Source organism: Hemicordylus capensis, chromosome 3 (genome assembly GCF_027244095.1).
Source record: "Hemicordylus capensis ecotype Gifberg chromosome 3, rHemCap1.1.pri, whole genome shotgun sequence".
NCBI classification, from domain to species: Eukaryota; Metazoa; Chordata; class Lepidosauria; order Squamata; family Cordylidae; genus Hemicordylus; species Hemicordylus capensis.
Window position 1 is genome coordinate 354,722,034 of NC_069659.1, and position 71,447 is coordinate 354,793,480.

General features: G+C 46.7%; 1 protein-coding gene and 1 long non-coding RNA gene across 4 annotated transcripts; one reads left to right on the forward strand and one right to left on the reverse strand.

Moving 5' to 3' along the window:
* Window positions 1–5,867: 5,867 nt before the first annotated feature.
* TFRC (transferrin receptor) lies at window positions 5,868–41,824 on the reverse strand. 3 transcript variants are annotated; one of them, XM_053309733.1, is made up of 19 exons: window positions 41,292–41,824; window positions 29,602–29,671; window positions 23,425–23,638; window positions 22,168–22,348; window positions 21,918–22,058; window positions 21,354–21,450; window positions 20,387–20,509; window positions 19,334–19,432; window positions 18,973–19,112; window positions 17,979–18,151; window positions 17,029–17,148; window positions 16,852–16,937; window positions 16,701–16,764; window positions 13,447–13,514; window positions 12,790–12,833; window positions 11,925–12,006; window positions 11,206–11,439; window positions 10,021–10,161; window positions 5,868–8,651 (listed from the first exon to the last, which is right to left on the reverse strand). In XM_053309733.1, the coding sequence occupies exons 2-19, from the start codon at window positions 29,644–29,646 to the stop codon at window positions 8,409–8,411; spliced, it is 2,295 nt and encodes a 764-aa protein (XP_053165708.1). In that variant the 5' UTR covers window positions 29,647–29,671; window positions 41,292–41,824; the 3' UTR covers window positions 5,868–8,408. The 3 variants fall into 3 exon arrangements, with proteins under 3 accessions (XP_053165708.1, XP_053165707.1, XP_053165706.1); XM_053309732.1 differs by lacking the exon at window positions 41,292–41,824 and adding an exon at window positions 41,148–41,269; XM_053309731.1 differs by lacking the exon at window positions 41,292–41,824 and adding an exon at window positions 40,976–41,052.
* Window positions 41,825–49,533: 7,709 nt separating this feature from the next.
* On the forward strand, window positions 49,534–52,599 carry LOC128349140 (uncharacterized). Its single transcript, XR_008318578.1, has 2 exons — window positions 49,534–50,884; window positions 52,426–52,599. It is a non-coding gene; the product is annotated as an uncharacterized LOC128349140 (long non-coding RNA).
* Window positions 52,600–71,447: the final 18,848 nt, after the last annotated feature.

Sequence of the window (71,447 nt, forward strand, 5' to 3'; positions counted from 1 at the left end):
GCCAAGCCTTGAGGTTCAGCCAGCCCGGGTATGGATGGAAAATTGGACCCTGACTGAGAAGATCTGGACCGTCCCAACAGAAGAGGTTCCGCTACAGACATCTGAATAAGATCCAAGTACCAAGGCCTGCAGGGCAACCAGTGCCACTTCCATTCCAGATGCTCTGACCCTCTGAATTACTTTGTGCAGGATCGCCTGGGGCGGGAAAGTGTGAAGACGACTGCCTGGCCACTCGTGTTAGGGCATCCGTGCTGGCCGCCCGATGACAAAGAAACCTCAAGAGAAACTATGGGAGTTTGTGGTTGCATGGTGAGGCAAACAGGTCTATTTCCATGGTCCCGAACCTCCGGCAAATCCTTCTGAATGCTTCATCGTTTATGGGCCAGTCCCCCGATCCACACTCTTGTCAACTGAGCCAGTCTGCCTGGATGTTTTCTACCCTGCGCACATGTTCCGGTGACATCGACAAGAGGTGATCCTCTGCCCAATCAAATAGAAGGGTAGCTTCTGACATAAGAGACTTGGATCGAGTGCCCCCTTGCCTGTTGATGTGCGCTTTCGCGGTCGCATTTTCCATCCGGACAAGCAAGTGAGTCTGGAGCAGAGATCACTGGTAGGGATGTGCAAATTGATTCAGGTACAAATCGATCTGTACCCAAATCTAGCTGATTTGGAGACAAAACAAATCACCCCTGTGGTCCATTGGCTAGATTCGGGTACAAATCAAATCATGCCTGATTCAATTTGAATTGATTCGAGATTTGGATCCCTCCTATTAATTTCCCCAGATTCCCAGCTTTCATTTTTTTTAAAAAAGCTAAGCTCTAGCCCTTGTAGAAGTGGAGTTATGGAGCAAAATGTGTGGTCATTATTTTTCAAGTGTTTGGATTCTTTGGTGTATAACAACTTTCCCTCAATGAATCCATATGAGGATTCATTACACACCTTCATTTCTTCTATTCATTTTGATTGTCTTTTTGACAGTGCCAACTACACCTCACTCCCATCCGCAAGGCAGTTGGGTACTACTCAGTTTATGTTCTAGGATTTTTTCAAAAATGTTTAGGCTCTTTGGTGTCTAATAACCTTTCTTCATAAATCCCTATGAGGATTAATTACACACCGAAGAGTCTAAATACCTCAAAAATTCTTAAAATATAAACTGAGTACCCAGTGGCTTGTAGGGTAGTTGGAACATGGGATGCCACTAATTCCCCACTCCCACTTGCAAAGCAGCGGGGTCAAAATGAACAGAAGAAATTTAGGTGTGTAATGAAGGCACCAAAGAATCTAAACACTTCAAAAATACTTTTTAAAAGGGGGGGGGAGTTGACACATGGCAGTTGACACTGTTCAATGACAGTCAAAATGAACAGAAGAAACGAAGGAGTATAATGAATCATAGGGATCTGTTATGAGGAAAAGTTATTATACAGCAAAGAATCCAAACACTTGAAAAATAATGACCACACATTTTGCTCCATAACTCCACTTCTATAAGGGCTAGACCTTAGCTTTTTAAAAGAGTGAAAGTTGGGGATCAGTTTTAGGGTTAGGATATGGCAACTTAGAATCCCCATTGTTTCCTATGGCGGAAATGTTCAAAATCAGTAAAAACTAAAAAGAAAAAAAAATCAACCAAGGGTCCCACTGCCTTGAAATTTGGGTGGTAGGTGGCACCCATAGGGACCCACCCACCATCCAAATTTGGTGCCCCTAGGACCTTGTTAAGTGGTCTGAATCGGTCCAAATCCATATCAAATCAAAGCAAATACAAATCGAATCTGGGGTGATTTGGATGAGGGAGATTTGGATACAAAACAAATCAGGGGTGATTTGTTTTGGACACAGATTGGATTAAAAAATTGATTTGTGCACATCCCTAATTACTGGAAGGCTAAGGGGGGCAGGTGGATTGCCTGTAGCTCCAGACAGTTGATACTGTGGAGCTTTTCCTCCTGAGACCACTGGCCCTGAGCTACATGAGAACGGCAGTGACCAACCCCACCCAACCAGGCTGCCGTCTGTTGTCACTTGCACTCTTTCTATCGGAAGAAAGCAATTTCTGAGACTCGGGGAGGAAGAATTCCACCAAGCTAGGGAAATTTGACCAATGAAAATAGAAGTATCGTGCCCCACATTTTGGCCAATATCCTGCCTTGGAAAGGCAGCATGGCCCATTGCAGGGGACGTGAATGGAAGCGTGCCCAGGGAACCAGGTCATAACAGGCCACCATGCTTCCAAAAATATGGGTCAGGGCCGTTAAATCCAGTTTAGACCTCCTTCCTGCATTCAGCCACATCTGTGATATGGAAGCCGTCTGAGGAAAGGAGGGAAACCACTCCCCTCTCTGTATCTATGCAAGCCCCCAGGTGAGTGATACGACATGACGAATCGGGAGTGCTTTTTTCAAAATTCACTACAAACCCATGTTCTTGAAGCAAGTGGGTGGTAGTTCCGGTGTCCATGTCCTTGCCTGATTGATGACAACCTGATTAAAAGATCATCCAAATAGAGATAAACATGAATGCCCCTGGTCCTCAAGTGTGCCACCATAATCTTGGTAAACACCTGTGGTGCAGATGAGACACCGAAGGGCAGAGCCTTGTACTGGAAGTGTCGACTGCCATACACAAGCCTCAGATACCTCCTGAAGATGGATAAGGACATGAAGGTAAGCCTCAATAGGCTCCCACTAGTCGCTGGCACCTTCCATTCCTTCAAGACAGCTTTTTTGAAAAATTGTGGACATGGAATACGTTTGTCTGAGTCCCCTGTGTGTGTGGAAAAACTGTAGCCTCACCCTCTAAATGTACCTCCTCCGAGGAGGATCCTAAGAGCACCCAATTTGAGAACTCTACGTGCCTTTCGAAGGAGTACTGTAAAATCCTCCTGTTTGAAGAGTCGGGTGGGGTGGGGTGGGGTTAAGGCCATCTGGTTCCTCGTCAGACAAATCATCCCAATCTTCATCAGACTCAGACCCCCTGGAACCAGGAGGGTCCGACTCCCCCTCCCTATCAAAGTCAAGAGGGTGGGGGAGACAGATGGGCAGACTCATCTCTATGTGGGGAAGTGGGTATAACAACCACCCGAGTCAAGTCTGACACCCCTGCCAGCTCTAATCTACTCCCTAGGGGCTGGGGACCCCCTGTTCTGAGCCCTCAGAGGAATGTGAACTCAGCAGTCTGACTGCAACGGAGGGGGCCTGAATGGGTTTCTTCCCTTTCCCACCAGAATTCCTGGTCTCACTGTGCCCCTAACCTACTGTGGTTCGTCTGGTGGGGACCAGAAAGGGCCTTCTGTACCTCAGCCAGGACCATGTCTCTTAGCAGCCACCGCCGCACCTTGTCGGGAAGGGGCCTGTCCCCAATCTACGGCTCCAGAGCCTCTCCCTCTTCTCCCTCCAATCCATCGTCTGCAGACAGCAAATCTCCTACCTCGCTGGCGTTCCCCCACGCCGCACCGGCAATCAGCAACGAGGCAGAGCCCGCCACACACAGGCCCGTCTCATGGCGCCTGCGAGCACGTGAACTTGCAGCAGCCGAGGAAGAGGTGCGGGGCATGCCTGAACCTTCCGACGCCCACTTTTTCTTTTTCAGGGGTTCGGCCCTGGAGCCCACTGACTGAGGTTATCATGGGGGCAGGGGCAACATGGCGCCCATTTGCAAACTGTCTGCATCAGGGGCAAGCTCCCTGGAAAACATGCTCCAACCAGTTTGTCAGTCTCGTTTGTGGGGAGGTCTTGGTCGCTGCTGCGAGGAAGAAAACCACCATGGTCCCTCCCCTGCAGAAAATTTCATATAATACAAGAAGAGCAGAGCACAGTGACTACCCTGCCTTTTAGGAGCCAGACAGGGGAGAACTGGATCCTCAGGGGAAGCTCCTCCCACTCACAGGAGGGGGGCCCTCTGGAGAGTGTTGAAATCTGATTGGTCCTGTCTAGGAGTGAATGGGAGAGAGCAACCTACTGTCGGATGCACTCCTCTTCCCTGCTGGAGAAATAGTTGTCGTATTTTTGTTCTTCGGAATAAAGATACCCAATTGGTTTATTAATATGCTTATATCAAACTTTTGTTTATCAAATTCTTAGCTTAAGATGTTATACCTAAAGAATCCATCAGTTAAAGAAAAAGGTGAAGGAATTAAAGCTCCCGGTTTTGAGCTTAACTAATAGGCAAATGCTTGATGAAGAAATATAGGGAAAAGATATTGGGTGCTATTAAAAAGGCAAAAGATGTCAAACCCCTGGAATAGATGGATTATCTGTATTATACTGAGTTTTAGTAGTGTTATGGCTAAGCAGTTAGTATGCATTATAAATGAAGTGCTATAAACTGGGATTTTGCTCAGATCATGGCAAAATGTTAGGACATGAAATTTTAAAACCCAGACCCAGCCTGAGTTTCATCTTACAGACCTATTTCCTTGTTACACAATCATAAACTATTTGTATCAGTCTCGGCATCAAAGTTAAATAAGATCCTTTCAAAATATATATGTTAAAGCAAGGCTGGTGCTGCATTTGTGTTTAATATGAGGAAAGCTTTTGATAAAGTTGAATGGGAGTTTCTTTTGAGTACTGGAGGCATATCAGTTTGGTGGGAAGTTCATAACTTAAATAAAAGCTATTTATAATTATGCTGAAGCAAGAGTATTTGTAAATAAACTGCCAGATGAAAAAGTCAGACCACAGGGTTGTCAACATTTAGCATTATATGTCATGTGTCTTGAACTCATAGCAATAGGGAACAAAAATTACAATGTATAAGGGTCAATATAGGCCAGAATAAACTATGCCGACATGGTACTGACCTTAAGCAATCCAGGTAGATCAAGTTGCACAAGTGGAAGTACGGAAATGTGGCAGGATTGAAAATAAAGAGAAAACTGGTTTGTATAAATAGCAATTAAGGTTTTTAAGGTGCTTAATAAGCTCAACATAAATTAATATTCAGATCTTTGCAGGTTTATGTGATCCAATGTAATTCACTGGTATGTGTCAATTGCATTGAATGCCAGTTTACAACTTTTAAAGTAAAATTCATGCCTAGTCTAAGCTTTATTTCTGGACAAGCAGAATTTGAGGAATTCCCACTAATAATGTCCATCCTTGGATATGTGGAGAAATTCTAGTGTCCCTTTCTGGACATGGGGGAGGAGATCAAGCACAGAACTAGCTCTTGCTCAATTCAACAGGGCACTCTTCTCTCAAGAGTGCGGGTGCCACTCAAGACATTTTGCTACCACTTCTGGCTGCTATGCCAGAGGTTTCCAATCTTGTCCCATAGTATGTTTTACAGTTACTGAGACAAAGAACAAGGGAAGGGAAGGCAGGCAGATCATGACTGGAATGATTGTCCAATCACTTAGAGCCTGATGTGAGCCCACTGCTTTGGGGAGAGGCAAAGGCAGGAGTCAGAGCACAAACAGCTGTCATCAGCCCAGCTGGAAGGGGTGAGGGGGAAGTTCAGTGAGGCGGCGGCGGCAGCAGCATGTGGGGCTGAGGCACGAAGGAAGAAGCAGCTCTGTGAAGCTAGAATCCCTTGTAAAAACATGCTTCCCTTTCCCCCTAAAAGTGTATATCTCCATGTATTAAATGCATCACGGACCAAGATTGTTACAAGGAAAAAGATAATACACCTTTCTGAAACTCAGCACCGACTTCTTATTATCTAGGGATGTACTGTATGCCTGACCCTTTAAGCTGCCTGCTCACTTCCAGGATTGTGAATGGGCACAGCTCAATCCTTTGTGAACAGGCAAAGGGTAAAATCTTTGCCTCAAGCTTTGCACTACCTGTTCAAATAAATTGATGGGAAACAGGAAAAGCTGTTAGGAATCATTTCAGCCAAAACTGACTCATGAGTCAAAGAGAAGCAGTCAACTTTTTTATTATTATTAATTTCTTCAATCAGCAGTTACAGCAAAATTGTAGTCCCCACTTCCAGATCAAATCAGCACAAAAGCACGAACAGCTTTACAGACTCTTATGGCTTGTGCAAGACAGATTCAGACCATACAATCCAGCAACTATTTCTATGTTTTTATTTCCCATTCAAGACACATGCACTACTACTGGAACACCACTCATTAATTTCACCACCACTGGAAAGCTGTGGCATTTATTTGCCTCACAAAATACAAGGAAAATCACGCACAGGAAGACTACTACAGCTACATCTTTTCACTCACACAACTTTGAAATGCAAAGGAGATTTACTTAAGTTTCTAATGTGGAGGGAAGCTTGGAAGCATTATGGACATGGAGCTGTGATCATTTCTATCCACTTCTCCAGACGGTCAAGATTTCTCTAGTACAAACATTATGACACATCCAAGCTTGGAACCTCATTATGCCATTTCAGAAAACTGTCTTACTTCTGACCAGTGGCTTCATGTCTATATGCAACACAGAATGCACCTCTATGAGTGTTAAAGAGGCTACAGAATGAATCTTAGAGCTACACTATGTAGATTTCTCATCCAAAGGAAGTCTTTTAAAGGACCTATTCCCAAAGCTCTAAGCAAGGTTTTTCCTAGAAGACAGATCAGCAGTTACACTACAGCAGTTTGTTTGTTTGTTTAAATAAGGGCAACCGATTTAGACTGCCCATGCAAGCTGGGGTGGGGTTCCCCGCCGAAAAGCAAGAGTGTAGCTTGGAAGTCTCCAACGTGGTCTCTGCACATGCAAAGCCCAGAGTGTAAGAGCCCGAGACCACGTTGAAGAAGCCAATTGAGTAGCAAAGAGAAGAGGGACAGGTTTTGCAAGAGCCAGCAGACACCCACTGCTCTTTGGAGTTTTCTGCCAGGTCTCAGCAACCACTGCAATTCACCTTTGCCTCAGTCTTACTGCAATATGAGCCACTCAAGTTATTCCAGCCAGCATGAAGTGAGGCCAGTCAAGAGAATTGCAGAAGTTTAAATATACAGGTTAGATACTAACGACCGTGCTCTGCAGATGTTATTGCATGGTGAGCATTTAAGAACAATTATGGGAAACACTGTCCCCGATAATTAACACACCCTTAGTGCAACATATGGAGGTCACTGCCTCCGATACAACACCGTGGTAGGCAAAAACTACCTTGTTCTTTTAGCATTATGGAAGACACTGCTCCCGATAATGCAACTTAAGTTCTCATGATACATCATGGTATTGGAAGTCTTGCAAAGAAGCTGCCATCTGGAGTCACGTCCAGGTTAGCATGCCCACAACTGTTTCCATCAGCATACAGCTAACTGGAAGGCAGGATTGAAGGGAAGCCCATGAGATGAGGTTGACCAACATGCAGGGTCTGCAAGTGGCTGCAAGTCGTCAAGTGAAGCACGGCATCTTCCATCCTTTGTTGGACTATGGCCACACCGGCTAACGCTTGCTTGGACGACATGCTCCAGTGTATTGGCGTAAGAGAAGAGCCTCCCACCCAAAGCCAGCTTCTCAACTGCTGCTGCTTCTGGCCATTGTAGGCCCAGTTGCAAGAGTTCCAGTATCACGGTTGGATTGTACTAGCAGATGCTGCTTTATCAAAAACGACAGTATAACCTGTCATAATTATGGAAGTCACTGCTTCCGATAATTATATTCAGTAGAAAACAAATACCATTTATAGTGAACACTGTCACTGATAAATAAATAACTTAAATAACTCAATCCCAAGCCCAAACCGAGTCTCAGAAAGCATTTGTCAAGCTAGCAAGCAACGTTTCCTGAAAGGCCTCAGAGCAAGGGGTCAAGTCTCCCCAAATGAAGAAGGAGCATTACTTTAGCTTTCAACTAGTACCGCAGGACCACACAAGGTACTGCTGGTGTCACATCTTTGGTTTGGACTCCGAGTAGCCAAAGAAGAGCTCCGCCAGGACTCCTTGCTCTTGAGAAGACAGAAGGTTTTGTTCTTGCTAACTGCTTGTCTGAGCCCATGCCAAGGTATATTGGTTGTACCCCATGGGTCAGTGGGGGTAAGGAAGAATGGTGGCACCCAGATTTTCTCCTAGCAAGGTAGCATAAGATGATTTGGGCTCACCTTCTGCCTTCACAAGTAACATTGCAATTCTAATATATTTTGCCTCTACAAGTAGCAGAGCCTGAGGTCAATTTTAGACACTTCTGTTTGGCTTGTTAAGTGAGATTTCCTCCAATTTGAAGGCAGCAGCAATTTAACTCAATCTAAACAGCAGTGTCATGGTTGGGAGGGTAGCACATTTAAGAGGGAAATCTACTTGCCTCTAAGTTGGTGTCGGGGCATTATAACTGCCTCTGAATTGCTCTTAGTCTGGGTTTCAGAGGAGTCCTCGGAAGGGCTAACTGGGGCTTGTTCTGTGCTCTTGGTTGGGGGAAGGATGGAGGTTCCTTGTGGCCGTACCGCTTAATCGTTGCCGTACCTCTCAATTAAAAGGCTGCTCTACCTCTTCAAAACTCATTGTGTATGTCCCAGACATCACCAGACAGGACATTTGCAGCCCCCTGAATAGTCCAAGTTGCTAGGGCAAGCTGATTCTTGAAGCCTTCTTCATCAAAGCTGCTCTTATTGGTCCTCCGGAGACTCAGGTGACCCAGCAATGCTTGGAGAGTGTGGGGACCAGAGCCAAAGACGATATGCCGGAGAGGAGTGTCCTTCGGAGAGACGTATGGGGAGAGGAAGCTGTACTCCACCTTAAGAGCAGAGGGAGAAAGTTTATAAGATCACTTAGTCTAGGCAATATGGACAGGGAAACGGATATTGGAAATGGGGCAAGAGCAGTTGGACAGGAACACAGGTAAAGCTGAAAAGACCTATGGATTTCAGAGAAGGTCAAGCGAGGATGAAAGACCTTTCCAGCCACAAGCTGGATTCCTGGGGGGTTGTAGCTTCTGGTTTCATATTCTTCATTCAAAAGGTTGTGGAATATCTGACGCCCAAAACAAAAGCGCTCTTAACATTTCATTATAAGGAAACAAAACTTTGTTAACACAGGATCATAGGAAGCTGCCATATACCAAGTCAGACCATTGGTTCATCTAGCTCAGTATTGTCTACATAGACTGGCAGCAGCTTCTCCAAGGCTGCAGACAAGAGTCTCTCAGCCCTATCTGGAGATGCCAGGAAGGAATTTGGAGCCTTCTGCAGGCAAGCATGCAGATGCTCTTCCTAGAGCGGCTCCATCCCCTAAGGGGAATATCTTACAGTGCTCACACATGTAGTCTCCCATTCAAATGCAATCCAGGGTGGACCCTGCTTAGCAAAAGGGACAATTGCTGCCACATGACCAGCTCTCCTCCCATGACGAAACCCCTTTATCCTCCTCCTCCTCAACTGTAGCCAAGCTTCAAGTTACATGCAACTGAATTTGTTCAAATCTGTCCATCCCTATCCTTGCTGTCCACTGTTTGTCTTCCCCGCCTTCTAGTTTTTACTTTGTAACTTGCTTGGGGCAGGGACCTCTCTAATTATTATTACTGTACGGTTTTGCTTCTGAAATGCTGAAAGGGGTCAAGGACACAGAAGGTGTATCAAATATATATACAAGCTTTCAGGGGAAAAAATTTGAGTGGTGGCAGAGCCAGAGGCTCCCTCGCTGGGAAGCAACAGACCTATCAGCACCAATCCCCGAGCTTTCACTACAGGAACGAACGCTTAAGAGTGTGCATGGCCAACCAGATGCTTATAACCCAGAACCCTACTAGCACCAAAGGACTAGCACCATCCCCATGCCAGCTAGCAAGCTGGTAGCCTTTAGGCGGCATCTACTCCAGTAAAGGCTACCCAAGGTTTAATATAGCAGTGATAATCAAGTTGCTGCCCAGGTTTCACTCAAAGTTTCATACTTCTGACATGTGGGGATTGTACATTATTTTTCCTGACTATCCTTGAGCACATATGGTCAATTAGAGTGGAACCCCAACGGATCTTAGCCTTGATGCAAACTCTGCTTGGGGCTGATCAGGTGCTTCAGTTAAAAGATCTTCATTATTTACATGAGCTCAGGAAAGACTTGTTCGGTTGTGTGTGCGCATGTTGGGGACACAGAAGACAAACACTCACTTTCATGATCCGGTCATTCAAAGCACGGCAGGCATCTTTGTTGGTGAGGTCCGTGTGTCTGAAATCTTTAGACAGAGTGTCTGTTGCTCGACTGAAGTCACCACGAGCCGTGAAGAGCCACTGCAGGCCCAAGCCCATTTCCTGCAGAAAGAAGACCATCTCTAAGCATTAACAGCAGGGAGGATGGATTGGGGTTGGGGCAGGAACCTTGTCAGCTGAGAAGCTTCACAGAACTAGCGATCAGCAACTGACCACCACACTCCATGGACCTGGCAACATTTGCCTCTTCAGATGTTTAGCCATGCATCCTTTACATGAAGCTCTGCATAGAGCAATGCATCTCATGTGGCTGGGCTTGGCTACCCAAGGTAATCCATAAACTGCCATGTGCCTTTGTGTACGTTTTGCAAACCACAGCAGAGGCAACATATGTCAGCTGGCAGCTGTATTAACAATGCCGAAATGCATGATCAGAACATGGAAGTATTTGAGAAGGCCTTGGAAAGTGCAGGACTCAGGGCTTTGTAAACACTTCAAGCAGGCTAGATCAGCAAGATCTATCATGTCCCCCAGAGTATGACCCCTTAGTTCGAGTACCTCAGTCTTGTTTGAATTCAGTTTTCATTTTTATCCCTCATCCAGTACATTACTGCCTGTAGGCAGGCATTTAGGGGGGTTATTACCATTACCCTATGATGTCATGGAGAAATAGAATTGGGTGTCATCAGCATATTGATAACACCCTACTCCAAATCTCCTGATGATCTCACCCAGCGGTTTCATGTAGATGTTAAAAAGCATTGGAGATAGGATGAGTGATACATACAATACCTCTCATTTCAAAGAGCAACTATCTCCTAGCGACACCATCTGGAATCTGAGAGATGGGAATGGAACCACTGCAATTCAGTACCACCTATTCCCAAATCCCTCAAGCGATCCAGAAGGATACTATTGTTGATAGTATGTGTGCAATGAGGTTAGAGAACTACTCTTCATATGCTGTAAGTGGAAATTTGCAGGGAGCTCCTCCTACTACGATAGGGGAAGAACTACTCCCATGGTGTTCACACTGCCTGTAGGAGCTTGGCCACAAAGGTTAGTCGTGACAGGGCAAGGTCCAATGCAGAGCTGACTCTAGAGCAGTCTTCTCCCTTAGCATATTCAACTAGTCTTGATCATTACCTTCAAGTCTCTGACGTATTGAATTAAGTTCTGTAAGGAGGCACGCAGTATGTCATTATAGCTGCTGAAGTCCAGGTACAGTTCATGGTCGTGTGTCATCCTCAGAGCCATCTGGCCAGCTATTTCAGCAGCTAGACGGATCCTGTTGTTCAACTGGACAGCTGGGCTGAACAATCTGAGCAGGTTTTCCAGAGTGTCTTCCTTTGTGCCAAGGTAGGGATATTCTTTGCTATCCTATGACAGGGAAGCCAGCCAGTTATACCACACAGCAAGAGCTTTTATTTTATCTCAACAAGCTCATCACCCTCATGAGTAGAACACTACATGATTTATAGAAGCAAATTCTTGCGGCATTTTGAGACCCAGGTTTATGGGGCCATGTGTTTTTGTGCACAATAGATCCTACTACAGGCAAGTGTTACACACAAGATCAGCACAGTGATTATGAGTATTTAAACTTTACATAATATACTTCCTGCATTCCATGGCTGTTTGGAAGTGCTCTGTACCCTGTATGCATATGTGCAACTCCACCCCCTGCAGATTAAGAACACTTCCGAAGTTGGACTGTGATCCATGAAAATGGATACCACGAGTCTTCAAGGTGCCATAAGACACTTGGCTCATTTTGATGCAACAAATGAACCCTCTGGAAGATGCACATGGTTAAGCGTGTTGGCCCTGAATGTACTAGGTAACAAGCATAGTGAAGTGCTTACATCTCTGAAACTGAATGAAACCGACGGTATTCCCGAATATGCTAGGAAAGGAAAGCCTGCGTTGTCCAGCTGAAAAGGGGTCCTGCAAAAAGAAGATTCAACTCAAATGCAGAAAAGAGCATGGTTCTAGCTCAAACAGATGCAACCTATGCTTGAACACATGCAGGCTTCTGTCAGGACAATCAGAATTGCACAGGGGTGGAGCCACCATTGGGCAAACAGTTTCAAAGAACCCAGGCTGCTGCGCTCAAGGACTGTGGCTCACGCCCCAGCCATGCCCCCTACATCTGACATCAGATGCAGGAGGTGTGGCTGGGGGGGCACCACCGGCAAGCTAAGCTGGGTCCGCTGGCAGTTTCCCTATGCTCTCGATTGCTGAATAGTATTGCTGGCAGACAGAACATGGGACCTACTCTTGGCATTAACACTGCATAGTGCTGCTCCCCATGCAAGTTTATATAGATTGCAAAATCCATATTGCCTCTGGGTAGAGGGAGGGGCTGCGCCTTGGAGATCACCAAGCACACACAAAATGTTCATGCAGAAGGTCCCAGAATCTCAGGCCATTGAGCTGGAAAGTTCGTCTTAGCCATGGAGGGCCACTGTCAGACAGTCCTTGTCTAAATGGACCTATGACCTGACTTGCTGTAAGGCAGGGTCTCAATGAGTGCCTTGCACACCCTGGCTAGGCTGAAAGTATGCTTCTCCCCTGCTGATAAAGGGCAGCTTCTGTTCCTGCATGATGCATCTAAACTGGCCTTTGAGAGGCAGGCAAGTATTCATTCACAGCCATAGCCACTTTCAGGGCAGGAAGCAGAATTTCTCACTCAGGCTGCCGTCCTGTCACTGAAGCCATGATACTTACTGTTTGCTGGCCAAGCTGCCACCCACACGGAAGGGCATTTGCACCTACAAGATAAAGTTTGCATTCAGACAGCCTAATTAAGACAGCCTTCTGGACCTTTCTAGAGGGCTCACAGGTTATTCCCAATTCTGAAGTGCACTCCCCTGCAGAGAAGCCTCCCCAGAAGCCTGTCTGCAAGCATGAAGCTCCGATACCTCCTTAAACTTTTATCAGTGGGTGTTTAATGTTACCTTAGTCTGAGAGTCTGACTGAGCAGCTCTCTTCTCCTCTGCAACAGCAGTGTTTAAGTATCTGCATACTGCAGGAGATCCAAGCAGAACTAGGGGCTCCTAAGCATTCCAGGAGGTCCCCACTCCATCCTAGCAGACCAAACAAATGCAGAGGACAAAGCCCAAGTACCACTTGGCTCTAAGCCTTAAAGCAGAACTCCACAAATGTCAACAGTGAACGCTTAAAGTTTTGCATGCAGGCCAGTTGTTGGCCTCAGAAACAGCACCGTCAAGGCCCTGAGAACATTATGCAAAGCCTGGCACAGTTGAACAGTGCACTGAGCGAGTGCAAGGGACAAGTGCTGTGCTGATGGCCTTCAGGATTCAGGTCTCACAGATCACACCCCCTCTCCCCCTGCAGTGTCAAGCCTGTTGAGACCTTACTTACTCCAGAGACCACATCCTCCAGCAGTTTTTTCAACATGGGGCTGGCAGAGAACCTGAAGTCATTTAGACCTGTGGGTTGCAATTTAGAGAGTTAGTTCAAGAGGCTTTGAGGTGAGTAGCTCACCGTATGGCCAGAACACGTTAGCCTGAAAAAAAAAAAAAACCCTGCCACAACCTCTAGACTAGGGGTGCACAACTCAAATGCTCCAGTGGGCGGAAACCAATCACGACTGGGCGTGCAGGGGCCAAGGTCAATTTTTAAATTAAAAAACCTTAATTTTACCTTTTAATTTAGATTTTTAATAGCTAGGGGAGGGTGGGCCTGTGTTTGCCCCCCCCCCTTATCACTGCCACCCCTCAGGCCACCGAGCGAGGCTTGCCACCTCCCCCTGAAATAGCCGCTGCTGCCCATGTGGCCCAAAAGCCACTTGGCTATGGAGCAGCAGGGCAGCTCCTGGGTGATGGAAGGGAGGGAAGGCTGGGCGGCCGCTTCCTTCTTCCACCTGGCTTCCAGTGAAGGCCATGCATGCACATCCCTCCTTTGCAGCCAGTTCAGGCTGGGTGGAAGGAGGGAGCTGCTGCTGGGCCTTTCCTCCCTTCCACTGCCTGGGAACCGCCATGCTGCTCCATATCCAAGGGGCTCTTGGGAGGCCACAGGAGCAGCAGTGGCTTTTTCAGAAGGCAGCAGCAAGCCTCACTCACCACCTGCTCCCGGGCTGAGGCGCTTGGAGAGCAAGCTTCTGCCAGGTGGAAAGGGATGGGGATCACCTGCTCGGGGAAAGAGGGGGCGGTGGCAAGGAAGAGCCCTGTGGGCCCACCAGAACATGCCCACAGGCTGTAGGCTGGGCAGTCCTGCTCTACGCCGACGGCAGTCTAAATTCCAGTCTGGCACACCTTACAGGGGGCAACGATTGTACACTCCTAGGCATGTGCCAATATTTTCCAGTGCAAATTGTATGTATTATGTTTTTGCAGATTGTACAATTGACATTTTGTGTAACTTGGATGATGAATAGACTGCATTTATGATCCTTATGGACCCATAACCAGAGCATCTGCGGGTAAGAAGAAAGTAGACAGACTCTGGGTAACCTGAAGATACGCTGGTTTCATAAAAACCTGAAGGGGAAAAACTTAGGGGGCATCTCCTGCCACCACTGCCCCAAAGTAACTCAAATGGAGCAGAAAGTTTGCAGACTCCTAGGGCACTGGTGGAGCAGAACTAATGGGGCCCCGTGGCAAGGAGGGGCAGGTTTCAACCAAGAGCAGGAAACGCGCTTGAAGAGAGGCTTTCTCAAGAATGAACCTGTGTGCCTCCCTCCGCACCTCGGCCTCCACCTCTCCCTCAGGATTGTCACAACCCCTTGTGATTCTGAGGGGGAAGGTGCCTAAGACTTTCACTATGCTCAGACTGAACATGTACATTGCAGCATTTTGTTGCTGATCCACACTTTATTTTTATCTGAGGAATTCCATGCAAGCGACACTAGTCTGGGGGAGACAGTGTTCAACACCAAGCCTTGTTGGAGTTGAACAGCCTTGTATTCTTCTCCCTGCTTCAAGTGGGAAGGCTTCCCAGTCAAGATACGCCTAGACACATGTGCAGTGGCTTCAGCTCATGGTTTAGGACAGGGACTCTTAACTTTCTTGCCGCTCCTCAACAAGATCCTTAAGTATTAACCATGACAGAAACATAGGAAGCTGCTGCCATATACTGAGTCCGACCATTGGTCTATCTACCTCAGTATTGTCTTCACAGACTGGCAGCAGCTTCTCTAAGGTAGCAGGTATGGATGTGCACGGACTATGGAGGTGCGGTCTGGCACTGGGGATGTGTGTCGCTTTAAGGGTGGGGGTTGTACTTACCCCTCCCACTGCTTTCCCCCACCAGCGCTCCATTTTTAAGTAAGATCTTCGGAACGGCAGCGGTCCTCCCTGCCGCCCCTGCCCCCTTGTTGCCTGCCAAACATGGGAGTAGCGTGCGCGCATATGTCGCTGACATAACACATGCTGCACGCCGCACGCATGTGTGGACGTTACTTCCACACTTGGCAGGCAACAAGGGGGCAGGGGCAGCAGGGAGGATTGCTGCCGCCCCAAAGATTTTACTTTAAAATGGAACATTGGAGCAGGAAAAGCGGTGGGAGGGATAAGCACAACCCCCCCACCACCCTTAAAGCAACCCCCTCCCCCGGCATTGGACCACCAGACTGGGCAATATGCGAACCGGTTTGCAGGCCTCCAACATGGCCTGTGGACTGGTTCATGCACATCCCTAGTTGCAGGCAGGAATCTCAGCCCTCTCTTGGAGATGCCGCCAGGGAGGGAATTTGGAACCTAGATGCTCTTCCCAGAGCAGCTCCATCCCCTAAGGGGAATATCTTACAGTGCTGACACTTCTAGTCTCCCTTTCGTATGCAACCAGGGCGGACCCTGTTTAGCTAAGGGGACAAGTCGTGCTTGCTATCACAAGACCAGCTCTCTTCTCCTGATTCCCCAACCCATTTATACAATATATTTTCATAAGGCTCCAGTAAAAAAAGTTAGAGGAAAATGCTCATGGTAGTTATTTTCAAGAACTTTATTCTGGCTCACCAGAAACTTAAATTAAGGGCAGCAAAGATCTTCTTTGGACTACCTGGACCTATGCCCATGGACTATGTTAAGGCAGTCCAGGTCTCAACTATTAAGCTCAAAATCCACATTTCTGGGGATGTCTAGCCATGCCAATCTGCTTGCAGCAGTGAAGCATTTTGCCTTCAAGCCATTTTCCTAGTCTATTCCCTCTAGAAGAAAGAGACATGCAGAATTTATGCCAGAAAGCAGCGGTGTGTGTGTGTGTGTGTGTGTGTGTGTGTGTGTGTGTGAAGATCCACTCCTCCAGTGCCCATTACAAGCAAACTGGTAGTTCCCCATAGCTGCGATTTAGTAGCTGGGCCAAGTAGCCACACCACAGATCCGATTGTGTGGCTCCAGAGGAAACTCTGACACATTGCTCAAGAGAGGCAATTCTGTTGCTTTCTGTCCACTGGTCAGTGCTTTTGTCAGAACCGAGATCTTAGTAAGAGGCATTGGATCATTTTATTTTAAGAGGGCCTGCTGCATAAAACTGAACATGTTTTAAGATTACATCAGATAAGTCCCTTGTAAGTACTGTGATTAATCTTATGTTCCAAGAATAGAGTTATGGGTTGCTAAGTTAACTCTGCAGTATTTGTTTTATACAAGAGTCTTCTCAACGTCCTCCATGATTACCTGAAACTGCTGAGTCCAAGTTGATATAAGCAAAAGCCTTCAAGTGCAGTGAGGAAGCATAGCCCTGAATAAGGAGAGAACACAGGCAAGTTAGCCACCTGCATGGCTTCGCTACTCTGAGCTGGTCCCAGCCTCGGAGCCACAAGCCTACCTCCAGCCACTCTGTGGCCCCCACAGCTCCAAAGTCTCCAGCACTCCAGCTGGCAAATACAATGCTTCTTCGGGGTTTATAGCCATCTGCAAAGATTAAAGAGAATGGATCTGATATCCTGTTCTGCAAGGAAGCATAAAGAAAATGCTTTGCGGTCGTTCGGGGCAAGAGGCTTACCAGATTTCACCATATCAGTAAGTGTCTGGGCAAGCTCCAGTAATAGGGCTGTTCCTACACCAGACTTCACTACTCCAAGTCCCCAGGAATCACGCTGGGCTCCAATCACAACATACCTATCTGCAATAGAAAGGCCAACCGTCCATCAGTCCCTAGGAATGAGTTCTAAGATAGCCAGGGCTTTAAAAGCCAGTTATTTAAGCTGCATACTGAACTCCAACCTTCATCAGTAAGATCAGCTGAAGACTTATGGTATAACTGATGCCATCTCTCTGGTAGATTGCAGCTTAAGTTCAAATTCCTTCAGCTTAAATACTCTTAGGCTATGCCTAATAATCTTAGGCTATGCCAGGATCAATTTCATTGCTCACCATTCTACCTATAAACAAAGTCAGCGTCACTTCATTTTCTAGCCAGCTTCAATTCCATCTGATCTGCAGACTTCTAGTCTCTTGCATGCTTCAGTTTGTGGACATGGAAGTGCTTAATTATTTCCTGTTGGACTGCAGTTGGGCTCCAAACTGTCTTGATATGTCCCTCAGTCAACTGGAGAGTCCATGAACTTGGCAATACTCAACCTGTGCTGTATTTTTTTGATTTAGTATTTATGGATTGTATCTCAATTGTTTCTGTCAATTGCTTTGGGCTAGTGTCATGGAAGATTGTAGAGAAAGCTATAAAGCCTTTATCATGCTACAGCTGCAGAGTGGAAAGGAAGAAGTAATATGGTTTTGCTAACTATTCCCTATGAAGAGGCCTTCAACACTGTCCCCTTGTGCTGCAGTCTCAGGGACCATCCGAGATATGTAGCAAAAGCCAGCCTTAAGCAGGACAGTGTATCAACCCACAAGGATCACAAGTCTAACTCAAGACAAAATGAACAGGGAGGCTTTCCATTGGTCCCTAACATCTGCACAGACCCAAGCCCCTTTCCAGCTTCATGCCCTTACCTGGCTCATCCAAGCCTTTGATCACACCAAAGATGTTAAGAATTTTCTTCTCCACAAGTGTGTTGCTGACCTGGAGCTTCACCTTTATACTGCTGGGTCCCACAGTTGTCAACTTGTATGCAACACGCAAGTTTCCTTTCCATTTTGCGGGAGAGTCTTCCCCATTCATTTGGCTGAAAACAGGGTCCGATATAGTTACTGCCTGCTACACAAACCCTCCTGCCGAGGTCTTGCTCAACTGCAAGCCATTGCCAAATTTCTGACTCTCGCTGCTTCCAGGGCCAAGTGAGTTTAGCATGCACTCAGGAATGGAGAACAGGTTAGTTCCATTAAAAGGTAGTATGCCAATACTTGAAAAAAGGGAACTTGCTTGAGTCTTACCGGCCTAGTGAGCTAACTTGGTAAAGAGGCCCCTTTACCAAGTTATAAGTGGTAGAGAGGCACCCCTGCTACCTGGGCCAAGAGGCACCTTTCTAAAGTGGTGATTCTCTTTATTGAGCAGCGGGAGAGTAACTGGCCCTCTCCACCCCCAGCACAGCATCCCTCCAGTGACAGTTGCTGGTGTCTATCTTATGTTTCTTTTTAGATTGTGAGCCCTTCGGAGACAGGGTTCCATCTTATTTGTTATTTCTCTGTGTAAACCACCCTGAGCCATTTTTTGGAAGGGCGCTATAGAAATCGAGTGAATGAATGAATGCGCTCAAGACCCAGCCACCACTCAGATTATTGCCCCGTCTAATCAGCATAGAAAGTCTTAATGTTGGCCACTTGTTAACCAACCCCACTCGCCCCCACACGACAAATAGGTTAAAAAATAATAATACAGCCACAGCAGAAAGCTCAAGTAATAGAGAAAGTAAGTTAACCAGCATTGTTGATTTGCAGGAGCTGCTTCAGAACTAAAACCCTCAGATTATCTAAGGAAAGGCTGCTTTGTGGCAACAAAATTTGCCTAGCAGAAACTCCAGTTGGAAAGACAATGGAAAATGATTACCTCAATATCCTCCTTGCAGCTGAGCTAGAGATGGTTTGGACAGGAATGCGTGGGAGCCCTGAAGATTCAACTGGGGGGAATTGAGTATGGTTGAAAGAAGGAAATCCAGGAGTGAAAGGGTCGCCAGTTCCAAGGTGAGCCTGAGTATACAAAGATATATAGAGTGAATATACAAAATCAAGATCACAGGCAGAGTTTGAGTAGCATGTGGAAATGCTGGAGTCCATTTAGCAGCATTCACAAGGTGCATACAAGCCCCAAGTTCAGCCTTGGGTCATTCTAATTTGACACTGTAGGGCTGCTCAAGCATCTGCCTCAGAAAGGACACGTTTTCATCCATGGAGATTTACCAAATACTCACATGTCCAAATAGCGCCACATTCTCTGGAAGACCCATGTAGTCAGTAGGATCAGGGAATATCAAGACTGCTGCAGCACCCCACTTCTTGGCATTTGCCACCTAGAAAAACACATCTAGACCTTTAACTGGGAAGGGGCAGAGTTCATGACAAAGCAAGCTCAATTTGTAGCAAAGTGTCAAAGTATCTATGAACTGGCAGAGAGTGACATGTATCCACTGCTCACCCCCTTGAGTTCTGCCATCTCTACAGAATGAGGAACACTTCCTGAGCGGCCTGCCTGCCACACATGCATTCTTTTCTTGCCACCCTTGCCCTGTAGTGGCACACAGGCTGCTAATGGCTTGACAGATGCAGGCAAGCCAGAACAAGAGGGGCCCAAGCAGCACCATGTATTGAGCCACAATAAATGGTTCAGCGTAGTGGACATCAGCTACCAAAGTCTTATTCCAGAACTGTATTTCTATCCGACTCCACAGCAAGATCTGAGAAGTTCATAATATACTGGAGAGGTTCGCCTGTGGCTGCTGCCAACTCGTCTGGCGGCTACTCGGGAACGGGCCTCCTCCGTTGCAGCCCCTGGACTTTGGAAGGTGCTCCCTGTTGAAATCAGAGCCTCCCCATCTCTGGCAACTTTTAAAAAGGCACTGAAGACACATTGATTCACCCAGGCTTTTAATTAGATTTATAGTTTCAAATAATTTTAATACTGGGTTTTTAGTGTTTTTAATCTTTTAAATGATTTTAATTGTTAATTGATTTAATGTTTGAAATTATTTTAACTGTAAACTGCCCAGACACACAAGTTTTGGACGGTATAGAAATATTTTAATAAATAATAAATAAATGCTACTATGAATATTTACATACAGTTTTTCCACAGACTTGTTTACATAGAATATACAAAGCTAGCAGTTGGAACTCTGTTTTCTTGGGGGTGGGATGGAGGAAGAGTCCTGAGCACCAGCAATTGATGGTTATGAGTTCCTTGGTCATGCTGCACTTTTGATCTATTACCAATAAGAGACATTGCTTCTCTTCAGAAATTTTTTTACCTTCTCAGCAAAAGTGATTCCTCCAGCTCTGACAAGGATCACTGTCCCAGTAGAGTTGATATTTCTCTTTGTCAGGTAACTGAAGTCTTCATTGCGGCCATAATTGGCATAAACTGGGTTGCCCTAGAGGAGAGAACGCAACCAAATGATCCTTAACTGACTTGGCTGCATCAAGCAGACTCAGGAGGGTGTCTGTGTGCTGACTGCAAGTGACAAATTTGGAGGACAGATCTATCAATGGCTGCTAGCCTGGTGGCTATAGGCCACCTCCAGCCTCAGACAAGATGCCTCTCAATACCAGTTGCATGGGAGCAACAGCAGGAGAGAGGGTGTGCCTTCCCCTCTTGCCTGTGAACTTCCCAGGGGCATCTGGTGGGGCACTGTGGGAAACAGGATGCTGGACTGGATGGGCCATTTGGGGCCTGACCCAGCAGGCCCGCTATGAATATGTCAGCGGATAGGCATGCAGAAAGGTCTAGGGTCTATCTCTGGCATCTCAGTTAGGTGGCTCAGATGTTCAAGCCTTCGCCTCTTAGCACCCACCAGTATGCTTAGACCATTTGCTTTGAAACCTTCAATGGTACTCAGATCTCAACATAGAAGGGATTAGAGCACCACAGTACTGCAAGTGATGGAGATCCCCCTGGGGTATCTGTAGGTGGCACGATTAGCAAGGCAATAGTTCAGTGTCTCTGCTGACTGCCAAAAGATCGAATAGGAGCAGCACTAGCTTGTCTTAGCACAGGCCACTGCATTAGCCCAAGCAAGTTTGAATTCTCGTGCAGAATGCCATGCTTAACTCTTCAGAGCAGGGCTGCACAACTCTGGCCCTCCTGCAGGAGGACGACTATAGAGCGATTATTGTTCACTGTGGCTGGGGATGATGCCAGTAGTTGTCTAGAACGGCCCGAGGGCCGACGTTCTGCCGCCCTGCTTTCGGGCACCTACAGAGGCCAACCCAACTTACAGACACTGTTGCACTGTCACTGTATGCCACATAAGCATCTGGCTGCTCCACAGCTTCAGTAAAACCAGGGTGTTCCAGGTAAACAACATTTGGAGAGCTACAAAAGAGAGACAAGGCAGCCAGACATAAAGCTTTATGTAGTACTTGAGGCAATACTATTCCAGTTACACAGCTAGGAGATACTAAGATCTTGGGCATTGGCTTGGTCATCCGAGATCACTAGCATACTTCAGAGTATGCTGCCAGTCGTATGACTGGCAGCACCCACTCACGAGGAAGTCCACAACTCCAAACTATTCAATAGGCATGGGCTGCATATTAGTGGACATGGAAAAATATGGAGCAGGCTTTCCAAGCTCTGCATCCTCCCTTTCCATGCTTGCTTCCCCCCTACCCCCCCCGCCCCCCACTTGGGGAAATTCTCACAGGTTCTCCCAACTCCATTATGGATCAGTGCCCTTGAGGCAACTTCATCATATTGAAGCAGCCATGAGAGATCCAGCTTTGGTTTCGAGACTGCTCAGAAGAGACTGGCTGTTTCAGGACTTGAAGGAGAGCACATACCTTCCCTGGACCTGCAGCCGAACATAGTGCTCATCATACCAGACTTTGTCCAGCTTGAACCTGATAAACTCATTGTGGATGTCGGTGCCCAGGCTCTCATCTGCTGCACTGCCAGCTTCATGGGACGAACTAAAGTATTTCCTGGAAATAAAGGCAGACGCATTTCCGTCAGACCACCATGCTTCCAGAAGCCACTCAAATCCACCACTTGGGATGCTTTTAAACACGTGCATCTTCTGGAGAAGGTTACCTGATGTTAGCTTGGAAGTCTGCAGTGCTCAGCTTCTCGGACAGTTTCTTTTTGAGGTCCCCCCAGTATAGCTCAGGCTCCGGTTCCAACTCCGGTATATCATCTGGAGTTACTGTTACAGGTTTGAAGTAGTTTCTGGCCGGCTCCCGTCCTCGGGAACTCAGGTAGCCAATGAGCAGCCCTAATTTGCATATTGGTTGAAAGGATGTTAGTTTCTTCAGATATAATCCTTTTTTATTTAGTACATTTATATACTGCCCCCTACAAAAAAAGTCCCTGGGAAGTTCGCAATATAAAACCATTAAAACATTAACATAATTAAAATAATTTAAAATACAATAAAAACTCTAAAACCAGAGCTTTAAAACTATAAACTAAAAAGACAAAGAAAATATGAATAGCAACTTCAGTATCTATATTGTAACTGAACTTATGCACAGAGCTTTTGGGACAGAATTTTAACTGGACACAGTTCCTCATTCCACCTCGAAGCAGGTGAGAAGAGCAAGCTGCAGAGAGTTCTTGAGCTCTGTGGAGCCTTTGTAGGATCGGCTTTGTGTAGCCCGTGTAGGACAAAGCAGTCTGACCCCAGTCACACAGTCCACATGAACTCAGGGCAGCATTCTAGTAGCCAGCAGAGCTACACTACCTCATCTGGCAGTACTACTCAGCCTCTAGCCTGGTGTTTGGAAGCACTTGCCCATTTTATGTAAACATTATGGGCAGAAGCTACTTTGAACCCCGGTCACACTAAAGTAGTGGTACATGCCATCTGCATTCACTTCAGTCTTAGCAAATACAAGTGCAGAGCCTGCAGAAGAGAATGCATAACAGCCCTGCTGGATCAGGCCCAAGATGTATCTAGTCCAGCATCCTGTTTTGCACAGTGGGCCACTAGATGCCTCTGGGAAGCCCACAGGCAAGGGGTATGTGCATGCCCTGTCTCTCCTGCTGTTGCTCCCTGGCAACTGGTATTGAGAGGCATCTTGCCTCTGAGGCTGTAGGTGGCCTATAGCCCTCAGATTAGTAGCCATTGATAGACCTGTCCTCCATGAATTTATCTAAACCCCTCTTAAAGCCATCCAGGCTGTTGGCTGTCACCACATCTTGTGGCAGAGAATTCCAAAGGCTGATTATGCACTGTGTGAAGGAGTACTTCCTTTTGCCAGTTCAGTAAGGAAAGAGCACAACTGGGCTTATGTTGTGCCTCATGAATTACAGAAGGGTCAGTTCCTCCACACTTCTTCCTTAACTCACCTATGAGAAAGGGCGCAAGTAGTCCAAAAAGAAGGCAGAGGAGGTTTCGCTGAGTGTTCTTTCGTTTTACTGTCTCTGTATGCAGATGGTCAATCACTCCATTTTCGCCTCCCTCCTCTTCTTCAGCAGAGAGTTTCATTTCCACATGGCTATTATCTCCGTCAGGATGCCGAGCAAGACTGAACCGGGTATATGAGAGGGGCTGCCCTCCAAACTAAATAGAGAATGTTTTGTTACAGCCAAGAGCACAGTTGATTAGGAGGTTGTTTCTGAAACCTGGAATCACAAGAGCTCCACCTTCTTCTGGAGCCCCCTCTCCAATAGAATCTGTGCAACTTAAGCATCCCCAGTTATTCAAAGGAATTGGGAAGCTCTGAGAGATATACCCCCTAGGGCCCCAGTACTTGAGGAGGGCGTGTGTGTGTGCCCACACACATGGAACTCCCTTTGAAGGAAGCTGCCCAAAGCCTTCGGAGGAGCCACCCAGCAGGAGTAGGCAAGAAGTAGGAAATCAGCCTCCAAGCACATGCTACAGTTAAAAAAAGAGAGATGCCCATTAACTCTGATTCTTTAATAACTAGGAGAGAAAAACAAAACAGGAGTTCAAGAAGTAGCAAGACAGTCATCTTACTACTTGGCCAGATGACCTTGCTTCTTAGCTAAACAGCTTCAAAGTTCAGGTCCTCTTCTAAAAATAAAATGGCTACAAGGGTACCTTGTATTTCGGAGAGTATGGTTTACAAGGGATCTTCATCCCATTAGAACATAAGAACAGTCCTGCTGGATCAGGCCCAAGGAGGCCTATCTAGTCCAGCATCCAGTTTCACACAGTGGCCCACCAGATGCCTCTGGGGAGCCCACAGGTAAGAGCTATGTGCATGCCCTCTCTCCTGCTGCTTCTCCCCTGCAACTGGTATTTAGAGCCATCTTGCCTCTGAGGTGGCAGGTGGCCCACAGCCACCTGACTAGTAGCCACTGATAGACCTGGCCTCCATGAATTTGTCTAGGGACATCAGGACAGCCCTGCTGGATCGAGTCCAAGGCCCATCTAGTCCAACATCCTGTTTAACACAGTGGCCCACCACATACCACTGGAAGCCTACAGCAGGAGTTGAGGACATGCCCTCTCTCCTGCTGTTATTCCCCTGCAACTGGTACTCAGAGGCATCCTGCCTTTGAGGCTGGAGGTGGCCCTCCGACTAGTAGCTGTTGATAGACCTCTCCTCCATGAAGTTATACAAGCCCCTCTTAAAGCCATTCAGGTTGTTGGCTGTCACCACATCTTGTGGCAGATAATTCCACAAGTGGATTATGCGTTGTGTGAAAAAGTATTTCCGTTTGTTGGTCCAAGATTTCCCGGCAATCAATTTCATGGGATGACCTCTGGTCCTAGTGTTATGTGGGAGGGAGAAGAAATTCTCTCTATCCACTTGCTCCACTCCATGCATGATTTTATAGATAGACCTCTATCATGTCTCCCCGCAGTTGCCTTTTTTAAAGCCATCCAAGCGAGTGGTTTTTAAAGCCATTCAAGCTTGTGGTTTTTAAAGCCATCCAAGCTAGTGGCCATCATCACATCCCGTGGCAGAGAATTCCATAGATGTGCTGTGTGAAAAAGTACTTCCTCTTGTCAGTCCTAAATTTTCCAACCTTCAGTTTCATAGGGCGACCCCTGGTTCTAGTGTTGTGAGAGAGGGAGAAAAATTTCTCTGTTCACCCTCTCCACTCCATGCATAATTTTACGCACCTTGATCATGTCTCCCCTTAGTCGCCTCTTTTCCAAGGCAAAGAGCCCCAGATGCTGTAGTCTAGCCTTATAAGGAAGGTGCTCCAGGCCCCTGATCATCTTGGTTGCCCTCTTCTGCACCTTTTCTAGTTCTACAATATCCTTCTTCAGATATGGTGACCAAAGCCATACACAGTACTCCTGATGTGGCTGCACCATAGATTTGTATAAAGGCATTATAATATTAGCATTTTTATTTTCAATCCCCTTCCTAATAAGGACCCATCAAGGGGCTTCAATAAGACCACTCTTTGCCAGAGAGTGAACAAATGAGCTGCCATATAGTTGAAACAACAGTCCATTTAGGACAGTATTGTCTACACCGATCGGCACCCTTGCATCTCAGAACAAATGACATAGTACAAAGCCAAGGGCTTTCCATCCCCCAAAGAACTTAAATTCAAGGCATCCTTTCAATTTTAGTAAGTGCTTACACATACTTGCCCACTAAACGGTCTCTTGACTTACTAAAACCTACCCACTATACTCTGCTGCTTTCCACTGCAGTGTTGTCCAGACAGAGCAGAAGTTTGGGTCTGTACTTGCCAGAGAGTTGAAAGTGTTCACATGGGCAGCTCTTGTTTTTAACAGGTGGAATGGCAGGATCTCCCTGGGCATCTGAAGGCCCCTCTTTTATAGTTCGGCTTGCCCAAGGATCAAGCGGAGTGAGAACTTAAGGCATGCAATACAGAAATGTTCCTTCGGGTGGTCGGTCGCTGAGATAGCTGGTCGTAGAGTGATCCGGTAATCCATAATTATTATGTCTTGCAATGAGTACTGTATGGGGTGTATGTTGTATTTTATAGAACTGTGTTTTGTATGTTATTGCTTGTAAGTCGCCCTGAGTCCTATGGGAGTAGGGCGACATATAATCTAAACAAACAAACAAACAAACAAACAAACAAACAAACAAACAAACAAACAGTGACCTTCCCATTGGTTCAAAACTCAATCTCTCCCCACCTTCTCCCTTGTTAGTGTCCAAAACATGTTTCATAGTTGATCACATGCAGTCTTCATGTCTGTTGCTGCATGGTCTTCAACTATTGGGCTTGGCCATTCTCTTTACCCGATCCTTATCTCCCCATAGCATACGTGGCTTCTACTTGGTTTAGAACAAGTGATCTTCCTGGTCCATATCTCACCAGTTTCACTCAAGTATGTATATATTTCAAAGTAATATCACACCACATAAGCTTCAAAGCATGCTTCTTGCTGGCTTAAGCAGCTTCCAGTCTTTGCAATGGTTTCTCTGTGAGCATTCCAGTCCTTTAGACAAGGGACCAAGACCTTGGCCAACTGATAATTACTCCTAGACTTGCTCTGCACCAAGAGATCCCAATCACTACATAATTCCTTTATGATTTACTCCTGGGAAGTTCACTGTGATACAGTTGGAATTAGGAAATTGTGGAATTTTTTGTGTAAGTTCTGAACCAAGTACGAGCCATGTATGCTACAGGGCGATAAAAATCAGGAAGAGAATGTTCAGGCCTGGGGGTCAAACATGCAGAACAGACATGAAGACTGCATATGATGGATAGTTGTGAAACATATTTTGGACACAAACAGGGGAGGAGGTGGGGAGAGATGATTGAGTTTTGAACCAATGGGAAGGTCACCGTGTTATCACTCCACTTGATCCTTGGGCAATCCAAACTATAAAAGAGGGGCTTTTAGATGCCCAAGGAGATCTTACCATTCCACCTGCTAGATACAAGAGCTGCACATGTGAACACGCAACTGTGGCAAGTACAGACCACAACTTCTGAGCTGTGTAGCCAACACTGGTGGAAGGCAGTGAAGCATAGTGGGTAAGATAAACCCAACACTTAATTCCATTTTTAGTTGATAAGTCAAGACAACCCCTCCCTCTGCCAACAATCAAATGCTGCTGGGAGTGCAGACCATTATCTCCGATGCAGAATGGAGCTCTGGAGACCAGGACAACCCATCCCAGTCTCCAGATCTCAGTCACTGCAGCCCAAGGAGAGACACAATCCCAGCAGCCAGGTTAAGGGAGTGCTTGCTCCTTTAACCTCAGTTACGAGCCGGGTTTAGGAGTGAGGTTAGGCTCGGTGGGAGCACCAGGATCTGCATGGATCCTGGCACTCCACATGAATTGCCTAGCCCAGGCTAGGCTGCTTGTGAGGACAGCCTCATTGGTAAGCGGGCAAGTATGTGAAGAACTGTATGAGATTTAAGTTTGGGACTGAAAACCCATGGCTTTGTGCTAGGCAGTTTATTTTGGCTGGAGACTCAGATCTTGATTAGAGCCTTGTATTCAACATATCATTTGTAGTTTAATCTCAGGTGAGAAACCTGGTTGCAATCAAACTCCCCTATAGCCACTGATATTTTTCCATACCACCTGTACCTAGTCCCCTGCCTTCCCCTCTATACACAGAATATTAGTAATTCCTGTGTCAACTGATGTTGACTATAACAGATCTTTCCCCAATCATTTCTGGCTACCCACCTTATTTGGCGAGGATCAGACCCTACCAGAGGAGATAACTAAGGAAGGTACTTCTAGGAGCCTGCTTGGCTCATTAAATGGCTGAGGAACTAGAAGTGTACTCTGGTAATGCATTTTTGGTGTTTTTACTGAGCACACTTGAATAAAGCCTGGAACCCTTATTTGATTCTTTGTGAGTACTCTGAACCCACTAAGAGCATAAGACAAGCCCTGCTGGATCAGGCCTAAGGCCTATCTAGTCCAGCATCCTGTTTCACACAGTGGATGTTTCACACCAGATGCCTTTGGGAAGATTGCAGGTCTTCAAAAAACCCCTAGGAGATCTTTATCCTACTTCCTATGGAAATTGTTCACCCGCTCCCTGGCAGAACACTGTTCTGGCTAGTAGAAGGGGTGGGAGTTTAAGCAACTCTGTAAAGCACGTGCATGGCACACAGAAGGTCCCAAGTTCTATCATCTCCTCCTAACAGACCTGTTTGAAACCTTGGAAAGTCACTGCCAATTAGGACAGACAATACTGACCAGTGCTCCAACTTTGTAAGGTAGCTCATTTGTTCACTCCCTGGAGAAGAGTGGCCTCATGCAAGTCCAAGGTGCTTAAGGGAAGAAGGTCCCCTCCCCTGGACCACATTTGTTCCTGAAAGACAAGGTATCCTTGCAGCCATTTCATGTTCAGAAGACGACCTAAATGTTGATGCTGTTTAAGCAGCAAGGCCACCTGGTCACGTACTATGAGGAATGTTTTGCTTTCTTGAGCTCTTAGTTAATCTTTTTAGCAGTTTTTCTTCACTTTTTTTTTACAGACTGTGCTTGGAGACTGGTTTCCATACTTCTGTTGTGCTTCTGCTATTACAGGGAAAAAACAGACATTCTGTGGGCCATTAGGGAAGGAAGTAACGTGCCTTCAGAGCAGACACCAGTTGCCAGACAAAGGAACCAGTTTCCCACCTTCTCTTAACAGGTCAGAGAGGCACCTTTTAAAGAGGGAGCTCATATTTAGCAGGGAGAATAAATTCATCCCATGACAGTTCCACTCAGTGGCTGTTGCCTCCCTTACATTTTTAGACAGAGTCTCCTTTGGGAACAGGGAACTGTTTTCTTATTCCTTTTGCCATGTAAAGCACTTTGAAAAACTTTGATATATTAGATACCAGTATTGAGCATATACACAATTCAGAACAAGTGGTTGTTTGAAACGACACCTGAAACCCTCAAATGGAGTATTTTGACGACACTCTTAAGATATGGCTTATGTTCTCCACAGTGTGAGATGCTAACTGAGCAGTTAAGCCAACTTACTAATACTGACCAAGCAAAAACAAGGCCCACTATTAACATTCTGTTTGTAACCTACTACTACGATGAATATTTATACACTGCTTTTCAACAAGAGTTCCCAAAGTGTTAAAAAATAAATAAATAAAGATAGATCCCTGTCCCCAAAGGGCTCAAAATCTAGAAGAGACACATAAGATAAACACCAGCAACAGACATGGGAGGGATGCTGTGCTGGGGTTGGATAGGGCCAGTTGCTTATCCCCTGCTCAATAAAGAGAATCACCACTTTGAGAAGTGGCTATAACATTTGGAATACCAGAATAAGATTTGTTTTGTGTGCAGGGCTCCTGTTGTGCATGTCGAGTTAATGTAGTAGTTCAACCCCTGTCCTTCAGTTTTCAGAGAAGCTAGGAATTCTGCAGGACAGGTTGCTTTAATCCAGAAGTCATACTTCAAGGCCTCACTGTCCTACTTTCCTATTAAATGAGTGGGACCAAATCTAACTGCTTCAGTCCCAACATCAGGAAGGAACAGCCAACTCTCTGGGCTTAGCTGCCTACTTCACGTCATGTGTTAAATGAAGACTCTGTTACAATTAGGTCTCATGGGTTTTAAGACAGCCCGGCACTCTTACCACATTATATATTGCTTTCCTCGCATGATCCATAGTTCCAGGCATATGCCTCCAGGTACTTGATCGACACCTATAAGTCAAGAAGATGTACATGTTAGCTAAGCAAGTGTTTCACTAGCACAACATGTAAGGTACACAAGATCTCCCCATTCTTCATTATGCCTAGAAGAGAGAATCAAGATTTAAATGTAAAGCAATGCTTTAGAGTATGGAGAGTCAACCTTGGCTCTCCACAAATTGTGGCTGGGGGTGATGAGAGTTGTAGTTCAACAACTGAAGAGCCAAGATTGCCTCCCCCTACTTTAGTGGCTTTGCATGGCAATAGTAGGAAACCTAAACTGGGACAAGAATCGGGCCACCATGAGATTCGGTTCCAATTTCAATCCATCAGGATTTAACACCAACTGAGTGTTGGTTCACACACAAGACTTAAAAGAGTGGATCAGATTTATTCCTTGCAGTGTTACTTCTGTATTTCCCAAGTACTGGAGCCTGAGCAATTTTTTAACGTGTTTACTGTTATCTGAAGGGCACTGCAAGGAGCTTCAGCATGTGAAAAGATGTTCAAGGCACCCTCCCCACTCCATGAAGATCAGTGTCACCTGAAGAGGGCACCTTCTGCAGTAGTAACTATTTGAGTCAGCCCAAGAGCAAAGCTAAGCTATCATTCCAGGTTGGAAGATCTTTGCTTCTCTGCCTTTTTCTGAATACACAACACCACATCCTAAAGAGCCGTTAGAGAGCAGAATGAATTTCAGCCTCCGGGATGCCAATTTGCATAGCAAGCACAATTTTAACTGTCAGTCCAATTTCAGGCTCATTTGTGCATCTCCCAGCAGTGAAGAGCTGTTAGCACAAGGCTATTTATTTGGAGAGTTTAAGCTCAAATGCCTTAAGAACGTAAGAACAGCCTTGCTGGATCAGGCCAAAGGCCCATCAAGTCCAGCATCCTGTTTCGCACAGTGGCCCACCAGATGCCAGTGGAAGCCTACAGGCAGAAGTTGAGGGCATGCCCTCTCTCCTGCTGTTACTCTCCTGCAACTGGCACTCAGAGCCATCCTGCCTTTGAGGCTGGAGGTGGCCTACAGCCCTCCGACTAGTAGCCATTGATAGACCTCTCCTCCATGAAGTTATCCAAACCTCCTTAAAGCCATCCAGGTTGTTGGCTGTCACCACATCTTGTGGCAGAGAATTCCACAAGTTGATTATGTGTTGTGTGAAAAAGTACTTCCGTTTGCTGGTCCTAAATTTCCCAGCAGTCAATTTCATGGGATGACCCCTGGTTCTAGTGTTGTGTGAGAGGGAGAAGAATTTCTCTATCCACTTTCTCCACACCATGTATGATTGTATAGACTTCTATTATGTCTCCCCATGGTCTTTTTTCTAAACTAAATAGTTGCAGATGTTGTAGCCTTACAACTTAAGAAAGGTGCGTATCTGCCTGAAGATGGCAGTATTGGCTAGGGCAGGGCTGCACAACTTTGGCCCTCCTTCGGATGCTGGACCCCATCATCCCAGACTATAGGACACTGGCTTTGGATTATGGGAGCTGTAGTCCAAAAGCAGCTAGAGGGCCAAAGCTGAATAGTCGTGAGCTAGAGCTATATGTTGTGTCAGCAGGAGTTCCACAACAGCAGTGAGCCTCTGTGCATCACAAGATGCCATGTGATTGTGGAACGCTGGAGGTCCAACATGCATCAGCCCCCCATCTTTTACCATGTGGGGCTACTTTTTATTTATTTATATACAGCCCAACACACATGTCTCTGGGTGGTTTACAATAAAATAGCACAAACATATTAAAATTTTAAATTTAACACAATGTTAAAAATCTGTAAGTCTAATTAAAAGCCTGGATGAATAAATGTGTATTAATGGTCTTAAAAGTGATCAGAAATGAAGACTCTTATTTCAACAGGGAGCGCATTCCAAAGCCTTGGGGCAGCAATGAAGGCCTGTCCCTGAGTAGCCACCAGATGAACTGGTGCCAACTGCAGACAGTCTTCCCCCAAGTGACCTCAATAGGGTTAGGTGACCTCAATAGGTGGTGGGGCTCATAACGAAAGCCCTGGGCCTAAGCTGTTTAGGACTTTATAGGTTATAACCAGTACTTTGTATTTTGCCTGGAAACATATTGGTAAGCCAGTGCAGCTTTTAGCAGAGGGGAACGTGGTCTCTGAGCTGACCCAGAGACCAACCTGGCTGTTGCATTTTGTGCCAACAGCAATTTCTGGACTATGTACAGAGGCAGCTCCACATAGAGCGCATTACAAATCAAGGCTGGAGGTTACCAGCATATGCACTACTGTTCTGAGGTAGTTTATCAAGAAATGGATGCAGGTGGGCAGAGCTGGTTTGGTGGTAGCAAGCATGACTTGTCCCCTTAGCTGAGCAGGGTCCACCCTGGTTGCATATGAATGTGTGAGCACTCTAAGATATTCCCCTTAAGGAATATGCCTCAAAAAATAAATAAATAATCCCTCTTTTCCAGAGCACTTAAGTCATTCAAAGACCTAGTTTAAAGGAAAGAAGAGAGGTCTGTTTTAAATTCAAGCCATGAAAGACTGTACTCCCTCTAGTCTAGAGCAAGGGCTCCCAACTAAGGGTACTCCAATGTTGCTGAACTACAACTCCCATCATCCCCAGCCACAATAAGTTCTAGCTGGAGATAATGAGAGCTTTAGTTTAGCAGCATCTGGAGTACTACCAGTTGGGAACCCCAGGTCTAAAGCAAAGATAAACATGGAGCTCTATCCCCACTCCTTAAAAGGTGGCTGCAAATCTGTATCGGTCCCTAAAACCAAAATAAAGCAACTAAGCTAAAGATGCTTGGTCCTTCATATAAAATTGGTTGAAGAGTCCCTATTATATCCATGCATGATTAAGCACTTGCTTTCACTAATTTAGCATTACTGTTGAAAGCTGAGACAACAAACCTTGAGTACAAAGACCCAAGAAATCAGGAAGCTTCAGGCATCAAGTTGATTTCCTCAGTCTGAATTAACAGCAAATTGAATATTAAACCATGGCAACATGCAGCTTGCAGGGAGTTAGGCTTTCTGCAGTCACCAGAAGTCTGATCGACCGTAACAAGCAGACAATCCACTTTGCTTGGTCCATGCAATCAGCCAGCATGTACTGGTGACAGTTCCAAGCCAACCTGAAGACTGTTCCCCCAGCACAGTTGCTGCTTGGCTTACTCACCACCTGCTACCCACCAACAGTACTGTTCTCTTTGCCATCATGATCTGACCATCAGATACCACAGCTCTCTGCTTCTCCGACTGGTACCTGTCAGAGGAGACTGTACCCTATGCTGCTACAGCAAATGCAGTCACTGGACTGCCACCTCCCCACTTAGAGATGGCCTGCAATTTTCACAATAGCTGCAACACATTGAGCGAGCTAAAAATCAGCTACATGGCAAGTTAAACTTTGTGTTAAAGTTACAAGCACTGCTTGGTGTATTTCTACAAGAGCACAGCTCTGCAGCCATGCCTGCTTGTTTGAAGGTCTCCTGAATGTAGATATTCAGGTTCACCTTCCTCTGAGAGATGACCTTTTGGAGATCTACATTTAGAACAGATGCAATTGTCCGAGTTCCTATGTCACATAGCAGAGAAGATTTTACCCACCATAAGTGTTCAACAGTACAATCTACTGCCTTCAGTTCCATATTGGTAGAGGACTTCAGACCATCAATGTGACATGAATGGCAGGATTAGGCAGGTTCTCCCTTGCAGTTTGTGGGCTTTGGTAGTTTTAATAAGGATGCTGCATTAAGTGCAATGTATAATAGGTCTGTGCGAAGTTTCAGCTACTTCCAGGTACTGCATAGAGGCAAACTGTGCCAACACTCTTCATGGTGCTTGGATCCCTAACCTGCTCCTTACCTGTTCCAAAGGCCTCTTTGAGGAGAACACGGCAAGGATGAATTCTAATGCCATCTCGGAAGGCATGTGTCGTTTGTGTTCTCTTTAAAGGAGCAGGTGTGGGATCCGGATGCTCATGCAGAAGAGGATTGGAGCTGTTTACCTCCATGCAGTACATGAGGGGTTGTGCCAAGGTTTCAGATGAAGCTTTGCACAGCCCTAAATGTATATTAGATTCACTAAAATTAGAAGCACCCAAGAATGGTGGTGTTGGTTACAAGGGCGGGTCTTCCAGAAGGAGAAGCTAATGATCTCATTGTGATGATTTTTACAGGCCACTTTTAGAATAGGCATACTGCTTTTCAACAAAAGAGTTCGCAAAGAGGTTTACACAGTAGGGAAATAAGATCCAGTTAACTCCCCAGCTTCCTCACATGCCCTTCTCATTTGACAGTTTGTATTCAGGTAAAGTATCTTAAGTGGCACAGCAGGGAAATGCTTGACTGAAAAACAGAAAGTTGCCAGTTCAAAACCCCACTGGTACTATATCGGGCAGCAGCGTTATAGGAAGATGCTGAAAGGCATCATCATGTCATACTGCACGGGAGGAGGCAATAGTAAACCCCTCCTGTATTCTACCAAAGAAAACCACAGGGCTCTGTGGGTGCCAGGAGTCGAAATCTACTTCATGGCACACTTTACCTTTAAAGTACTAAATGCTCACCCTAGTTTTGAATGACCATCTTCTAACAGTAGCTTATCTTTGTGAAATGGATGAAGTGCAGACCCAGTGCTTTGGCAGCTGCCACTTTGCTTTATTTTCACTAAGAATAGCAACAGTTCACACTCATGCACACCATTCAGAACGGCTAGGAAATGAATGTCTATTCCCTACTCAAGTTCAGTGCATCCAGAAACCACCCTCTGGAGTTCCAGCATGTGGCAGAAGTGCTAGGCAGCCCAATACATCAGCAAGATGTATGTGGTGCAGGAGCTGGTATAACCACCTTCTATAGCTCTTGGTAGGTGTGCAGACTGCACAACCACGGTGGAGGAGTGTTTTACAGATGTGCCAGTAAGAAGATCTCCATTTTGCACATGTTCCAAACTCCGATAGCTTCTTCAAGAAGATTGACATCTTACAGGCAGTATTCAACTGCTGCGTATTAGATAGCAAGTCGAACTCCACCTTTCTGTGGAAGTACTAAGGTGTCTGCAGAAGGTGGCAAGTGATAGGGTTGTCAGTTTCCAAGCTTCACACTTAAGCTTAAGATGAATCCTGCAACATGAAGTGGCCCTATTAGGTAAAATGCTAGATGCTCTCCAAGGACATTGCCAGTCAGCAGCAAACCCAGAAACATGTTACAGAAGGAACACTTCTACAGGCAGGAAGGTCCAAGTTTTGAAAGCAAACACAAGTACAGTTCCATTACTATCCCCAATAGAACTTCACAGTAGAGTTATGCAGAATTACTAGCTGGTTCGAATAATTCTGCTTTTTATGGAAGGCTGCAACAAGCTGGTTTAATTAGATGTCGTCTCAGATGGAGTGCTACTGAAGCAATCAAGGATCCACGCTCAGAACAAGGAATGATGTGGTTAACTGGATTCTAGAACTTCTACAACACACTCCAGGAGATGGGGCAGAAAAGTCAAGATACTACTTTGATAGGCAAAGTGTGTCTTACAGAAGCATTAGCTTTATCACCAGTTCATGATCAGCTATGGTGAAAACTTTCCAGTGGTAGCCAATTTTTCAATTCCAGATCTGCATATCCTGAATGACAAGAGTCAGAGGAGAGCAACAAAACTTTAGATCAAACCCACCTACTGTTTTAAACCTGTCCTAAGACAGTCTGCCCACATGAAAGGGATCATGCTAGGCTTTGATCTAACACAGATGTAAGCTTCACATTAGGCAAGGTATAAATGCCATTAAAAATGTCTTTCTACCCTGTATTCAACTCTCTTACCAACACAAGAAGCTTAGTATGGGGTGGAGACCAGTGGCAGCCCGTGAATGCGCCTCCGGGGGTGGGAGGCAGATTGAAGAGTAAAGTAATTCGGGACTCACCTCCGCCGCAGCACCTGAACGCTATTCAGAGCCACAACGTGCCGCCCAGCAGATAGTATCCTTCTGGGGCATCTGAGGGGGTTGGGAGGCACTGCTTTGCAGTGGTTCCACTCTTACCTCTCTGGCAGATTCCAGATGGTGTCCCTCAGGGACTACTGTTCTTCAAAAACTGAACTTTGGTATGGTGTCCCTCAGAGCTCCGTATTGTCTCCGATGTTGTTTAACATCTACATGAAATCGCTGGGGGAGATCATCAGGAGATTTGGTGCAAGGTGTCATCAGTATGCGGATGACACCCAAATCTTTTTCTCCATCTCAAAATCAGGAGAAGGCATAACCTCCCTAAATGCCTGCCTGGAGGCAGCGATGGGCTGGATGAGAGGTAACAAGCTGAGGCTGAATCCAGATAAGACAGAGGTACTTATTGTGTGGGGTCAGAACACAGGAGATGATTTTGATCTGCCAGTTCCAGATGGGGGTCACATTTCCCCAGAAGGAACAGGTACATAGTCTGGGGGTGCTTCTGGACACAAACCACTCCTTGGTGTCCCAGGTTGAGGCAGTGGCCAGAGGAGCCTTTTATCAGCTTTGGCTGATATGCCAGCTGCGTCCATTTCTTGAGATAAACGACTTCAGAACAGTAGTACATCTAATGGTCACCTCCAGACTTGATTACTGTAATGTGCTCTATGTGGGGCTACCTTTGTACATAGTCCAGAAACTGCAGTTAGTCCAGAATGCGGCAGCCAGGTTGGTCTCTGGGTCATCTCAGAGAGACCATATCACTCCTATCTTAAAACATCTACACTGGCTGCCGGTAAGTTTCCGGGCAGAGTACGAGGTTTTGGTTATAACCTATAAAGCCCTAAACAGCTTGGTCCCTGAGTGTTTAAGAGAATGCCTTCTTCGCTATGAACCACACCGCCCATTGAGATCATCTGGAGAGGTTCGTCTGCAGTTGCCACCTGCTTGTCTGGTGGCTACTCAGGGACGGGCCTTCTCCACTGCTGCCCCGAGGCTTTGGAACACACTTCCTGCTGAAATAAGAGCCTCCCCATCTCTTACAACTTTTTTTTAAAAAGGTGTCAAGACATTTGTTCACCCAGGCTTTTAATTAGATATTGTTTTAATTGTGTTTTTAATAGTTTTCACATTTTAAATTTTAATTGTTGAAATGTTTTAATCTTTTAATCTGTTTATTGTTGTGTTGTACACCACCCAGAGACTTGCATTTTGAGTGGTATATAAATGTTTTAAATACATAAATAAAAATAGTATCAGGTGTTAAACAACACACAGGTTTATCCCAACAGAAGTCAGCAAAATGGTTAAGAGTTCCAGCTTTGGATAGAACCCTTAGCTCTTTATAGGCAGGGTTACTGCTCTGCCTATAAAGTCAAGCTCTATTGTGGACCACTCAAAACCACCTGCTTCTTCAAAGAGTCCACTCAACTCCTAGAATAGGGGTGTCAAACTCAAATGGGCTAGGAGGCCAAACCCCTTGTGCAATACATGTTGGACCACCACATCAGAACAATGCACTCCACACTTGACTCATGTCATAAATTTGGAGGAAACATGGATACTATAGCATGCAGCAGCCACTGCTGGCAAGTCTCTGTCCTACTTTCCAACCCTGATGAAAGTTTAGCACGTTGTGTGGCCAGATGCCTTGGGCTGCACAGGGGGGCCCCAAAAGGCCTCATGTTTTGACAAGCTTGTTCTAGAAAGTACAAGTTCCCATCTTTAGAGCTCCAGAATGTCAACCCACACTAATTTTTAATGGCACTCCTAAAATCTAATTTCTCAACTTGAGTGTTCCAACAGGTCCCCTGATTACAGTTAGTTACTGGTGATACAAGATTTACCACATTTTTCAGGAATACAAACTGTTTCCTAAGGAAACACTTTAGGGCTGCAGCAAGACTTCTGTCCAAGTTGTTCCAGCAAGGTTTGTTTTTACAGGTACTTTGAACCTTGTAGGTGTGGGCCACTCACTATCCAGGCCTTATTTAATGCAAATTTGAGATCAAGCCAAGAACACTAGAAGCAGTAACATGAAATAAGCCTTCCTTCTGCAAGTTTATACAGCTCAAGTTCAGGGTCCCCTAGATCGCATTTGTAGATCGGAACAGACTGTTCAAGCAAGCTCAAGGCTGGTGGTGGTTCTTTGGTCCCTACTGGTACAGAGACACATGTGAAGCCTGAACAAGGACTTTGGTTTTATAGATCTGCATCTTGAAGTTATATTTGGGATTACCCAAAGACTATAGTATGCGTGCATGACAGGGAGCTTGCCCTGTACAATTCTATGTGCATACTCTATTCTTCACATTGGATGCGTTATGGGCATATTGCATCCAGAATAGGACTTTGGGACCAAAATGAACTTGCACAGCACTCCAGTTCTTGATTTGCAATCCACCTGAGTGCATGTGAGCAGACTCCTGGACAAGTCAGTACTTTCCAAGTGCTTGTAGTGATACTCATTGTTTAAACACACAATTTCAGGAAAGAAATATTGCTAGAACCCAGATAGTTAAGTTTCATCTGCACTTTTAAGTTCAGCTAGGGAAGTAGGGACCAGAAATAAAGAGAAAACCACTTCAGTTGAAAGGCAAATTTTATCACATATTACCAGAGGTCAGAAGTGATCAAAAGCCAGCACAGCTGGGGGAAATGCCCTTTACTCTAATAAAGTGGAAGAAAAAAAAGAGGAAAGATGGTTTCGACTCCTGGTGACCACAGAACCATGTGATTTCCTTGGAGAACACCACTGCCTTCCTCCCACGCAGTATGAGATGATACCTTTGCCATTGTCAATGAAGTGAGCATCCACCTCCAACACCTTTCTATATTGTTGCTGCCCAATATAAAGTAAAGATAAAGTGTGCCATCAAGTTGATTTCTACTCCTGGCGCCCACAGAGTCCTGTGGTTTTCTTTTGGTACAATACAGGAGAGGTTTACCATTGCCTCCTTCCGCCAGTATAAGATGATGCCTTCCAGCATCTTCCTATATTGCTGCTGCCCAATATATTAGCAGCGGGCATTCGAACTGGCAACCTTCTGCTTGTTAGTCAAGCATTTCCCCACTGTGCCACTTAAGGGGATTACAAATATATATATTTACTAGGCACAGTCTGGGAAGCACACGAGTGGGAATTCAAACTAACAGCCTCTTGCTCCCTAGGCAAGCTGCTTCCCTGTTGCAGTGAGCAGTTCTCAATTTCTAGAGGTAGGTTAAGGCTGCCATCTTAAGCATGGGATGAAATACAAATAGCAAGAGACCAACTGGAAGAGTCAACCCCACATATTTTTAGCATAGAAATGAGTCCGACTGGCTTCAAGCTGTTGCCATATTTTATTTTATATTTGTACACCACCCCAAACTTACGTCTGGATGGTTTACAACAACATAAAAACAAATTAAACAAAAAACACATTAACACAATTTAAAACCACAGTTCCAGTTTAAAAACTTGGATGAACAAACACATCTTTAGAGACTTTTTAAAAGCTGTCAGAGATGGGGAGGCTCTTATTTCAGCAGATGAACTGGTGGCAACTACAGATGGACCTCTCTGGATGATCTCTATGGCCAATAGGGCTCATAGTGAAGACAATGTCTTAAACGGCACTTATGTTAGCAGGATTAAGCTAAAAGACTTCTCATTAATCCACTTGTTTCTGCCAATTCCAAAACCAGCACCATACATCGAGACACCAATAGCCACAACAAGGCACCCAATACAAGGAGCAAGTTCCTAAGCCATCATTTGGGAACTGCTTTAAATGCGGATTTCTTGCCAATTCAATTACTCTGGAATAGGTTTGTATTATCAAATCAAAATCAATATAGGATTTTTAGGATACGAGAGTGCTGTAGCATCAAATTTTTACAGAAGCAATCAATCAGATTGGAAAGACAGAAGGGAAAGACACCACCAGTCAAGTCCATTAATGCTTACAGCCTTCATCTGAAACAGAGCAGGGAACCAGGAAAGTGTCAAAGCTTAGTTGCTGCTGTCCTATGTTGCACCAATACTCTGGTGGTGCATAGCTGGCCACAACGAACACACTGTAGTAGTACTTAATAAGAGGCTTGGTATAGCAGGGCCATCAGAAAGGCGTAGTAGGTAGAAGCAGCTCCCATCTCATAAGAACAGCCCTGCTGGATCAGGCCCAAGGCCTATATGGTCCAGCACCAGATGCCTCTGGGGAGCCCACAGGTAAGGGGTATGTGCACGCCCTCTCTCCTGCTGTGGCTCCCTGCAACTGGTATTGAGAAGCATCTTGCCTCTGAGGCTGGAGGTGGCCTATAAGCTGCCTAGGCTAGTAGCCATTGCAAGGCCTGCCCTCCATGAATTTGTCTAAGCCCTCTTTAGAGCCATCCAAGCCAGCCACTTGTCCCCACCCCAGCATGAGCTAGTAATTCTGCTTATTAAGTGTAGCTGAATAGACCGACAGGCAGCCAACTTCCGGGAATTCAAAGCACTGGGTCTCCTACACCCTCGGAGGCCAGCCACATGGTGAGCACGCGTCTTTTTTCCGAAGCCCCTTCGGCAGGGCAAAACACAGAACCGAGGAGTGCTCACTGTGGGGGGCCCTCCCCAGAAGAGCCTGGATTTTGCAGGCACCCAACAACACTGCCTCCCCGCTCCCCGCCAAAGCTCTCCATTCAGACACTGGCTGGGATCTGCTCCAGCCCTCCGCGCTCACCACCGCACAGGCCCTCCTGCTGCAAGCCGCTCTCCCCTCCTTCTAACAGCACAGCCCTCTAGCTACTACGACCACTCGGCTGCCGGCAGACAGAGCTCCATTGATGCGGGATCGCCCCCCCCCCCGCCGCCGCCGCCCCCACGGCGACAGTCAGCGCACCCCAGCAAGCCCCCCCCCCCCGCGCATGCTGTCACGGACCTGCCTCCCACACGTGTCATGCAGAAGGTGAGCCCTGCCAGTCCTTGCCACTCACCGGGGAAGGTCAAAGCAGCTCCTACCACTGCAGCTCCCTAGACACCCACACCAGGCCACCTGCAGCACGCCTGAGGCAGAGGCCTGCCCCCCCCCCCCCAGCACCAAGGGCAGCTCCAGAGGAGGGCATGGTGGGTGGGCAAACACCCTAGCGCGGCTTGACACCTCCACCCCCCTTTCCGTTCCGTTCCAGAGATCTAATAAGGGGGGGGCTGCTCGCCTGCCCATAAATGCGCATTGCCCCTTCAGTGCGCCCCCCCGCTTCTTCTCCCCGGGGGCCGCCGCCGCCGCCGCCATGGGAGCCCACTCAGAGCCAGAGTCGCAGCTCCCGCAACGCAGGGACGAGCCCTTTTCCCGGGCCCAAGGCCACGCAGAGCAGGCGCCCTCCTCCAGGGACCACCACTCACCCACCCACGCAAACCACCGGGGAGATAGGGGAGCCGACCCCCACGCACGTGCGCAAATGAACCCGCTTCCAAGCGTGCGAGACCGCAACCCACGGACCGCAGTGCACCATTCAGACGCCGCTGGCCGCCCCACCCCGCGTCGCTGAGGACGGCTGCTGGGGGGGGCCTCCTCTGGACCCCCGCATGCATGCATGCATTCACGCACGCACGCACGCCTCACCTCTCGTTCCAGGCAGCCCGGCCGCAGCTCCTAGTCTTGCTGGCAGAAGGACTCATAAGGACACGGGTGGGGGGGAGGGCAGTGGTTGAGAAACGGCGCGCGCGCACGGAGCGAAGGCCCCGCCCTTCTAAGCACTCCACTTACCAATGGTGTTGCTGCTCTGCTCCGCCCCTTTGCCGGGCACAGCCGGCGCTATTGGCCTTATAAATGCGCCCTAGCCAATCGCTGGCGAGGAGGGTGGGGTGCCGAGCCGTATCAAAGGGAGCAGAAGGCGCCTTCTGACGAGAGCCTGGACAGTCGCCTAGTCGCTTCCCCGGTGCGGCTGAACTACAACTCCCATCACCCCCAGGCCGCCGTTTATTTTATTTTATTTAACATTTTGTTACATCATCCTTTGGGCTGAGGATGATGGGAGTTGTAGTCCAACCACAGCGGGGCGTGCCTTGGGTTGGCCACCTGGCTTACCAGGCTCTCCCTCGCTCTTCAGGAGATCACAACAAAAAAAGCAGTTCCCTGTGATGTTGATGGCTTTTAAGCGGGGTGGCTTTTCTATTATATATTTATCTGTTCGATTTATATATACCGCCGCCCTTCCAAATATAGCTGTGGGAGATTTTTCTCAGCAAGAGACGAAAAGGACCACGACCTCCGTGACGGAGGAAGGAAGCCAGGATGGGGGTGGGGGAGGGGGAGTGACGGAAGGGGCGGGGTGAGAAAAAGGCGGGAAAGAGGAGGCGGGGGGAGGGGTGCTGGCTTGGCTGAGGAGAACATAGGAAGCTGCCACATACTGAGTCAGACCCTTGGACCATCTCACTCAGTACTGTCTTCACAGACTGGCAGCGGCTTCTCCAGGGTTGCAGGCAGGAGTCTCTCTCAGCCCTATCTTGGAAATGCTGCCAGGGAGGGAAGGGAACTCAGGACCTTCTGCTCTTCCCAGAGCGGCTCGAGCCGGTGGCAACCAGACCTCCCCAGATGATCTTTTTTTAGAAAAAAGACGACTGCAGGGAGACAAGATAGAGGTCTATAAAATCCGGCATGATGTGATTGCCAGGAAATCTAGGACCAACAAACGGAAGTACTTTTCCCACACAACGTATCATCAGCTTGTGGAATTCTTTGCCACCAGATGTGGTGACAGCCAACAACCTGGATGGCTTTAAGAGGGGTTTGGATCACTTCATGGAGGAGAGGTCTCTCAGTGGCATGCAAGAGGAGGGGAAAAATTCTGCACTTGGTTCATGTTTCTTTATTGTTTTGTTATATAGGGCTATCAATCTGCATGGTACTTTACAAAGTATTTTTATATTTTTAGGTGCCACAGAGGGCTTCTGGGGGAAGGAGTGATTGCTGAAATTTGCAAATTTCACATTGCATACACATGCAAATTTGCACACACACACAGACACACCCCAAGCCACTGGTACAGCATTAGTCTGGAGCTCTTCAGAAGCACTGGTGCTACACCTGTGCTGCTTCTCCCATTGCACCAGTGCTTTGTTCATCAGGATGTCAGCCACAGAGTTAACGGGGAAGGGCCGAAAGGTGGAACCCTCAATCCTTAGCAGTGCAAAGCCAGCCAGATGCATGGCTAACTTTCTCTCTTCCTCTTGTAGCACCAAAGGGCTGCCTACAAGCCTACCGAGCTGAGGCAAGCGCTTAGCAAATGATTACTATTATTAGAGAGAGGCAGTGCCACTGAACTGTGTCAGGACAGCAGCAGAAGGTAGAAGGCCCCAAGGTATGCAGATGTGCCAAGGAGGGACAGAAGGCCACACCTCAAATCTTTATTTGCAAGGCTGATCATGGGTCCCACTTGTACTTCTGGTTATAATTCACATACTAGACTGGGTGTGAAGGGTAAAAGAGCAAAATTATGAGACTCCTATGGTTGTTTGCGGGAGGTTTAGCTCAGAACTCTGGTTTAAGCTCAGAACTTTCCACCAGCTAGTCCAAACACAAAAATAGCTTTTCAGGCCTCTAACAAATACCATTACCGCTTGGATTAAAATGTGTGTCACCACCAGATGGGAATGTGTCAGTGAGATGCATGCTTGTGCAGAAGGAGAGTGGATTTCTAAATCCAGAAGTCCAGAGTGGGGTGGTGTTTTTGGTTAATCCATTCCTTGATACAGGCCAGCTTTAGTCACTTGTATTCCAGTCCTGGAGTAGAGGTGGGGCTAGCAGCCAGCAGCAAGAGCACTGAAGGCAGACTGCACTTGCCTCTCTGTACATAATGAGACTATTCACACGCGCGGAGGAAACTGGGCTAAGGGAGCCCAGCCCAGTTTCCTCCACACATGTGGACCACCAGGAGCTGTGTGGCTCCTGGTGGTTAGCCCTCTTAATTGCCTCCGCTTAATAAATGAGGGTAGCAGAGCAAGGGCTCCGCTACTCCCATTTAATTGATCATGAGTTGCCACAGTGTGGCTCTTTGCTGTGGCGACTCATAAGTAGACCCCTGACTGGGAGGCGACAGCAAGCCTCGTGGTGTAGTGGTTAGAGTGCTGGACTAGGACCGGGGAGACCCGAGTTCAAATCCCTATTCAGCCATAATACTAGCTGGGTGACTCTGGGCCAGTCACTTCTCTCTCAGCCTAACCTACTTCACAGGGTTGTTGTGAGGAGAAACTCAAGGATGTAGTACACCGCTCTGGGCTCCTTGGAGGAAGAGCGGGATATAAATGTAAAAATCATCATCATCATCATCATCCTTGGGGGTCTCCTGGGACTTCCGGGGGCCAAGCGGCCCCCGATTCCCACTGCTCCTACTGGCTCTGTGACGGAGCTGGTAGTTGTGTGGGCAGCAGATCTGGCTGCCCAGGGCAGGCTAGTCACTCGTGCAGGGAGAGCAGGCTTGACCCACTCTCTTCGCCAAACCCTATTAGGCTCTACGCACCAATCGTGTGTAGAGCCTCATTATCTATTTCAATAAACCATTGATATTCCTGATACTGCCCCACTGCCTTGTCCATGCATACCACATACTACATGGAAAGGGAGAACTTTTCTTAAACTTCTTACTGAACTGTCTTCCAGGGGAATTGGTGAATTAAACAAGTCTGTGAATCAACAGAACAATTGATCTTGGAGATCAACCAGTACAAATGCAGAATTTATGGGAGAAGTTTAATAACTTCTATCGCTACATCAGTTCACAGAGTACTATTTATGTTGGTGTAATTCCAAAGATATCTCTGGCAGTACAACTGTGAGGCATATCTTAATGGTCCAGTTTGTTAATTTTAAAAAGTGAATCTGTACCTTAGCCCCTGATATATCATTCTTTATTCAAAATATTTTTGCCTAGTTTTCTGGAAATCTTTCATTTTTCATGCTCTGTTTTTGCAGCAATGGCAGAAACTTATGAATCTTGGATGCACATAATGGGACGTGTTTTATTCTCTCAGAATCCTGAGTCATCAGAATAGAGGACAGAAATAGTACATGGGATTAACTATGTGTATATGGGACAACAGAAATAGAAACATGGGATTTAACCACTAATGTCAGGAAACGTGTAAACTCAGGTTTGGGGTATTATTAAACGGCATGGGTGGGATATGAGGCATTAATCACACAGCTTTGCAGCTGAGTCAAAATACTGACAGTGCTAGAAATCTGAGTGATACCTTTGATTAGTGTCAGCAACTCAGGTTTTAATCCCACTTTCAGCAAATTGCGGGGGAAACTATGTTTCAGCAGCACACAAGGGCTGTAGTTTGGCATGGAGATGCAGCTCCTGATGGCATTGACTCTTAGCACCAGCAACCCTACTGACCACTAGCGGCATTAGGGGTAGAGATAGCCAGTAAAGTAATTCCCTCTCTGCAGAGGTGCATCTATGTAATTTTGGAGTCTGGGCCTAAAGGCCTTTCCCCACCACCCAACCATTGCCCTCCACCCACCCACCCCGCTGCTGCAAGATAAGCTACAATGCACTATTTCTTACACCAGAACATGCTCTGGGGAAGCTGGAAACTGATTTGGGGTATTTTTAGAAGAAATTTGGAAGAAGATACTTGCCATTGACCTGCACATACCATATTTTACATGGAGAGTCCTGGCACTCAAATTAGCTGATGCACTATGTTTTTTTTACAGCAGAACATGCTTGGGGAAAGCTGGAAGCTTTTTTGATTTTGATTTTTTTGAAGAAATTCTGCAGAATATGACCTGCACATACCATATTTGGCACGGAGCCTGGAACAGATGAGCTGCTTCCTCAAACCTACACAGTGTGACTTGCGAGTATCGTGAGCACGTGATGTCACGGGTGCAGGTAAGAGGCTCATCTGTTTCAGGCCCAGCCTGGGCCCAGTGCCATAGCTACCGGCACTGCAGAGGCAGGCGCTATTGGGCCAGCCACAGGCCCGTTTGGCCCTTAACCCCCCAGCCATGCACATGAGATCGGCAGGCAGGCGGGTCACGGTCTCCTCACAGCCACTCTCAGAGTTGCATGCTCAGCCACCCGGCGAGGGCTGGCAGCGCCCCCTCCCTGGTGTTGAGGACCCTACTTCCACTAGGAAGTCCAATCCAAAGGGTGCCTTTGCCTCTCTTACGCTTTCTCTGCTCTACTTCCCCTTTCTTAGACTGAGAGTCTCAGGTTTCATTCTCTCACATGGAGAGCAAGACTTCCTTTTTCTTCCTCTCCTCTTCCTGTAAGTAGCTAGACAGGTGCAGAGCGAGGCCAATGGCATCCTGGGCTTAGCCCGCTGCCACAGCCCCCCTAGCCCCGCCCCCTCTGACATCAGACACGGGGTGTGTGTCTGGTGCGAGAGGCACGACCCCTGAGAGGCAGTGGCCTGGGTTGTTTGAACACATTCGCTCAATGGTGGCTCCACCCCTGTAGCAAGCAGCAAGGCATGTAGGCCTCATCTATCTTCCTGATGGATTTCCCAAACAAACGACCTTATTTAGAACTTTAACAGTTTTGTAAACTGTCTTGAGATTATTTTAATGAAAAGCAGTATAAAAATTTAACAGTAAAAATGAAATAAACTCCATGTCTCCAGGCAATATTAATTAGCAGTGTTCTCCTTATTTATTTATTTATTTAAATTTAACAAATTTCTATACCGCCCAAAACTCACATCTCTGGGTGGTTTGCAATAAGAATGCCATTGAAACAAAATTAAAACATTAAAACAATCTAAAATTTAAAACAAGTTAAAAGTGTTTATTAAAATTGTAAATTTCATTAAAAGCCTGGGTGAACAGATGTGTCTTGACTAACCTTTTAAAAGTTGCCAGAGATGGGGAGGCTCTTATTTCAACAGGGAGTGCATCCCAAAGTCCAGAGGCAGCAATGAAGAAGGTTCCTCACCTGTGCACTTCCGCTGCGGTAGATAAATAAATCTCTCCTCATGGCATCCCAGGAGTCACCTTGCAAGGCAACTGCTGACCATGAGATTGCATTGACCTTAAGATGTATTTCATCCTACATCTCCTGTACCATGTAACTGTGTGCAATTAAAAGCACGTGCAATAGAAACTCCCTAATAAGAACAGCTAAAGGCTGTTCCCACGAGCAGCCTAACCCAGGCTAGGACAGCTCAGCTTGGGTCCGGCTTTTTGTGTGGAGTGCCCCCAATCCTGGCGCTTCCACCCTACCTAACTCAACCCTTTACCCTGGTTTTTAGCCAGGGTTAAGGGCACCAGTGTGTGTGTGCCCTTTACGCTGGCGTTGCAGTCGTTTGTGTGCTCAGGCTGCATGCAGATATATGCACATAGAGCCAGGCAGCAAGAGCACCCGGATCCAGGGAAATCTCTCAATGCACCAGATCCAGGGAATTCGCCTGGTGTGGTGCACTGAGAGATGCTGGAGGAATTCCACCTCTGGCTCTGGGCTCTGCTGCTGGCTGCGGTGCTGCTGCTCATGTGCTGCGTGAGCAGCGGAGCTTTTAGACCAGAGGCACTCGTGTGTGAGGAGGCAGGTAGGAGCTTGCCTCCCTGCCCGTCCTCCCCACCGCGGCATTTTGGGTCGTGTGCATGACCTCCTAGAGCGATTGGAAGCAAAGGAGAAAGTGCTCTGGAACTTGGGGTGTGGGTGTGGGCCCTAAACTAGAATCACAACAAATGCAGTTTGTCACGTAAAGATGACAAAAGCATACTTCTAAGAAGCAAGAGAAGCAGCTTCTCCTTTCCCGCTATCATAGCATTGACCCTTCCCTGATCCAACACTTCATAACTGTACAGATGTGAGCCTCTCAAAGCAGAGACCTCCCATATTTCTTGAAGAAAGCACTTGGGCTATAGCATAAGCTGCCACAAAGGAACAGTAAATAGTAGTTATCACATTAACGCTGAGACTAGGGAAATCCCTTCAACTGCTCAAGCTGCTGCTCTGCCTTTCTTCCTCTTTTCTTTCAGTCTCAGTCTCTCTCAGCTGAAATGTTTCCCTAAAATTTGGTTTCATCTATCTCTGTTGTCAGTCATATGTGTGTAGTTGAGGTCTGTCATTGACTGGGCAAAGCCATTTTGCGTAGATTAAAAGAACAGTTTGATATTTTTAGGATTCCAAGCATTCATTATATAGTCTAATTACCATATATGGTAAATTTGAATCATGGTAAATTTGAATCTGAGAACGATCTTCTTCTCTTGGACACAATGTTGTTGTTTTTATCACTGATTGATTATTAAGTGTGAGAAGTCTATTAAGAAGAATTACAGTTAAAATCTGAGGATTATATTCAGAATTTCTTACAAAATAATTTTTAAAAAACCTTTCCACAGCATATTCTGGTGCAAAAAGTGGTTAATCCAGCTAATTTCAATGGCAAGATGGTGTATGCAAAATTTGGTATCTATAGGTAGTCAGGAAGCATGACTTTCTTTCGCAGAAACACACCCACACGTTCATATATATATCTATATCTGATACTCATGTGCCATCTGCGTCCGTTTCTGAGTGGGATCAGGGTGTGAAGTGTTTCTGATCAACCAAGTAAATATAGACTAAAGTTACTAAATAGCAATATCACATTTAGCATTTCCACTATGGGTTTAGGATTAAGCAGCGGAGGCTGCCTAGTAAGGGTGAGGTGGGCTGCCCCCTCAATTCCCCAGTTCCCCCAACAAGCATACCAGCACACCGTTTTCTCTTCCCTCCACCATTCTCTCTCTCTCTCTCTCTCTCTCTCTCTCTCTCTCCCTCCCTCTCCCTCTCCACTTTCTGGGGGGTTCCTTTAGCTCCTGGACAAGCAGAAGGGCAGACTCCACCACTTCCAACTGGAGTAATTCTAATACATAGTCCCTGCCCATTTCCCCAGACCTAAGCCACATGTGCATTTCCTCGCCTTTTTTCCTCTTTGGCACAGCTCCATCTTGGGGGCATTCGCTTCTGTCACTCCCAACAACTTAGCACCCACCTGGATGTTGGAGGGAAAGGCTGGTTCTTACGTTTAAGGCCAATAGGTCTGGGTCTGGAATATTTGGGAGCACACATACTCCCAGAAATACGGTACCTCCCCAATCACTAACATATCTGTTACAAGCTTTTAATCGCTAGGCGTCATGGAGTTTGGGCTTTATGATTCTCCCTGCATTAAGATAGTGCTGCTGTGGATGTTTTAATATTTTCTTTGTTCTCCCCTTTGAGAACTTCTGGAGTTAAACAAGTTGTTCTAGTAAGAACTAATCAGCTTACTTTCCTTCCACTGTCTCTACAACTGGACTTAATTTGATTCAAATCAAGGTTCACAAGTTAGATCTTTTGCACCTCAAATGTTCATGCATCCACCATCTTGGATCAGGGTGGATTACATCATTACAAACTAAACCATTGAGGTGTCCCTGTGTGTCACTCACTACCACTGTATCAAACTTGGTTCAAATTGGTTAGACAGTCCACAAGTCCACAGTGCACTTGCGCCTCAAAGGTTTACTGTCTGCCATTTTGAATTGGGCTGGATGACATTGTCACAATCTATGCCGTTGAGGTGTCCCTATGTGTTCTTACAACTGTAGCAAATTTGGTTCAAATCAGTTAAGCGGTTCACAAGTTAGCCCACTTGTGCCTCCAAAGTTTACGCATCTGCCATCTTGAATTGGTGTGAATGACATCATCACAAATGATGGCATTGAGGTGTCCTTGTGTGTCACTCACTGCAACTGTACTTAATTTGGTTTAAGTTGGTTAACAAACTATCGTAATGACCACTAGGGGCATTGGAAGTAGAGATAGCAAGGGTCTCCCTAACTGTTCTCCCTGTCTCTACTCTATGACGCCTGATATGACTCTACAGGTATTTCCTGTGCTGAGTCAGAATCCATCCCTTTCCTCTTAGAAAGCAGATGCTTTCTAAGAGGAAAGGGATGGATTCTGACTCAGCACAGGAAATACCTGTAGAGTCATATCAGGCGTCATAGAGTAGAGACAGGGAGAACAGTTAGGGAGACCCTTGCTATCTCTACTTCCAATGCGTACACACACACACACACACACACACACATATATATCCATCCCTACCTATACATTATGTAGTTCTATAATTAGGGTTAGATCTGTCCTATCCAAAGTGTACCTCACTAATAAATGCTTAGTAATAGTATTTAGTTCTACAAGAATCTCCATGAGTCTTCTGTAATTAGCTGCAAAAACTAAACTCTGCAACTTCTTTTGCATAAGGTTTGACTAGAAGGGCCATTGTGGCTGGGGAGGATGGGGGTTGTAGTCCAACAACATCTGGGAACCCAAGGTTGGGATTCCCTACTGCTCTGGATCACCAAGTGGGTTCTTTCCAGCTCAGGTATTCTATTAATGTTACCTGTATTTGCACTAGTAAACTTCCGCCAACGCACCCGCACCTGCTACCAAAGATGTTGAGTGCAATCCCAATGTAGGTGAGAGAGAACTTCCAAATGCCAGATATAGGTCGAGCAAAATGATTAAATGTCTAAATGACGATACTGCCTTGCAGAAATCCAAGCATGTATTGGAAGGCTTTGATCCAAATAATTTCTCCTTTAAAGATGCAGGAATCTGACCCCTGAGAACATTTATCCCTCTGTTACAAAACTAATCCTCTTTGCAGTCATGTGCTACGTTTCCAGGTCCCTCTTTTGCAAGCCTCTGAATTTATGTTAGAACATAAGAAGAGCCCTGCTGGATCAGGCCCAAGGACACCCATCTAGTCCAGCATCCTGTGTGAAACACACAGCGGCCCACCAGATGCTGCTGGAAGCCTACAGGCAGGAGTTGAGGGCATGCCCTCTCTCCTGCTGTCACTCCCCTGTAACTGGAACTCAGAGGCATCCTGCCTTTGAGGCTGGAGGTGGCCTACAGCCCTCCGACTAGTAGCCATTGATAGACCTCTCCTCCATGAAGTTATCCAAACCTCCTTAAAGCCATCCAGGTTGTTGGCTGTCACCACATCTTGTGGCAGAGAATTCCACAAGTTGATTATGCGTTGTATGAAAAAGTACTTCCGTTTGCTGGTCCTAAATTTCCCAGCAGTCAATTTCATGGGATGACCCCTGGTTCTAGTGTTATGTGAGAGGCAAAAGAATTTCTCTCTGTCCACCCTCTCCACTCCATGCATAATTTTATACACTTCGATCATGTCTCCCCTTAATTGCCTCTTTTCCAAGGTAAAGAGCCCCAGATGCTGCAGCCTTGCCTCATAAGAAAGGTGCTCTAGGCCCCTGATCATCCTGGTTGCCCTCTTCTGCACCTTTTCCAGTTCTACAATGTCCTTTTTTAGATGTGGTGACCAGAATTGTACGCAGTACTGCAGGTGTGGTTGCATTGTAATTTTGTATAAGGGCATTATAATACTAGCAGTTTTATTTTCAATCCCCTTCCTAATGATCCCTAGCATGGAATTGGCTTTTTTCACAGCTGCCACACATTGATTCGACACTTTCAATGAGCTGTCCACCACGTCCCTATGGATCAAAGCCTCAAGAGATGATTTTTCTTGAAAAGAGGCACAGAACATATAATTGATGAAATATTAAGAAAACACTGACATTTCTTTAACTGACGTACATGTGTAATGAAGGACAAGGATAATTTCAGGTGTTATAATATACAGTGGTCCCTCGACTTACGTATTTAATCCATTCCGAACGCACGTTCGGAGGTCAAAATTTTCGTAAGTCGAAGAGCGCACCACGGAAGTCTGGAAACATTCGTAAGTCGAGGAAACCGCATCTAAAAATTCGTAGGTCGAGTAAGCTGAATCTAAACCAGCAACTACTTCTGGTCTTTTTTGTCGCTCGTAACTTGAAAACATCGGATGTCGAGTAGTTCGTAGGTCGAGGGATTACTGTATCAGGAAATTCACAAGGATTGGTTCCCCAGATGTCCCAATTGGTTCTGCATAGAGAGTCAAAGAAGCACCAAACCTCTCCATTGCAGTCCCCACCTTCTGGAACTGGTAGTTCTTAGAGATGAACTGTTGAACAACTTTTCCTGTTGTTCAAAGCTATCTATTTAGTTAGCAATATCAGTGTTCATAGTGCTTTGCAAACTGCAAGAGGGCAGGTCTGTAGCTCAAGGGGCTTACAATCTAATGATCCATACATCAGAGGAAGGATAGGGCAACAGAGGCAGGGTGTGATGATGATGTGATAATGTGCATTTAGTTAAATTGCACATACTTAGGCCGCATCCGCATGTAATGTGGAACCGCATGTCCAATGCACCACTGGTTCTCCTCCCCACTCCCACCCCCCTGTCTAAATTCAGGCATAACGGAGAGCGCCTTCTCTGTGGTCAGCGAAATTGCAGAGAGGAGGGGGAACTGGCTTTGCAGGCTTCCTTTCTGCATGAAAGACAGCTGGCACAGCCAATCAGGGCTGGAGTTGAGGGAGGATTTTCCTCCCTCAACTCTGGTTGAAGGAGACGCAGGCTGTAGTCCCAAAATTGGATGCAATGCAGGTCGAGTTCCGTCGGCGAAACTCACTGTAGCCTGAGGGTTCAGATTGGAGTTTTAAAAAAAGAACCTCAGATCGGTTGCTGTGCAAAACCAGAGTTGCATTCACACGTAACGGTAGGACAACCTCTGGCCCCTTCTTCTAGTTCTGCATTACATGTGAATGCGGCCTTAGGCTTGATTTCTTGATTTCAACTGGGCATGAAGTGGTTATTCTAAAACATTTTTGGAAAAGTATTTGATCAAATTGTGCAATTGTTAGTTCTGAGTTTTAGAGCTCATTCTACACATCAGGAGAGTTGGTCTTGTACTAGTGAGCATGAATTTTCCCTTTGCTAAGCAGGTTCTACCCTTTTTATCTGGCTTTATTTGTACAGGGACTGTATGTTTTTTCTTAGGAGGAAGCAGTCCAAAGGATGTCTTCTCCACTTGCAGTCTGAAGAGATACAATCCAGAATTCCACCTCATTCTGTGTAACTTGAAGAATGGGCCTCAGTTCTTGGAGAGTTCAGCGTGTATTGTGTATTGATTGTCATTTAAAATTATTTTAACGTTGTGTTATGAAATGGTGAGTTGTTATCTGGCTGGCCGTTATTTTGTAAGTTAATCACTTTGACCTCTTCTGAATGACCTGGAGAAGGATGCCATTAGGAAACGTATGAGGACCATGTACTGCCTGCCTCCTGGGAAGGTGTAGGATTACCTGATCCTCCTTCCCCTGCTTCCTTGGAAGGATGTGTTCAGCCAGAATGAAAGAAACAGCAGGCAGCTGCTAGGTAACAGGCTCAAGGAAGGATTTCCGAGAGAGCCTGGAACGGGGCAGCCAAGGCAGACAGCTGCAACATCTCAGAAGGCATGATATAGCCCAGGAGTGCACAACTCAGATGTCCTGGTGGGCCTGAACCAACCATGACTTGATGAAAGTGAGAGGGCAGAGGATTGGAGGGAGGGGAAAAGGCGAGGGGAAAGAGGGATGAGGAATGGTGTTAGTGGACTCTGGCCCAGGGTGGGACTAGCAAGGTGAGTGATGAACATCCAGTCTCAAACAGACAAGTGCACTGAACTGCTGCTGCAGCTTGTCACACGGCAAGCCAAGAGCTCTTCATGGCTCCTGGAGGTTTTCCAAATGATTATTTACTCATGTTTCTCTAAGCATAGGCAGGGGCACACCTAGGCAATTTCAGTACCCGGACATCCCCCCCCGCCAAACCCTACTTTTGGGGGGCCTCCTGCCATGCCGAACCTCCATTTTGTTTTGGTTTTATTTCAGCTGCCACACTGTTGAGGGGTGGCCACCAGGGGGCGAGCCCTTCTGACCTCCCTGGTGGCAACAGCTGGAACGATTCTTGGCCTGTCCGTTTGGCCCAGCGTCTCTTTCTAACTGCAAAGTGCGCCTGCAAGTGAAAGAGATCATTGCAAGCCCGTGATGTCATGGGTTTGTGACGATCTGTCTCAACTGTGTGTCATAAATCTGTTAGCTCGGCTAACACAATAGGATTTACAACCCCCTTCAGCACTCCCCCTGTGAGTTAACAGAAAGTAGCAGTGAAGCTGCACGAAGGAAAACAAAAGGCTCACAAAGAAAATAGTAAATTAATCAAGTACCCTGAATTGAACTAGGTACCCCCCTCTAACAATAACTGAGTAATAACTGAAAAGAAAACACAGAGCAAGGAATGAAAAGAACGAAGGACACCAGAACAAGGAATTAACGGAACAGAGCAGGAAAGCACAAACAAGGGCAAACTGGAACTTGGAAAAGTTGGGAATTCAAAATAGAACACAGCCTGCGGTTAGCGAAAGTTGCTAACAGCATCTGAGCAATTCACAGACTGCTAAATATATATGGCTCAAGAGAACCAGCAGCCAATCAGGCTTCCCTGAGTCAGCACTTCTGCTTCCTCTCTTGTGATCTCCTGCGCCTGCATGACTCCCACTGAGCTTTCCTCTTGAGATGTCTTCTCAAGACAGGTGAAATCCCAGCCTCCTCCTCATCAGAAATAATGTCTGGCAGCTGTTCCGAATCCTCAGCTACAGGTCTGGTCTCCCTGCCAAATCCTGTTGCTATGCCTCTGAGCCCTCACTAGCAGGCGAATCCTCCCGTTCCTGCTCTGACTCTTCTGAGTCAGAAGTCTGAGCCTTGACACTGTGCAGGTGCGCCTCACAGTTAGAAAGAGACGCTGGACTGAATGGAGAGTGTTGCTCTGGCCGCCGCCACCAGGTGGGGGGCAGAAGGACTGCTGGGCTCACCCCCCGGCAGCCACCCCTCAGCTAAAACGGAAGTTCGGTGGGTGTGGGGTGGCCGCTGGACTTTTGAGGCCATGGACCAGGGCTCCAAGGTCTGGGGGTTAGAGAGCCTCTGAGCATGGGGTGGGGGGAGAGTTCATACAAGGGAGGGATTTACAGCGAAAATTTACAGGAAGAGCAAGGGGCCATTCATACAACCAGTGGCATTATTAGCTTTTTTTCCTTGATAATTGGCCCTTAATGTACTGTGTATGTGTCCTTAAAAAGTTCCACTTTGGGGAAATGTTGAAAACGGTTTCATGGGATACTCTAGCATTTCTGTGGAGTTGTGTGGAGAGACCCATGGATTCAGCAGATGAACCCTAAATTGCAGGTGTGGCTTTGGTGAATGTCTGCTGACACCACACTGGGCGGAGTTGTTTCCTGTGCCCTGCAGTCAACATCTGTTCATTTGTTTCTAATTTTAGTCATTTTGCTTAAAATGTTTAATTCTTTATTCCCAGAGCTCATTCAACATGGTTGGGGACAGTCAAGTACTCCCTGTTTTTTCCTAATAATAGAAGACTTCCTGATCCTACTTTTTTTACTTTTATAGATAGGGGTGGTTTTACATTCTTAATTGTTTTTAAATTCTTTCCACCCACCAATCATGTGGAAGGCGAGCATCTTGGGGATTTTAAAAATAGAAATCAATGGAAAATTAGGGGGAAATCATAAGTTAGGAACAGCTGGTCACAGAGCTCGGAACACTGACATAGTTGTAGGACAGGATGACAGAACTCGCTGTATTGAATTTCAAGTGAAATTCAAGGGACAGGCCTTCTCTCGGTTGTTGCTCCGAGAGTTTGGAATGCCCTTCCCGTTGACATAAGACTTTCTCCATCTCTAGTGGTTTTTAAAAGATCTTTGAAGACTCTTCTTTTTAACCAGGCCTTTTAACTTTCTTAATTTAAATACTGCAAACCAGCTTTGGGAGTTTTAATTTATTTTAATGTTTTATTTATTTGTATTGTTGTTTTATAATTGTGAACCGCCCCGAGACTTTGGTTTGGGGCAGTAATTCAGGCAACCAAGTCACTGTAACAATAGGAAGCTGCCTTACACTGTCAGAGAACTGGTCCATTGAGCTTCATATTGGTTACTCTGACTGGTAGCAGTTCTCCAGAATCTCGGGAGACGAGGCTGCGTTCATGAGAGCAAAAGCAACCAGCCCATGCAGTCTCCAGGTATTTTTCTGGGACAAGGAGCTGGCTTTCACCCTCAAAGGACAGCTCAGCTCTTGCACATAAATTAATACAGGATTCATAGGTGCTTCACTTGGACAGAATCATGGCCATATAGACAAACCTTTCCTGACCACTGGTTTTCTGACTTTCAATAACTTTTCCCACATCATCAATAATTGTGCTGAGGAGCTCGGGGTGTTGCATTCTGGGGGAATGTGTTAAGATCAAAGTTCAAAGTGGGTAGTAGTTGGGCTTTTTGTGCTTGCCCATTGCTGGGCATGAGAAATGGTGCCCTGAACTAAACTCAAGACTCTCCTCTGGCTGCCTGTTGCAAGGAATGGCTGGGGTGGACAAGGTTTCTGAAGGGAAGCCTGCCTGGCATTATTTAACATGTCTTTCATTGGGGAACAATCAAGCCACGAATGGTTATTTCCTACTTGCACAGGAAGAAGACAACTGTCTTACTGTGCATCAAAAATATCCGGAAACCCCCTTTCAGAGCTAAACTGAAAGCGGTGCTGGGGGTGGGAAGGATGGAAGGTGGCCAGCAGCCCCCTCTGGGGCCAGGTTGGTCCCAAAGAGCTGCTCCGAGGGGCCATCTTGTCACCCTGTTGACACCCCAGTAATCTGCTGTGCTTCCTGAGATGACTGCCTCTGCCTTACCTTTCCTTATGAAAGGCCTGCCCTTGAAGACTTGAACAGCATGCCTGCAAAACCTCAAAGGGTTTGCAAGGTGATCAAGGTGGTGTCTGGCCACCCTGACTCCAGGGATCCCAGGAACGCAGTTTGACAACCACTGAAGGTGGCATAGCAAGACCTCTCCCCACTCTCTCCTCCTTCTCTTGTACATGCTCTCTCTCCCTCTCTCTCCCCCCCTCTCTCTCACATTATCTGTCTCCTCTCTTGTACACACTCTCTCTCACTCTCTTTCGCTTACTCACTCTCTCTCTCTCTCCCTGCCTCTCTCCTCTTGCTCTCTCTCTCTTTCTCCCCCCACCCCGCACCCTGGCCTCAGTGCGATGAATACGGCAAATACTGATATACCGCTTTTCAACTAATGTCCCCAAAGCAGTTTACAGAGATTATTTATTTATTTATTTATTGTTGAATTTCTAGACCACCTTTCATTAAAAACAACCCCAAGGCGGTTTACAAAAGTTAAAAACATACAATTAAAATGACAATTAAAATATTAAGCTAAAAATATAAAACAAATCTAATTTAAAAACTATAAAATACAAGCATAAAAACACATAGACACAAAAGTAAAAACACATAGAAGCAGCATGGAAACGGTTATGTAAAAACACATAGACACAAGAGTAAAAACACATAGAAGCAGCATAGAAACGGTCATGTAAAAGCCTGGGTAAAAAGCCAAGATTTAAGAAGCTTTCTAAAAACTGTGATGGAGTCTGAGGAGTGAATGGCCACTGGGAGAGCATTCCGAAGAGATATCAATGAGTGAATAAATAAAATGGCTCCCTGCCCCCAAAGAGCTCACAATCTGGACTCAAGTTGAGGAAGCTCCTTATCATGGAAAAACAGACCCCTCTGGAGTGGCCCCAGGTATTGTGGAGCCTGAGGAGAGGTGCCAAAAGCTGCCTTGCCTTATTCCCTGGGTGGGGAGGGGCAGCCCCCTTTCAAAACTGACCCTTGCAAACTTTGAAAGCGGTGGGGGCGGAGGCATGGAGCTGGCAGCCTCCTCTCCTCTCCTCCTCCTCCTTACAAGCTTTCTGTGAGGAAAGGCCCTCCTTGCAAAGTCTGTCAGAACAGTCCTGAAAAGCTGCTTCTCTGGGGGCTGAAGCCCCAATAATCTGCCACTGGAGGCCAGTGCCTCACCTTGCCTCATCTAAGGGCTGCCTTAGATGAGACCCCCACACACCTACTTCATATGTGAATGGGGCACAGATGAGCATAAAACACACCTGGCCTGGTTGCCATATCAAGCCTAGCTCAGCCTCTCCGAGAAGGTTGGTTGATCTGTCCCGGTACTGTCTCTCCTGAACAGCCTCCGCTCTTTGAGGTCTTGGACAGAGAAAGATCTTTCTCAGCACTCCACTGGAGATGCTACCAGGGACTGTCTGCTTGCAAAGCGGGTGTTCTTCTGCCGCTGAGTTGTTGAGCTTTCAGTAAGCCGGCTGCCTTCCCACAGCTCATCGTGTGCAAAGTGAAAGCTGTGCGGATTAAAGCACGATCCTGCACTGAGCTTCCTGGTACAAAACACCACCGGCCCACGAGTGTCTTGTGTGGTCCAGGAAGCTGTGGGGTGCGATGCACGTGGCTCCATGGAGGCTGCAGTCTTTCCCCACACACCTCTGGGAGGTGGCTTTATCTTTCTGGCCTAGAGAGCTCCTTGCGTCAGCATGGTTGGTCTTGGGTGTATCCCTTTCTCTGGCTCCTTCCAGGGGAAAGCGGAGCTCTTTCTCCTTGGTAGAACTCTCCCTCCCCACTTTGAAGTCACTCTTTGTTGGAGGGGATTTAAAAACCAGGGGGGCAGCCCTCAGCCCCTTCTCCTACTGTAAATATCTCCTTTGAAGAAGGATTAGTCGCTCTTTCTCTGCTCCAAGTATTATTTTTTTTAATGAAGAGAATGCATTTGTTTAATTATACTGGGATTAGTGCAGAAGCAGAGAGAAAGCATTTTGGCTGCCTGCTCCGTGGGCCTTTATCTCCCCAGACAGAAGGGCCCCAATCCCACCCTCTTCTACCTCCGGCAGCAACCCTGATAAAGTCCCTCCTTGCAGTTCTGCTTTTCCAGCGATAACGTTCGAACTTTAACTGACTTTATGGCCCCAGACAGTCCATCCAAGCTTAGACCATCCCTTTCCTTTGCTTTGGGCTTCTCTATATGACCGCTGACTTCTGCTCCAAGCTGTTAAGGGCTGCTTTGCACAGCCTTTATCTGGCCGTTTCGCTGCACGTCCCTTGACAGAAGGCCTACGGATAATATGAGGCCCATCCACCAAGCCCCTTTAGCCGGTAAACTGACCCCAAGAACTGCTTTGCTGGAGCTGAGCAGGAGACTCCATCTTAGGGTTGCCAACTGTCCCTCATTACGCAGGACGTCCCACATTTCAGGGATGAAATGTTGGTCCCTATAGGGACAGCATTTGTCCCGCATTTATTCAATAGCATATAATTCAATTACATATACTAAATTGAAAACTGAATGAATATTTCAATTGAAATTGAAATTGAATGAATATAAGTCAATGACACTCAGGCTCTTGATTAGCACTGCACGTACACCTCCCAGCCCCCAGCTAGCCCCCACAAACTTGTGTCCCTCATTCTGGCAATGAAATGTTGGCAACCCGACCCCATCTAGCCCACCACCTGGCAATCAGGGTCATACTTTTTACTCGGGTGCCCCAAACCCCATGGCGTTATGAACCCCGGTCCCCATGGCGCTTGCTCCCCAACCATTGCCATGATGCCCTGTCCTGTTCCTGCTGCCATAACTCACTTGAGTGCCCCTTTACCCATTTCGTTATGCCAAACATAGTTTATGCCAAGGACTGGAAGAGAGGAAGGTGGCTCAAGAAAACAGCAGGCAAGAGTCAGTGGGAAAGCTACAAGCGGCAGCCTTGGGAAGTTGCAGCTGGGGGTTTCCAAAGAGATTAGAAGAGAATTTCCCCTCCCTGCTCATTGCACCTTTGGATCAGGGCCCAACTTAGAAGTGAATCCGTTACCATATTATGTATTCTTATGTTGCAGATTTGCAAGGCTGCGGCAGGCATCCTGTGTGCACATGAAAGGGCCTTTATTACGACTAGTGCCTACTGCCCCCCATCCCCTTTCCTTCCTTCTCCCCCCCACTACCTGCCACCCTCCACACATTCATGACTATAGTAACTGAAATCTTCCAAGGGGGCGGGAAGAACACCAAACACTCTTGGGGATGTTTATTGCTTATCAATCGAGGCCGAGGGGCAGGATGACAACACCCCGTGGAAGCATCTCGCGTCAGCAGTGGGGGTGTCAAGGATAAGGATTGTCATGTAGAACACCACAGAAATGGAAGGTGAGAATGGCCAACAGCTTCTAAGACCAGAATCTGGAGGGCTGGCACCAAGGATAGCCTCTTTGCACCCCTGACCAGCTTGGGAACTGACCACCCCCATGAGTCATGACCATCAAAGGCCAAGAAAAGTATAGGACTTTGGGGTCTGGGGCAGTCCAGCAAAGGGTTCAGTCCCGAAGACATGCCTTCTCTCTTCCCACTGCTGCAGATGCTCCTCACACCCCAGCTATGTGCACCCGGACAATCTCATCACACTCTAGCTTCTGGATCGTCAGGAGAACCAGTGAACTGGCTGGTCTTGTGATAGCAAGCATGACTTGTCCCCATAGCTAAGCAGGATCCACCCTGGTTGCATCTGAATGGGAGACGATGTGTGAGCACTGCAAGATATTCCCTTCAGGGGATGAAGCCGCTCTGGGAAGAGCAAAAGGTTTCAAGTTCCCTCTCTGGCTTCTCCAAGATAGGGCTGAGAGAGATTCCTTCCTGCAACCCTGGAGAAGCCGCTGCCAGTCTGTGAAGACAATACTGAACTAGATAGACCAATGGTCTGACTCAGTATATGGCAGCTTCCTATGTTCCTATGAACTGGCCATTTACTGGCTCGCTGCCCCTTGGTAATGGAGGTTCCCCTTCTCTCTTCCCTTCCTCCCCTTCCTTATCTCGGATAGGTTAGCTTGCTTAAAGTAAAGTGTGCTGTCAAGTCTATTTCGACTCCTGGCACCCACAGAGCCCTGTGGTTGTCTTTAGTAGAATACAGAAGGGGTTTACCATTGCCTCTTCCCACACAGTGTGAGATGATGGCCTTTCAGTATCTTCCTGTATTGCTGCTGCCCAATATAGTACCAGTGGGGATTCGAACTGGCAACCTTGTGCTTGTTAATCAAGCATTTCCCTGCTGCACCACTTAAGGTGTGTAGGACCATGCAAAAAACCTTAGTTTTGCCTGCCAGTGCTTTCTTCCTGCCAGGTTGGGGGAAAGGAGGGGGCTACAGTCCAATTGGCTGCATTGGTAGGGGTCTCATACATCCTAGACAACTGGATAGAACTGCCCAGTGGCGATATCCCCCTAGGCTGGGCTGGACCTCCGCAGTTGGGAGTGGCAGCCAGAGGTGTACCTAGGTAAATTTGGAGCCTGGACCTAAAGGCCTTTGGATCCAACCCCCCACAAGTTAAGCATCATCCCTCTACACACACACACACACACACACACACACACACACACACGACTCACACAGTATTTTCAACACATGGGTTAAGAACCTAAGAACAGGCCTGCTGGATCAGGCCCATGCCCCATCTAGTCCAGCATCCTATTTCACACAGTGGCCCACCAGATGCTGCTGGAAGCCACAGGCAGGAGTTGAGGGCGTGCCCTCTCTTCTGCTGTTACTCCCCTACAAGTGGTACTCAGAGGCATCCTGCCTTTGAGGCTGGAGGTGGCCTATAGCCCTCCGACTAGTAGCTGATGATAGACCTCTCCTCCATGAAGTTATCCAAACCCCTCTTAAAGCCATCCAAGTTGTTGGCTGTCACCGCATCTTGTGGCAGAGAATTCCACAAGTTGGTTTTTGAGGTCACCAACAGCAACTGAACTCAAAAAGATGTAAGAATATAAAACAGTTACATTTATGCAAATATGTATTACCATATTAGCATTTCAACACACAACATAAACCCATCCCACATAGTTCTTGCCCCACTGCCCGCTCTGTCTCTAAAGCAGAGGTCACACTCAGCTGCCCAGCGCAGGAGGTCACAGTCATGCTTGGCCACCCAGACCAGTGGAGGCTGGCGGCACGATGACTACACTTCCTGGGACACACTAAAGAGGATCTGGGGGCCCCAGGGGGTTTGGAGGCCCTGGGCTTTGGCCCAGAAGTCCAGGGGTAAGTCCAGCTCTGGCAGCAGCCCCAAGAGGCATGAGCATAGTCCTGGGAATCAAATATGGTACTTTGCGAGTCTTGGGACCAAAAGACCCCTCCGCAATTCTGCAGAACAAGGGCAGGCCCCCTGCATCTTTCCTCATGCTGCTGCACACTACAGTGTTAAGGGAGGGCTGCACCACAGACTGATATGAAGGACCTTCAGCCAGATGTGTCAAGGCTGGCTGGCTGCAAACATCACCATTTTTCTATGTTAACTGCTCTGAGAGCTTTCTTTGAAAGTCAGCATATAAGTATTCGTAGTTCAGTTATACTGTTCAGTCCTAGGCATGCTTACCCAAAAGCAAGTCTCACTGAATCAGCAGAGTTCACTTCCAGGAAAGTGTGCAGAGGCTACACTTAAGTGTTCTCTGTTAGTGAATTCCACATGTGTTTTACTTTATAAACGTTTTTTTACATTTAAACAACTATTAAAGACACATCTTTTTAAAGAGGCTTTTCCAAGTTTTATCTGCTGCTTATATCTGTTAGATGTGTTTGTTTTTTAGTTCTTAGTTTTTTACTTTTTAAAAAAATTTGAAACTTTTAAAATTTGTAATTTTAAATGGTTTTAGCTTGGTCTTTTAACTTGTTTAATTTTATTAACATTTCACTTTATATTTTATCTATATTATTAATGCTGTGAGCCCCCCCAAACAGTAGTGTGTTGGAGGGGTGGTGTATAGATAGTTTAAATAAATAAATAAATGTTTGTTTGTTTATACACTGCCCTTCACCCGAAGACCCCAGGGCAGTTAAGATAAAAACAATTCAATAAAAACACAACAAATGCAGCTAATTTTTTAAAAGAAAGCCCAAGGGACAGCTCATTGGCCAAAAGCCTGGACAATTTAAGAGACCCTCTTAAACCCTGGGTATCTAAAAGAACGTCTTCTTTGCTATGAGCCCCACTGCCTGTTAAGATTACCTGGAGAGGTTCATCTGCAGTTGTCACCAACTCATTTGGTGGCTACTCGGGAGAGAGCCTTCTGCATGGCTACCCCTGGACTTTGGAATGCGCTTCCTGTTGAAATAAGAGCCTTGAATTGATTTGATGTTTTAGATGATTTTAATTGTACATCGCCCAGAGACGCAAGCTTTGAGTGGCATAGAAATATTTTAAATAAATAATTTTTTTTTAAAAGGGCAGTCTCCACAAACGGGCCTCAGCAGGTGTCGGCATGTGGAGCTGCGCCCCTACTCAGGGGGACAGATTCAGCTGGGGGCAAGCAGTCCCGAAGGTCTCCGGGGCCCAAGCCATTTGGCTTTGATGAAATTGCTCTTAGATTGCTTTCCTTTTTCCGCTCAGAGGGAAGTACAATATGATGAACTCATTTTAACAAGAGTGGTTGTGGGCCAGTCTGGACGATGCTCCAACCCGCCCTCTCAGAGACTGTGGCTATGCAGATCATGTGAAGGAGAACTGTGGCTGGGTTTATGGCCCAGGGTGCCTGCCAGAGACCCGAATCCCATCTCCTGGGAGGAGTATGAAGCCCAGCCAAAGAGCTCCATCCAAACACCTCCACCTCCTCCAAAATTCAGGCAGTGGCTTGTTCTCTCTCCAAGACAATTACATAACTGAGGGAGGCCCTTTGAATGTGGGCGTCATTAGTAAATGCCAGGGTTGCCTCTCTGATTGGGCTACTAACCTTGCTTGGAAGAGTGTGGCCTGCTGTGTTCCATGTGCAGGCTGCTTCCTCATCTCTGCAAAACGATGCACAGGATCAGACTGTTTTAGTCTGATCAACAACAGAGATTTGTAGCAACACAGGAAGCCGCCTTATCCAGAGTCGGTTCATCTTAGCTCAGTATTGTCTATGCTGACTGGCAGCGGCTTCTCCAAACTTATAGGCGGGAGTCTCTCCCAGCCCTACCTGGAGATGCCCGGGAGTGAACCTGGGACCTTCTTCATGCAAGCATGCAGGTACTCTTCCACTGAGCTCTGGACCCATCTCCTAAGAGGAATACCTCACAGCACTCACAGTTAGTCTCCCATCCAAATGCAAATCAAGGTGGGTGCAAACCAAAGTGCTTAGCAAAAGGGACAATTCACGCTCACTACCACAAGACCAGATCTCCTCCCCAAAGTTGAGAGAGACTGTTACAGCTGAAGTCAAGGTTCACAAAATACTGTAGTGATGACATGCTTGCTTTGTATGTGGGTGTGCATTTTTACACACCTGCTCCCCACTCCTCTGAGCAGTGAGTAGTTCTGGGGTGCAGCACTCCTCAGATTCTGACTTCCTCTGAAGGAGAGATCAATGGGGAGAGATGGTGTCTTTCAATGTAAACCCACCCTAGCCATTTCTATACAGTAATAAAGTGCAGAATATTCTAAGCTGTTGTGCAAGTTCCAAGCATGATCTTACTCCCGGGACAAATTGCTGTAGCCAGGTTTCTGCACTCCATCCCAGCATGATCTTATCCTCTGTATGTACATCAAGGTGGGACCTCACATAATTTTCACAGTGCCACCTTGGCATTTTGAGAAGAACCTGCCCCTTTTCATTATCACTTTTGTGGCAATGCTGGGAAAACAGGTGGGTTCTTCTCAGAATGCAAGAGCTGGCCAGCAGGTGGTGCTGAGAAAATCATGTGCCTTTCCTGCTCTGCATGTGTACAGAGGGTAAGCTCATGTTTGGAAATAGTGCACAACCTTACAGCAGTGTGTGCACAGGGAGTAAAATAGTGCTGGGAATTTGCGCAAAAACGTTGACTATCCCACATATTATTGTCCTATGGAAGGGGCCTTTGTAATATTTAGTCTCTTTAGAAATATACAAACTGAGAGCATTAGATGGAGTTGAAACAGCAGAGACTTCTGGAAGCAGCAACAGCTTTCACCAGATCCCCAGAGAGCAAACCCTGCACCCCAAAGGGCTTCCGTTCCTTGGCCAGCTTCTCCAGTCCTGCCTCCCCGCAAACTCAGTCTGTTTCCCTCACTGCCTCACACCTAGCCTAAAGCTGCTGTTTCTTTTCACCTTTCTAACATATACCCCAAGGCAATGAAGGCCTTGGAAAGGATATTTAGATGCCGTGACGTGTCTACACCTACAAAGATTAGAATTGTTCGGACCATGTTTTTTCCCTGTGACGCTCTATCGATGCGAAAGCTGGACTTTGAAGAAGCAAGATAGAAAAAGCATTGACGCTTTTGAACTTTGGTGCTGGAGAAGACTTTTGAGGATACCATGGACAACCAGGAAAACAAACAAATGGATCATAGAATAAATCAATCCAGAACTTTAACTTGAGGCACAAATGATCAGGCTTAAACTATCATTCTTCAGACACATTATGTGAAGATCCAAATCCCTTGAGAAGTCCATAATGCTGGGAAAAGTTGAAGGAAAGCAAAGAAGAGGACGACCAACCATTTTTGGAAGGGTGGTAGAGAAATCAAAATCGAATCGAATTGAAGGTGGATGGACTCAATTACGACAGCCATGAATGCACCACTGAGAGACATTCAAGGCCAAGTGGAAGACAGATCACCCTGGAGAGAATCTATCTATGTGGTCGCTAAGAGTCGACACTGACTTGACGGCACTTAATCAATCAATCAATCAACCAACACATACCTCTGGCAGGGGGCAGGAGAACCATCAGTCACTTATGCTCTCTCATCAGCCCCTCCCAGGAAACGGAGGTGAGCACAAGGCACTGTACAAGACTCGTATTATGACTACCCCTTCAGGGGTGGATCTATCATTGAGCAAACATGTGCTTTGCAGAATGGGCCACCAAGTGGGACCAGGATGAGGGGCCGCTGTGCTCACCTGCCACTGGCCTCCAAGGCCCCTCTCCTCTTCCCTGGCTTGCCTCTCTTGGCCAGCCACAACATGGTATAATGCCATCACCGCCCCAACTCCTGTTATATTGTGTTGTTGCCAGCAGAGGGAGGCAAGCCAGTGATGGCGGCCATGAGTGGGGCTCATGGAGGCCAGTGGCAGCAGGTGGGTGGGGAACTGTGGCAGGTGAGTGGTGTCGGTGCTGGTGGGCCACGAAAAGGTCTAGCCAAGGGCCACTGCCAACATCTCACCTTAAGAAACGTTGACTGCCTCCTGAACTATCAGTCTGCGATCTGTTTATCAAAAGAGTAGGCTAGCTGGCATTCATGACTGCCAACTCATTACACAAGATATGTAGGAGGGTTGTCAGCTTTTCAACGGGCCCCTGCACCTACACTTTCAACCGCATCGCTCTGCTCTGCAGAAATCTGCAGGGCGTTTTTCACACAGTAGACTTTACTGCAAGTTTATTGGGAGGCTTTACTGCAAGTTCAAACTTGCCCCCCAAAACCAACGCAAAAAGTGGATTTTTTTTTACCCTGGATATTTATTTATTTTATTTTATTTTATGTATTTAAAACATGTATATACCATCCAAAATGCAAGTCTCTGGGCGGTTTACAACATAACAATAAAAACAGATACAAAGATTAAAACCAGGGGTATAGCTAGGAGAGAGGGGGCCCGTGTCCACCCCTCTCTCTGGTGGCCCCTCAGAATGAAGCAGATAGTGAAGAAAATAGGGAGGGGTGAAGTGGGGGGGGCCCTCAAGAGCAGGGGGACCCAGGTTCTTTGAACCCTTTCACCCAATTATAGCTACACCCCTGATTAAAACATTACAACAATCGGAATTTAAAATGTTAAAACTATTAAAAACACAAAACAATATCTAATTAAAAGGTTGGAGACAGGCCTATAGTTGCTCAACTCTGAGGAATCCAAGACAGGTTTCTTCAGAAGTCGTCTAATAATTGCACCCTTAAGGCAAGGAGGCATCCTGCCCTCCCTCAGAGAAGCATTTATGATCTCTACTAGGCCTTCTACAACAACCTCCCTGCCAGATAGTATGAGCCATGTCCAACAAGGGTCAAGAGAACAGGTGGTTGGCCGCATCGCTCCAAGCAGCTTGTCCAGCTTGATATAAGTCGGGCTACACTATTAACACACAATGAAAAAACCAAATTGTGTATGAAGTGCTCCCCGATAATTCTCAGAGACTTCAGGGTAAATCTGGCTGATATGTGAACAGGCAGCCTCCATTCTGGAGGAGATGTGAGCTAGAAGCCCTGTTTGAAAAATGCCCAGGTGATGTTCTCTCACCTGGGAGTGGAGTTCCCAGGCACTCTGCACCAGCTTGCAGGAGTGCTTATCTCCAGTTTCCACACTCTGAAGAATTCACCCCCTCTCCCCTCCTCACGGCCTGTGAGAGGCCATCTGATTGGAGATGCACAGCCATTGGCCCAGGGTGCTCGGAGCATGACAGCAGCAGTCATTATCAGCCTGGCCACTACTTGGAGTTTTGCACCTTCTAATCTGGGTTCTGCACTTTGTCCAGCCAGCCAGCCTGGGGCCAGCATGCAGGTCAGAGCCCGGGAGATTTAGCACTCAGAAGGCGCCCAAATTCTTCCACCCTCTGACCTTCACCCTGCACCCACCTGGGGTGAAGAGAAAATGGGCAAAGACCGGCGGGGGGTGGGGGGGAATTGCCCAGGTCCTCATAAGGCTTCCAAGAATATTACTTCTAAGAATATTACCTCCAAAACTATTACTGTACTTAGCTAGTGGCAGCATTTGGGGTGGGGGTGCAGCAGGAGCGCCCCAAGACTCTGCTTTGCCCTTTGCAGTCCTGGCACGCACAGAGCCAGCCGTGTCTCTGCCCGGAAGGTTGCTGGGCTCCCCCCAGCCACCTATGTGGCTGTCCCCATGGCTGCCTGGTTGGGGTGCCTTTGGGAGGGAAGGAGGGAGAGAGCAGCTGGCAGCAGCTACGGGCGGCACTCTGGGCTTTCCGTAGGCCTGCACACGCCGTGGAGTCACCCAGCCACACAGGATCGGGGCCCCTGCAGCAGGTGCTTGTTTTTGCAGTACCAGGAAGGCAGCAAAAACCAGACCGCCTCAGCCAGCTGCCCCTGTTGACCAAGGACAGTCTCCTCTTTCCAGCAATCTCTGCCGGCTACCGCACTGTCCCTCCTTTGTCCCAGTTTTTGCTTCTCAGGGTGGGAGGAGGATGCCTCTTTCAGTTTCCTTCACCTGTGTTGCTGAAATGGCCGAAATGGCCCTTCTTCGGGATCCAGCTCCCCCGACAGAGTCTCTAGAAATCAAATCTCCAAGGGGTGGGGGTGGATTCCTCCTGTCTCTACAATGTAGATGGGTGCACAACACTGAGGCACGAGGCAGTTCACAGCGTCTAGTGCAGGCCTGCTCAACTTGGGCCCTCCTGCAGATGTTGGCTTACAACTCCCATAATCCCTGGCTATTGGCCACTGTGGCTGGGGATGATGGGAGTTGTAGTCCAAAAACAGCTGGGGGGGGAGTTGAGCAGGCCTGGTCTAGTGGGTGGAATCCAGTCTCAGCGATGTCCTCTTGTGGGTGGGGTGGGGGGCTTGGGCAATCCTCCTTGAGGATTCCTCATCGTTACAAGCACCTGGTGGGTGGAATCCAGTCTCTGGCATTGTTTAGAAGTGTGTGGGGTGTGTGTGTAGTAGTCCTTTGGATAGGAACTAATTGCTAAAAGCATAGCCCTGTTTGAAACGCTGGAGGCTCAGGGTCTGGCTTGTCTGCTTTGCTCGCCTGGGAGTTATTTGCACATGGCTGCATGCTGTGGGGTTAATGTTGAGGGAAGCCACTCCAAATCACACTCGTGGCACTGAGGGAAGCAGCCCCTCCCCTCCGCTCTCGGGTTTTGTCTTGATGCAAGTTCACATGTTTTCCTACATGTTTTCCTTATAGCCAATTGGGATACTAAAGAGCTGCATCTGCATTTCTAAAGAGAGTATCCTTCTTATCATGCTAATGATTCTACCTCAATGCCTCTCCCTATTTGCTCCAGGTGTTTTAAGAAAAAGTAGCTTAAAACCAGAAATTTAAAAATCTGGAAATACCTCAAGATAAGTTAGAATTTGCAAGACAAAGCCCGATTTGTGTGTGGAGTGGGTCCAAGGATCTCGAAGGGACTTTGGGGTACATTTGGCTGGTGTGTGAACACACATACTGTCTTCTGAAGGAGATTTGGGGTAGAAGCCCTGTCCGTAAAGCCTCCTAGAATCAAATATCACGCGCTCTTCTGCATGTACTTGATCAGCTGCTGTTTGTGGCATGCTTGTAGTCAGAACAGTAGGCCACACCTGCCTCCCCTGTGCATTGCACATCCTGCCTCTGAGGCTGCTTGGCACAGTCACAGGTGTCCTCTGTTTTCATGAGATCTTTCAGAGGATGCAATCTGTTCTGTACTGAGCCTCGGATGGAGTATCACGTGTAGGCAGCATCGGACTGCTTTCAGACTGATGGTCAAAACTTGGGATACTCTGACTCTCCCCTGAAAAACCACTGTCCCGATTCTGCTGCTTTTGGTGTGGGGGGTGCCTTTTTAAAACATGGTGGGATGTGATATGCTCCAGGTTCTCTCCCATCCCCGGTTCCAAAACTGCCTTTTCAGGTATCAAATATTGCTGAATGTGACTGAGCAGCAGCGATTCTAGAATGGCAACCAGCGTACACTTTCTAAAATATATTTAAAACCTCTGAGGGCCAAAGAGCAGGGGACACTATTGGAGAATAAGGACAAATCGTTAAAAGAGGGAGGGAGAGAGGTCAGTTATTGCCACCTCCAGAGTCAGTGTGGCGCAAGCGACAGGCTGAATGCAAAAGAGCATGCCTCAACCAGCCACCTCCAACTGCACGTTTTTTGGGGGAGAGTCGTTATTTGGGGGTATCTGTTCCTAGTAAATCAGGGCCAGGCTAGATATGACGTGGGTGTTCTGTGTCTGGAACGCCTGGTGTCTATTTCTTTTTGAAAGAGCAAAAAGTATTTACTGAGTGGGATACGGTTGAGTCAAGGCCACAGCCCAGGCAGGAGAGAGTCTAAGCCTTACCCCTGCTTTAGGACCCAGACCAAATCCCCCTACTTTGCTTATGGATCTTCAGCACAGAACTCCAGTTACTGGGACCCTTCCAGATGGAGGGTGTTTTTGCACTTATTGCTATGAGTTTCCACACTGAACTTCACGCAGAAGAGAAACAGAGTGTCCACATGCAGCAGTTCTCCTGGGTTTCTTTTTTTGGTGCGCATGTTGCTATCTTCCTTCCACACTGGGAGTCTGTTCTCATTATTACTAGGTGGGCAGGGGGCTGGAGGGGAGGCATGCTCCTGCCTTGTGCCTCCTCCCAGATGACCAGAACCCCTGGCTGGGTTGACATACCCAAACCCCAGACGTCAGGTCTGCTGCACAACCAAGTCCCCAGCTGGGTCCTTCAGTATCCCACAATGCATCACACAAGCAGTGGAGAGGCAGGCATCATTACTGCAGCAGCTCAGCTCTGTCTGGACCCGCAAGCCTAGGAACCTATGATAAACATGGCTGCCGGCAGCCAAAGCTGCATTTATTGCATATTGCACACACAGACAACCATAGAAAGTAGGACAGGCTTGGTTGTCCTCCAACCTCACTTTAACCTGGGTAGCGAATCTGGCACAGCTGGATCAGGAGGGCTCCCGGTTCCCCAGACAACCAGGGGTCCCTGGTTTAACCTTCTCTTACCCAGGGATCTCTGGTTGTTGTGTGAACAGCCTCCAAGTGGTTATCTGTACCTGCCCCGTCTCTCTCCTTTTCTTCATCCTGTCTCCACCTCCCCTCTAAGTCGGACTTAAAAAAAATTAAATCCTATTGTCACACACTTCCAATTTATCAAATTTCTACAGCATTCCGTCCCACCTCCACTTCTGCCAAGACTCCCACGGAGCTTATAAAGGAAGGAAGAAAAGGAAAAAAGATGCTTGATGCGGTTTTAAATGTCTCCTGCTCTCTGGACATTGCTGCTGATCATTTATTAATTTTATGTTCAGTGGGGTTTACTCCCAGGAAAGTGGGCATAGGTTGCAGCCAAGTCATTAAAGGGGAAGTTTCCATGATGACTTGGCTGCAACCCAAAGCACACTTTTCTGAGAGTAAAGCCCAGAGAACAGAGTGGGACTTCCTTCCAAGCAACCACACATAGTGTGTGCATTTGCTCCTTTAAAACAAAACAAAACAATGAAACAAATAAATGATGTTAAATTGGTAGTATTGTTATAATTATGGAAAATATTATTTATTATTATTATTTTGTTATTATATTATGGACTGGAAAATCACTAAAATACTGTTGTTCTGTTTCTTGGCCGGAATGACATGAAATTTGCATGCATGGTAGACCCTTCTGAGCTCATGATACCCCTTCCATTTCAGATAAATAGCTCCAGTAGTTTCTATGCAAGCACACTTCAAAGTTTTGACTGCTTTCTTTTTCTTTTTGCCATTTAAACTGCTATGATCAGAGTGGAATACAAACAATGTGTTGTTGGGTTTTGTTTGTTTGTTTGAAGCTTTCTGATTATATAAATTACAACAAAATTAAAAGTCTAAAACCATACTTATTTATTTATTTATTTATTTATTTATTTATTTATTTGATTTATATACCGCCCTTCCAAAAATGGCTCAGGGCGGTTTACAATTAAAACAAACTTGTAAAACAATGAAAAGCTAAAACAAATTAAAAACAATAACACAGCAATTAACAATTTAAAAACATTTTAAAACAAGAATTAAACATTGTCCCCAAACCCCAGCTCAAGAAGACACACAGACTTAATATGGATGCAAAGGGCCACAACTTTATTAACTATTACACAGGCATGGCAGACTGGAACACCAGGTGATTAATCACCCTTAGAGAACAGTGTGGGCCAATAGAAGCAGGTCAGAACTCTGAAGTCCTACCCATCACCCTACTGGGCGACACACCCTGGCTCAGGAATGGGCAGGTACGCCCCACTCAATTCCCCACTCAATTTAAAATTTAAAACAATGTTAAAAACTAACAAAACTATCTAATTAAAAGCCTGGGTGAACAAATGTATCTTGACGGACTTCTTAAAAGTTGTCAGAGATGGGGTGGCTCTTATTTTGGCAGGGAGCACATTCCAGAGCCTTGGGGCAGCAATGGAGAAGC

Excerpts from the sequence above, each read along its gene's own strand:
- TFRC (XM_053309731.1), bottom strand. The coding sequence starts at position 41,037 with ATGGTGCACTGCGGTCCGTGGGTTGCGGTCTCGCACGCTTGGAAGCGG. Across the intron at positions 20,510-21,353 it reads GTGACAGTGCAACAGTGTCT|GGCAACCCAGTTTATGCCAA; the intron begins GTAAGTTGGGTT and ends TCTCTCCTCTAG. Across the intron at positions 16,765-16,851 it reads GGGCCACAGAGTGGCTGGAG|GGCTATGCTTCCTCACTGCA; the intron begins GTAGGCTTGTGG and ends CTCCTTATTCAG.